At 46.0% G+C, this 72,089-nt stretch overlaps 1 long non-coding RNA gene across 1 annotated transcript; it reads right to left on the bottom strand.

Annotated features, from left to right (window-relative positions):
• Positions 1–43,472: 43,472 nt before the first annotated feature.
• On the bottom strand, positions 43,473–44,573 carry LOC138473758 (uncharacterized). The gene is made up of 3 exons (XR_011268895.1): positions 44,360–44,573; positions 44,001–44,094; positions 43,473–43,854 (listed from the first exon to the last, which is right to left on the bottom strand). It is a non-coding gene; the product is annotated as an uncharacterized lncRNA (long non-coding RNA).
• Positions 44,574–72,089: the final 27,516 nt, after the last annotated feature.

The following is a 72,089-nucleotide window of genomic DNA, read 5'->3' as shown; positions in this document are numbered from 1 at the left end:
CCTTGTCCTCCAGCTCCTTCCTCAGTTGCCTCCTGATGCCACCGGCCTCGGCTATTATCTCACCCCTCGTTACCACCTTCATGGCTTCCCACAACTATGACCTCGATGAGTTTAGTCTCTTACCAGCACTTCATGTGCTTTTCTCTTGGAAAACAGTCGCACGACGCCTCATCCGAGAAGTCGGTTAAACAATTACAAGGCACTTTCTCTAGTCCGGGTTCTTCAGATAGCATACTGGGGTTTTTTCCGGCAACAACATCAACAGAATGAACACGGCTCCATCTAAAGACACTCCGTATTGACCAACTGACACGGCTCATGCTAGAACGGGCCCAAAGGTATTTATTATCAGCTGTCTGACAAATGTTAGACACACTTTTGATAAAAACTTAATGATTAAAGCTTTTAAACGCACAGTTTCGCTTTCAATCACAAATTAATGATATAAGTGATTCTAAAAAACTAACAGCTATAAACTAAAATTTGATTTTTTCATTACTTTGTAGCCCTTTCTAAAACTGTAAGCTTTGCACAGTTGATGACATCGAACTTGGTTCACACAGTCACCATCTTCGACGCCTCACACTGCCACAAAGTAATTGCCAGGTTAGTACCAACGGCTGCACGTGTACACCCATAGAGATCTCCCCCCCCCTTTTTCTTAGCTTTTAAAGGTGCCACTAACACGTTTCTTTGTGTTTTTGGTTTTTAGCTGCATCATCATGCATCTGTGTCCCTAAAAATTGTTTGTCCTGAAGACGGGCTCAGCACATGTCTCATGACAGATTAAGCCAGCCAGAGAATGTTCTTTTTCCAAATTACATCAGCTGACGCCTAGAAACACATTTCTCTGTGTCGACAGAGCCAAGGACCAATAAAATATAAACCGAGGATATATGCAATGTCAATATCACATTTATACTAACTCCACTCAACTGCATACTCTTTCAAAAACAATGACGATGCCTGCAGTTGTTGTTTGACTAGAAAAATGGTGTTTTTCTCACTAATTGTTTTTATGTTCTTTAAACAAAATGCATTATGTTTTTTAATATGTTAATTTTCTACGGATTAATTAAAATATGTTGATCTCTATCTCTTTCCCATTTCCTATTTGGATCATTTTGACCAATATGATTGTAAACATTTAGTGCAACCAGGCACACCTAGTATCTGTAGAGGCGGGTAGCTGTTTTTAGTGGCATTTTTGTTATATTCCCTTCCCAGAATGTGCTCCACTTCTGGACCGATCCTTTGTTGATCTGTACGTACTCGTCTAGTTTCCCTCTTAGGGTTTCCTTGAATGCAGGGTCCGTTAAAGTTTCAGTTGGCATGCGCCACATTGGAATAGGGGGCCGCGGGCCTCTCAGGTGAAGCTGTATCAGGAGAGGAGAATGGTCCGAGATCGATCTCCCCAGGTAGTTCGCCGACTCAACCAGCGGTATCAGTGCGTTATCGACGAAAAGGTGGTCTATCCTGGTGTGTAAATCGTGGGGGGCTGAGTAGAATGAGTAGGCCCTGTCGATAGGATGTAGGTCTCGCCAGGCATCAACCAGGAACAAGTCCGCGACCGCAGTGCGGAGAGCGCGAGAGGCAGGGCCGTTGGGGGTACGCGGCGTTAATGATCTGTCTGTGTCTTCGTTCATCACGCAGTTAAAGTCTCCCCCCCACAAGAGGCCGTCCTCCCTGTGGGGTGCGATTTTGGCACATATCTGCCTGAGGTGGGAGGGTATGCCATGTTGCGGGAAGTATGAGTTGACTATGCATAGCAGGGAGTTTTCAAGCATGCCCCAGATCATCACATACCTGCCCTCTTCATCCGTCTCCATCCCCATCTGGTGAAAGGGTGTGTCAGGGCTCACCCACGTGTATACGCCGCGTGCGTACTTCGAGTAAGAGGAGCCGCTGCCCTGGCCGCCCCAGTAGTCTGCCAATTTGTTCGCGGTGTCGGATGTGAGGTGCGTTTCCTGCAAGAGGGCAAACGATATCTTCTTCCTCTTCAAGTAGGAGTGTATTCGGTTTCTCCGCAGGTAGGATCCCATCCCACTGACGTTCCATGTGATTATTCTGAAGCGTGTTGCCATTGCTTAGTTTTAATCATGGATGGGAGAGGCTCTCCGCCCCTTTTCTGAGCTGGGCATACACTGCTGGGTGCCGTGCTTCGATTTGCTTGCGTGGGGTGGTGGGCTCCAGTTTCCGGCCTTTGATCCTCCATAAATTGGGGGACAGTCTTCATGAGGAGTGCAGTCATAACAAATACTGAACAAAAATAACCATAACTGGTGCACCCAGCTGCTGCCAAGGAGGGGCAGTGCTCGGGGGCTCTCGTGCTGTCTGTCCCCGTCCGGGTTTCTAGCACGAGTGGGTTCGTGCCGGCAGCTAGCCAGCACTGGTCTTGCGTGGGTGTGTGCTGGGCGCCCATGAGCGGGAGGCCGGGTGGGCCCCGTAGTCGCTTGATGTCCTCAATGTAGTTTCCTCGGTGGTGATGTATACTCTTGTGATGGTGTACAGTGCTGGGTCAAGGGCAGTGGTGCCTAGGTGTCGGTCCGTCGCCCCTTGTGCTTACGGTTCAGTTCTCGTGGGTGGGTTCAGGGGGGGCGTCCGCCAGGTTATTATGTTCCAGCCACATGGTGGCGGCGGCTGGAGTTTCCAGAAATATCGCTCTCCCCTTATGAATCACTTTCAGTCTGGAGGGATACAGCAGCATATATTTTAGATTTAGTTTTCTCAATCTAGCTTTGATTGGGACAAAAGAGTTCCTTGCTCGCTGTACTGACTGCGTGTAATCGGGGTAAATAGTGACTTTCGAGTTATCCCGCTCTATCTCTCCGCCCTCTCGCGAAAACTTCAGGATCACCTCGCGGTCCCGGAAATTGAGGACTTTCGCTATGATGGGGCGGGGAAAGGAGCCCGGGGGTGGTTTCTTCTGGAGCGATCTGTGGGCCCTTTCAATGGCAAAGCCCTGAGAGAGTTTTTCCGCCCCAATTTCCTGCTGTATTAGGGATTCTATGTAGGCCGTCGGGTCCGTGGTCTCGGCTCCTTCGGGAATACCCAGTATCCTAATATTGTTGCGCCTAGCGCGGCCCTCCGCCTCCTCCGATCTTGCCTCCAAGTAGCTCACCTTCCTCCGGAGGTCCGCCACCTCAGCCTTGAGGTCTTGTGTGTCCTCGACGATGTCCTTCTGGGTGGTTTCCATGTTGGTGACACGTTCCGTCAGATTGCGGGCATCTTGTCTTATAAGTTGGATGTCAGCCTTCACCTCGCCAATTTTCGTGTCAATAAATGTCCTTAGGGCAGCAATCGCCTCGAGTACCTGGTTGTCCTTGCCGCGTTCCTCTGGGCAGGTCTGCGGAGCTGTGCTTTTAGGCGTGGACTGGGCGCCCGGGTGGGGTTTCGGGGTGACGAAAGGATCCATAGTGGCATTCTTGGCCTTGCCCCTTGAGGTAGACATTACAGAGCCTCTGGTCCCCTTTGCCTGTTGTGAGTACCCAGTCGTGTGGCTCTCCCCGGCCTGCAGCCCGCGAGGGGGGTGGGGGGGGTGCCTCAGCAGGCTAATCCGCCTGTTATGTTCGTCAGGATGGGGCGTCGGTGCTGGTTCCGGAGCGCGGTCCCCCGCGTGTTGCTGCAGTGGGCCTCGGGTGCCCGATATACCAGTTCGGGGGGTCCCCACAACTTCCCCCGCTACGATCCGGAAGGGTCCCAGCGGGCGGGCCTCGGGTTCGGCAGGAGCAGCTCCGTGCGCCGTCCGCCGTGGTTAGAGAGTCTTGCCGGGAGGGTCTTGGGCCCCCCAGTGATGTTCTGTTGGGCGGCGCCACACGGTTCGGCTGATTTCACTCAAGCGGCAGGAAGTGTGAGTGCCCGACAGGTCCCGGGGAGAGGAGGTTCAGGCTCTCCCGGGCACCGAGGCCGCCATTTTGGATGTGCCGCTCGGAGAGGGGGGGGAGCCGGGCAAAAGCGCCGTATCGGGGCTCCCGGGCTCCGATTTTCGTCGAAAACAGCTGCGGGGCACGGGTCTTTGCCTCAGCTTCGGTTAGGTTGTCGGAAGGGCAGCCCAGTGGGCATGAAGCACCTAATTCAGGATCAGACTACGGGGCTTGGCCGGAGCTCGAAAGTTCCGCGTCCTCACTCCATGAGCACCAAGCCACGCCCCCCACTCTGTGCGATTCATCGACTACTCTCCCCTCAGTCTTCATCTCTAGACATCCTTTTCTGAAGAATTGTTTCTTTGGACCCATATCTTTATGACTACTTTCAGGCATCTAGCTGATTTCACATGCTCATCTTTATTCCAATTCATGAGCATGCACTGTCCACTTGGACTGAAATACCTCATATGGTTCTTTGGCTACAGAAACCTCTATCCTTCAGGTGCATGGATACTGGCCTTCACAAAGTCTCTGATCTCATCATCAGTTAGACCTCTGGCCTTCCATCCTGATTCAGCATCGATTATGATCTTCATCCCTATGGCTTTCTTTGCTGTCTTCTTGCATTGTGTGATTATTATCTTGATCACACAGAATCCCAGCAACACTAACAAGATCAGGGCTCCAAGGAACTTGAACATGTCTGCCATCCATTGTGAAACCCAAGAAAAAAGTGCTCCAAACCAACTGTCATCAGCAATGTCTTCTGCTTCGTCTATCATCTGGATGTGTAGCTTTGTTAGTATATTTATGGCCTCAGTCAAGGTGCCATTCTCCTCATCATGAGAAGGTATGAATGTGCAACATGATTCTCCGATTTTTGCACAAACACCTCAACCCATAGCTGTGATCATGTTTAGGACGTATCTGTTCTGAAGAGTCATCAGGCGTATGGCTCTCAGCTCCCCCTTAATAGCATTGAATCCCTTTATGGTAGTGTTGATTGTCTGCAGCAATTTCCATCTGGTTATCTGTAACCATTTAGTATTTGCACCAACCTGGATTCTTGGCATGAAAATTATTGTGAACACTGATGACGTCTGGCTGAACAGTCTGTGCTCATACGGTAAAGAGTCAAAAGCTTCTATTGACTTGTCAGGGAAATAGTTCGCCATCTTCATTCGATGAACCAGTTTCAAAGATCTCTTCTTCCTCCGATGAGCATCTGCTTTTGGGAAACTGTTAATGTTCAGGTCGCTTTTAGGAATCACCAACGCAAGAACATAAATATTCACCAGTATGCATATTCCTCCCCAGTCTTTGGACAGCTTCATATATGCTCTGGATCCACAAGCCCATAATGATCCATAATTACTGCTGTTCCAAGTTTCATTCCTGGTACATCAAAAATTCGACCACAGTTCTCATTCTCTCCAACTTTTCTTGTACCATTGTTTCTGAAGCACAACTTCAATCTTTCCAATGGCACTATCTGCAAGGGTCCTCCTTTGTCTTCAATCCAAGTCAGTAGTTTAGCAAGTCTTGACCACAATGGTTTACATCCATTCTGCACCATGTCAATGGTTGGCTGATAACAACCAATTGATATTGATATTGATATTTTATTTATATCGCGCTCATACACAAGTGTTTCAGAGAGCGACCAAGCAAAGGGAAGGGAAAAGGGGGAACACAAATATGATCTTACTAGGCCCAGTGCCATTAAGGACGCGCAAGTGCATGGAAAAGGGGAAAAAATGTGGGGTAAAAGGGGGAAAAAAGGGGGAAAGTGTGTGGAAGGGGGAAGTGGAAAGTGCGGAACAGAATAAATAAGTGGAATAAATACATAGATAAAGAAACTCAGTGAAAAGGGTAGTGCAGCTAGACAACTGGTAAGTGCATTAATAGTCAGATAGGGTATATCTGATAAGTGCAGAAGAAGAGTGGGGGACTGTATGGGTACAGATACCGATCCCAGTGCCAGGGGTGGCCCGAGGTAGTGCAGGAGGGAGGGAGGGTGAGCAGGTGCTTGGGCCCAAAGGACAGCGGGTGGCCAGGTGCATGGTGCCGAGAAAGAGAAACAGATCAGCAGGGGAGAAGAGAGGAAGAGGTAGAAGCGAAGAGGAAGGTATTGCGGTGATTCCAGAACCAGTGAAGGTTCTCATCAAGTTTCATGGTGGTCGGAAGGCTGTTCCAAAGGGAGGCCCCAGCTGAAGACATAGATCTGCCCCCCAATCGTTTCTTTGAAAAATGACTGCCCCTGAGGGAATTAGAAGTAGAGGAGCGACAAGCTCGCGAAGGGAGGTATTTGCTGAGAGATAGTTGAAGCTATTTCAGGCCCAGGCACCAGAAAGCCTTATGCACAATGCAGAGGGTTTTGAATTGAATCCTTGCATCCACTGGGAGCCAATGAAGGGATTTTAGAGCTGTAGAGATACGATCCCATGGATTGAGGCCGAGGACATGTCTTGCAGTCCTGTTCTGGATTAGTTGTAAAGGGCAAAGAGTGGAGGCAGGTAGATTTAGAAGGAGGCTGTTACAATAGTTCAACCTGGAGAGAACCAGAGATTGGGAGACAGTGAGCTTCTGGGGGGAAGGAAAGGAAAGACAGAGTGCCTCTGAGGAGGTGCATTAAGAAGTTTGATTTGTTAGAGACGTCAGAGATGTGTGCGGAGATGGAGAGTGTGGAGTCAAAGATGACCCCGAGGTTCTTAGCCTCACAGGTTGGGGTAGGAGGAGGGCAAAGGGAGGCCAGCCAGAGAGTGAGTGGAAAGGATGGTGAAGGTGTCCCAATGAGGAGGATCTCAGTTTTGTTGACATTTAGACAAAGATCGTTGGCAGCACACCAATATTGAATGGCGGATAGGCAATCAGAGATGAGGAAAGGCGAGGAGGGGGCTGAAGGAAGCCTGAAAATTAGTTGGTTGTCATCAGCATAGCACTGGAAGTTTTAGCAGAAAAAGGAAATGCAGTAGGCGAGAGTTGCCAGGCATTGGTTGAAAAGCCAGGGCAAGAGGTTAGACCCCTGGGGAACACCACAGGTAGCGAGGGAGATAGCGGATAGGAAGGACCCAAGTGTTACCTGTTACCAATGACCACCCAGGCTCTGCAGATTACCACTCCTTGTTCCCATTAATCTGGTGATAGCACTGATCCCCAAATCTGCATCTGGCCTCTGTTCTTCCATCTACAAATTTCTTCTGCAGATTGTCCCTGAAACCTCAAGTTTCCTGTTCACTTCTCATCTGATTTCTGTTTCTTTCACTCCAGATTTTCCATATCTGATCACAAGGTTCTTCATTTGTGCCTTATTTCTTGTCTTCATATCCTGTATATAGTCATCTTCATCTGGATCTGTCCTTTCCATTGCCCATTTGATATAGGCTTCTCGACCCATGAACTGGCCTCTTGTTCTGCAAAGTGCTATGTGCGAAAGACAATGTGCTCTCTGGATGTCTATTTCAATAGCTATGAAGAGCTTGGACTTCCTAATGCTATACGGCAGGAGTGCACATACAAAGCATTCCTCCTTTGAAGTTGTTCTTCCCACTTCTATCAAATGCTGGTACCATAGATAATTCCCTAAATGTGCTGTACTGTCCAGTTAATCATTTAGCTCATGATCATTCTCCCTAGTATATCTCTTGGACTTCATTTTTCTCTTATGAGCCTCTGTAATCATGTCCTAAAGTGTGTCAGAATGTGTTCTTCTTACTGGACCAATCATAGAAACATTCATCAGTGGAATAGGTGTGTTCGCGTGTGCTACCTGTGTAGGAGAAAGTTCTAGAAGCCTTTATCTACTTCGATACCATTTCCTAGCAGCAGCATGTGGAGGCCATAGTGAGTCTCATATAATATCCATATGAGACCAGTCTTCAGCAGGCAACTCAGGTTTGTCTAATTCATGGATAATAACTTTAGGTTTTGGCTGCCTAGTAGTTGCCACGTGTGTACCCTTCTCGTGCATAGGAGGATACACAGAAATCTTTGCTTCATGTGTCTCTACACAAATTGCAGTACGTATTGTGAGTGAATGCAATACCACTATAAATATAATGCACGCATAGATAACACACATGTACGAAAATGTTTTTGTGCACAAGGTGGACGTCTCTCGTGATCTTCCGTGATGAAGTTGCTACTGGTGCAGTCCATACTTTATTTAAGGAAGAAAAAAGTAACTTTAATGGGGCAACATCATACAATATTCTGGTAAGATCTTATTTTTCTCAATAAGTTCTTCAAGCAGCTAGCTGATATCAATACGATTAACAGGGTTCCTGATGTATAAAAAATAATCGTCCTTTCTCCAGATGAAATGTGGATGTCTCTCCAACAAGAAGTAGAAGACTACAGCAAGTAGGCTCTTGATCTCTTCCTCTAAAAGTCTCATTCAGGATGTCCTCAGTCTACTTTTAGCTGACTAGACTAGTTCAATGACATACGCCAATTCCCAATTAATACCACAAATCTGTCTTAGACCAAATGACATGACATTTTTTCTTTCAGTATAAGACAAAAGGATCCTCACTTAGCAAACTGTTTTACTTTTTTTCTTCACTAAGTCTCATTCCGTTCTCAAAGTTCTCTCGGAGTACTCATTCACTTGGTACATAATGTCTCTCAATATTCGGTTGAGTTCTACATTATGTCTTGGGTCTCTCAGGAAGGTTTAGACATCAGTTTGTCTCCCTACAAGATGTGGACATTCTTCAGTCAAATAATAAAAAACTAGGCTAACCAATCTGTGTGCATTATACGGAGACAAGGGGCATCTGTGTTCTCCCCACTGTACCCAGGAAGCTGAAGAATTTGTTCAGTGATAACTATAAGCAATCTTCTCACAACTGGGCCATTCTTAGGATCTTGCAGGAAAATAGGAATGCTAGTAGTTCTCCCCACCAACAACGGATATGCACGCAATACAAACTCAAGAAAAGCAAGACCGATCTGTAAAACGTTGTCATTGGTCATCACCATAAGCACCTCCAAAGAGAAAGTCAGTAAGAAAGGAATCAGGATACTGCTCTCTTTTCCAATTGTCGATCAAGAAGTCCAAATCTGGCATACTCTTCTGTTTACTCCAGGCTTAAATGTGGCTCAGTCCAATGTCAACAAGCTCTTGTGGCTCAGGAACCAATATCTTCCCTTAACTCGCCTATTTTAAGTAACTAAAAGAGTGTCTGAAAATAAGCCAAATTTCAATGAACTCTTTGCCTTAACTTGACTGCTTCTGCGTCCTTCTTCCTCACCATGGACTTATCCTGCACGTGCTGTGGTTCTTCCCCGATGCTTGCTTCTGATGCTTACTTCCGATGGGTGTGGGTGTGCTGTGGGTTCGTCAACCTGGATCTTTACATTGTAGCAAGGAATGTCCAAGCACATCTGCCTTACACCGTGACTGAAGACGGTATACTGTATTTCACTATAAAGGGGCTTCTTGAGCAATCGTGCCACCTTTTCCAACAAGGCTTGTGAGTCTATGATTGGATTTCTGGGAAAAAGTTTGGAAAACACGAAACTCTGCATCTCCGGTTGTTGCAACATCTCCTTCTTTGTTCTGTGCTTCCCCACATCCTTGTCGCTTAAGTGGAGCAGAAATGACAGAGATACTTGAAGTAATACATGTGAAAAGACACATGTAGCTCCTTTATTAACAATTCTATTGGTGGCTGGGCATCACTCCTAATCCTATATAGAGGTGTGAGAAATATCCTCATTCACTTCCTTGTCACTCTAGTGTGAAACAATATGGTTTCCCTAAACCTATTCAATTTCTTAAAGCATATAATTCCGGTGATAGACAATGCAACCATCCTTTCTTCAGGGTCTTTTTAATTTCTCTATTCTCTTCCTTAAGCAAGCTATTAAGTCTTCTTACAGACCTTATTCGCCCGCTGGTGATCTTGTCCATTGAAAACATGCGCCTTTTCTAAGCAACAATCTTATGTATCCACAGACTGTTTCTTTGACACAAAATAAGGTTAAAATATGACTAATTGTAACGCCAATATTCTCCATCTAAGATACTCTTTTTGTGCTATGATTCTTAGCTATGGTGACTTAATTCACCTCAAGAAATACATATCCTTATTGATCATATATCCGAGTCTATATGCAAGTGCTAAAGGAATCATTAAATTTCGGTCCATCTCCTTCGTTGTGCATAACGTGTGCCCAGTAATAATCTTTTTACTCACAAAACATTTTACTATACAAAATGCAACGTATTCTACTTATATGCAAAAACCAAACCAATCCTTTGCACTCGCTGCAGTGAGGTTTTTTCCTAATGACGTGCACAGGGTAGTGTAGCTATTCCAATGCCACCCTTAATAAGGCTACAGGCATCACTGGTTTACCAGTACTGGCTTGTCGCCACAATGCTTTAGAGGGGTTTAAAGAACATCTTCTCTGTGTCCACAAGTTTTTCTTATCTTGATTCACTTCTCCTTAAGTCTTTATTCATTACAATCTTAAACATATTCATCACAATAATTCAACATACTCAACATTATCATACTTCTATCCACTTCTAAACATTTCATCTAACATACCTATTTCAATACATACAACACATTCCCTTTCTTCTCTACTTTTCTAATTTCCATATAAACTAAATCTACCCGTTTATTTTGAACTGCGCATGTTAAAACTGCAATGGCTATTGGGAGTTGTAGCGCTCTAAGGAGTCTGTCCAATAAGAATACGTGCCGCACCGGAGAGCCACCCTCTTAGAGGTGGGCTCTTCCCTTTTTCCAATTAGCTAACCCTACATGCACCGTCGACGTCACAAAGGTGGAGTCACTGTACACTGTTACTTCCTGGTCTGCATACTTCTCGAGTGCGACAATCAGTGCCACTAATTCTGCAGCCTGTGCCGAAAAGTGAGACTGTAGTCATACTTTGGATACTACTTCAAACTCTCTGTTCACCGTGTGCTTTACCCCAGTGGATCCCCTATATCCTTGCCCACTCATCAATTCGAAACGTCTCTTCAAATAAAAGGACGTTCCTTGGCTATCAATGCATTTCCCTTCACCTTTGAGATAAAGTTCCCAACTCAATCATATGAGTGTTCACCCTCTTCCAATGATTTAAATACAAACATGATAGGGTTGATTACTCTACACTCAATATTTGTAATCACTACACTCAATATAACCACCTCATAAGCAGAGCCTTCTGAGATGTCAACACACCTTTAGGCACTTCCTTCCTGGCGAATAATACATATTCAATAACTAACATCTTAAACCATCCCATTACTGAACTGACAGTCCTAATGGCGAAGGCGGCGATCGTCAAAATATTGTTCATCCCGAACATAATCCCATACTTCTGGATCTAAAATACTTTCAAAAATATACAAAAACAATATAAATCCTTTATAATAAACCTTTTTAATTCTATCAATACTCCTCATATAGCCATCCTCATTAAACATACCATAATACATTCATTCTCATTTAAACACAACATTCTTAATAAAAAAATCATTCTGCGTCTTTGTCTAATAACAAAAAAATAATAATTGTCCTACTTAATTTTGTCATTTAATTTTACCCCAATATGTGAACCTCTGTCTGCCTTTAATGCAATAACAGAAAAAACCCAAACATGTCTTTCTTCTATACATAGGCATGTTAAATCTGTGTTTATGCACTCTGATGTCTTCATAAGTGACTTACTATGTCTGAAAATGTTACTGCACTCTCGGCGCTTGTCTACTGCACCTTCTGATTCTGGACAAAGTCAGCTTCATTTTACGGCTAATATACAGGCAGGGTTGTCAGACCCCCTTCTTTAAAAGCTGGTTATCCTGTATGAATCCTTAATCTTTTCATATAACAAGGAAGTGTTGTGTCATACCTCATATCTATCCTTCATGTGGAAGTCTTTTCATTTGCCTTATCTTCATATCTCGGGTACACCATGAGTTTCCCTAATCATTCTAGAATTTCCTACCTCGATAGTCTTCTTTCTTAATGAAAGAACTGTAAAAATCCCAAACGCTCACATTTGTCACCTATCGTTTGCCTGCTCGTGGCAGGGACAATGGTCCCACATTGCCTTCTATCTGGTGATGGCCTTATCCTGCTAAAATATAGTGGCGAGTCCCCCCTCTGACTCTGGGATTGCTTTTTTAAGGTCGATTTAGCCGTGTGCCTAAGTTTGACGCCCGAAATATTGGGAGGTCTAAATCCGATCACCTTACTTTCTTACTCCTTAAAAGCTTTCTACAAGGCTACATGTACTACCTATCTCCTCATAAATATGCTTTCTCTCCCTTTTGCCATATTCTATTCTCATCATTTATAACCCTTCATTTCATCATCTCTTAGTCAGAATAAGTCTATTTAAAAGACAGCTCCTCAGGTTTTACACTGCGTGAGGCTTTTCCTCATGCCATACAATTGCGTACTATTGAATCGATCATCTTTCCCCTTCCCCTACAGGACTGCCTTAGCTCTTGTGTACTGATAGACTTTGTCGGTCTTGTCCTCAATGCTTTTCGAGTCTGCCTCATCCTCCAAATTTGTTCTGGACAGATCTACTTATCAATTCATGTGTCGGGAAGAGGTCTTCTTGTCACTGCTTGTCACTGCTGGGTTTAGGATTCATTACTTCCTTTTCCATACAATCAGTACCATGTGCTCCCATGTCCTCGATGTTCTTGTAATTGAGTCTGTGCAAACTCTGACCACCCATTCATTCATTCTGTATATGTACTAGCCCATCAGTTTAGTCTTTCCCTTCTTACTATCCCTTTTATATCCCGTTTTATATCTAAAGATATTCTCAGCTATTGCTCCTTTGTCTTCGCTTCTCTCCTTGTCTTTTGGGACCTTAGAGATCACATCTTTTCTCCCAGTATGTTTCTCTGTGCCGTCATTACTGCTTTGTGCAGACGACTCTACTATATCCTATTACTGCCTTGAGCTCCCTTAATGGGCATAAGCCCATCCTTCTACTCATTATTGCCGTCTGTTTTCAGGTGTGGCGGGTGGAGCGGAGGGCTCCTCACCCCACTCTGTGCATATATTTAATTATTTAATCGCTAGGAGGGGACTCATCTTTTACCTCCTGATCTATATTTTAAAAGTGCTAGCTCGCTAGTCGCTTGTCTGGTATGGTATGGATGGTGCAGATGTCATGGATGGTGGGAATGCTGTGGACAGTGCGGATGTCACGGTTGAGGATGTTATGGATGGTGAGGATATTACGGATGGTGAGGATGTTATGGATGCTGTAGATGTTAGGGATGCTACAGATGTTACGGATGGTGTGGATGTCATGGATAGTGCGGATGTCACAGATGGTGCGGATGTCACGGATGGTGCAGATGGTGTGGATGTTATTGATGGTGTGGATGGTGCGGATGTTATGGATGGTGTGGATGTTACGGATGGTGCGTATGTTACGGATGGGGCAGATGTTACGGATGGGGCGGATGTTATGGATGGTGCAGATGTTAAGGATGGTGCAGATGTTGCAGATGCTGTGGATGTTGCAGATGTGCAGATGTTACGGACACTGCAGATGCTGCAGATGTTGCGGATGTTGTGGATGTCACCAATGGTGCGGATATCACCGATGGTGCGGATGTTACAGATGGTGCGGATGGTACGATTGGTGCGGATGTTGTGGATGTTGCAGATGTTGCAGATGTTACAGATGGTGCAGATGTTGCAGATGTCTCGAATTTTACAGAGGGTGCAGATGTTGCCGATGTCACGGATGGTGCAGATGTTACGGATGATGCGTATGTTACAGATGACGCGGATGATGCGGATGTTACGGATGTTACAGATGTTGCAGATTGTGCGGAAATTGTGAATGATGCAGATGTTATGGATGGTGCAGATGTTGCAGATGGTGTGGATATTACAGACAGTGCAGATGTTATGGATGGTGCAGATGTTACAGACAGTGCGGATGTTACAGAGGTGCAGATGTTACCGATGGTGCGGATTATGCAGATGGTGCAGATGTTATGGATGGTGCAGATTTTACAGATGGTGCGCATGTTACGGATGGTGCGCATATTGCGGATGGTGCAGATGTTATTGATGGTGCAGATGTTATGGATGGTGTGGATGTTACGGATGGTGCGGATGTTACAGATGGTGCAGATGTTGTGGATGGCGTGGATGGTGCGGATGTTACGGATGGTGCAAATGTTATGAATGGTGCGGATGTTACGGATGGTGCGGATGTCACGGATAATGTTACAGATGGTGCAGATGTCACAGATGATGCAGATGTTATGGATGGTGCGGATGTCACGGATGGTGCGGATGTCACAGAAGGTGCGGATGTCACAGATGTTGCAGACGTTGCAGATGTGGATGGTACGGATGTTGCAGTTGTTGAGGATGGTGCAGATGTTAGGGATGGCATGGATGTTAGGGATGGTGCGGATGTTGCGGATGATGAAGATGATGTGGATTGTGCAGATGGTGTGGATGTTGCAGATGTGGATGTTGCGGATGTGACGGATGATGCGGGTCTCACGGATGGTGCAGATATTACGGATTGTGTGGATGGTGTGGATTTTGCGGATAGAGGCAACACCTGTTCACCACGATATTACCAAATATATGTATCCCCTATATATGCTATGTACCTGTATCCCCATATATATCTGTATCCCATATACACCTCTATCCATCCTGTCGCTATACATATGTATGTTCCTACGTATGTCCCCACTGTCCTGCTCATGTGCCTGGTCTCAGGGGCTTATACTGATAACCACCATATCGCACCACTACGCTTACTCTCTTCTATACACCATCATTCAACTAGAACACAGCTATACCCCTGATAATTCAGCCTAGCATAGGCGTTCCTCAGGCCTAACGCAGCCAGAACCCAGTCTGGGTGTCCACCCACCAGACTGAACACATCCAACTGACTTCCTCAGACCACACCTATCGCTAAGAATCAGCTATCACCAGCTACACCAGCTGCACACACATCCAGTGTACCCACGCACCATACAACACTCTCTCTTTCTAGTGACTTGAAGTATGGTTCCCGAGGGCGTTCAACCTACCAGAGCTTTGAGGTCATACCAATGATATATAAGGCACTATATAAATGCCAAGGTACATAACATAACATATGCGTCATGCAAATATGTCGTCATGCACTGCAGAACCGCCTTTAAATGGCCATCCTTCTTGCGGTTATGACATGCATCTTTCATCTGTAGTTCCTCTACCTTATTCCTTGGTGTACTATCTATGCTCAAATGTGTGTGTTTTCAGCAATGTATAGGCAGAGTAATATCCTCCATATTTGACACGTCACTCCTTGACTGTTCATACTCACTGGTTACTCTTTACAAAATTCAACATTACTTTTCCAATGAAAAACAACATAATATAAGTGTGCACCATTGTTGCAGGCTCTAAACCCTCTATTTGTCAAATTGTTTACTTTAATCTGCTAAAAACCATCATCAATACAAATATATTTTTCAAATACACGGTCAGTCCTCGAACTCTCGGATTTCTCCTATTTATTTTTATCGACTTCATCTATTATTTCGTCATCTTTACACAATCACATAAAACAAACAACAAACAGACATACTCGGCTGGCCACATGCACGTTGTCTTCTCTCATAAGACTAAGTTTACTCCTATAATATACTCCTTACAGAGTGTGAACAGACCTCATTAGGGTCGTCTTCAATCGAACCCGTCGCCTACGGCTTCCTCTATGGGATTTCAGGTGCTGTTCCTTCTGTTACGCTCTTTGAAGCGCAGGCACTGGGTATACTCTTTATCGTGGCTCCTCCTCACGATACTTCTTAAATTGCTTGGCCTCCTCTCAAGTCAATTCCTACTAATTTTTAACGCTCATCATTACTCAAGTTACATCATCCCTACCTCCCTTCGTTAAATATTTTCCCCTTATCGTTCTCTTTATCCACCTCGCTCAATTTTTACTCACCAGTCGTGTTTTTTCAACTTCTGATTCTCAGGATTGCACGCCTCTTCAGTAGCCTCTTCCAACCTTGCATTTGTTCAAATTCCTGTAGACGACGGGAGGGGTTTTCGTCAAAACTGGGGAACCCCTCTTACCCTATCTTGTACAAGTCTTGCTTTATTCTAAAACCGCTATCTACAGGGCATTTCTCGTCCTTCCAGATGAATGGCAGAGGTTGTGTGATATTGCTGGGACCCCAAAATTTACTTTTCTCGATGGGTATATCTAACCATTAATCTCTGCTACCATGTGAACTGAGGTTCCTTCTCAGCCCTTTAAGATGGGTTAGCAATACCTTAGAGATGGACAGTGGATGCAGAGTTTACTCAAACCTCAATAATAGAAACAACTCAGGTATTTGGCAAAAGATACAGTTTTAATATCAATTATCTAAAACAGGGAGTCCAATGGATATCAACAGACATCCCTTATCATGATCTCTCTCGAAACTTCTCAAAGCATTTCAGAAAAAATTACACTTTGTAGTAAAAATCGTTATAGGTGACGTTTAACCTGCATATTACTAACCTCCTCCTATGTGGCAAACTACAAAAACCTAATGATGAGTGTAATAGGTTCTACAAGTATCATCTAGGTATACGATCCATACTCGTTTAGGGCAGTGGAAGAAAATGATTTGTTTCTTAACATCAGCTGGGGCAACTAAGACCTTCCTTTAAAATATGTCACTATGAACGTCACTAAAAATACATCTAATTGTTTACACAACTATAGGACCCATGATCATGCAGTACTCAATCATTGGTTACTTTCCAAACACTGTCAGTACCCTCCCAACCTACGTTGGTGGTACGCAGGCTGAAAGTCCAGGTGCAGATGAGTTTGTCTTAACCATAGCTTCCCAACAAATAGCATATGTCATGATCTCTGCTTCCAAAAGATCAGGACTTGCCCGACTCCCTTGGAAGCAGACCCATAACCCCGGTTCCGAGTGCCAGCCAGTCCCAATTGGAACCTTTTGGACACTGTCCTGGCGCCAGTGGCACCAGGCTCATAAAGATGCCCAGTCCCAGCGCTGGAAGCGCCGGGCTCTTAATGCTTGGGTGGACTTACCTGCAGCAGACCATGCTGCTTACTTACCTGCCAGTTGAACCCCTGATCCTCTTCTGTTTGGGACTACTTTTCCTGTTGGGTAGGCCAGGAGCCACTCCCTAGGTTCAGAACACTGGAACTCTTCTGGAAAGCAGGAACTCTTTTCTTACCTAGGCGTGGCTGTGGAAGGAGACACCTAAGCACTACAGGAGGCTATTTAAACCACACCCGATGGATGAATCTTGCTTTGCGTTATTCTGCATTCTCTGCAGCAGAACGCTCATCGTGTCTTCTGCTTCTGATCCTGGGCCTAAGGGAACAAAGGCTTACCATCCTGGAATCCAGTCTTCAGCAGCACCTGTAAAGACAAAGAAAGAACAGGTTAGCACTACGGTCTTCAGTGGCAGCGCATCTCTTACCTGGTCCATCGGCTGTCACCAACGCCTCGCGCTGCATTCCGGCATCTGAAAGACAAAAGCTTACCAGCTCTTCGCACGCTCCGGAGGCCTTCGGCGCTGCATCCCGCATCTGAAAGACAAAAGAAGGTGCGTTTAAAGACATTGGGCAACTTTATTACTCACGTGCCATTACTCCTTCCCACGCCGAATCCAGTGGGTATTCCAGCACCCTTCAGCTTCTCTAAAGCTCCGAACTTGTACCTGCAAGATAAAAGGGACAGTTAGTGCGCATCGTGAAGCAGGCTACAAGCGCTTACTTACGTGCTTCCAGGCGCTTCTATTCCTCACGCGGGTTCGATCCTCAACTCTCATCAGCCCGCCATCCGCCATCGCCGGAACCCTGCAAAAAAAGAGATATCATTACAAAAGACTTTTAAGACATTTGAAGTGCCCAGAACTTACCGTTCGTGCAGTTAACGACGGACAGCAGTCCTCTGAGGTCAAGAGGCCTGCACCCTTATCCAGTGAAGAAACTGGTTACGGCACCCTGCCCCGAGGCAGATGGAGAGCTCGGCGTTCACTTACCTAAGGTGAGGGCGTTAACCTTTGGGGTTCTACAGGAGAAGAGAAAGGGAAGAGGAGAGAGGCACCCAATAAACCCAGTTCATTAATCCCATATTTTCTATCTGCAGACATCTTACTCTTCGAGTCAGACATACAGTGCACAGAGGTCCAGCCCAAAGAGCCAACCGTGTGTTACACATCACCTTTGAAGATACGACATTCACCCAGTCAAGACCGGCGCCTCTGCGGGAATCAGGTGAGCGTTACAGAACGCAAAGCCTATCGCAAAACTCCCACCCAGGCGCTATGGAAACCTCGGATACCGACCAGCTAGCCCAGTTACTTGGGGAACTAAGAGCAGAAGTGCATGCAGCCCGTCAGGAAACGAATGCTCTAAGAAGGGAACTGATTATTTCCAAGGAGCGAACAGACGATCTCGCTAGACAATTGCTACAGTCACAAGCCGGACAAACTCCGTTACCCGCATCAGGGGCAAATCTTCCTTCAACATCCTCTACGAACCCAGTGCAGATCAACCTACCTGGGAATGTACCTCTGGCTCCGCCCGAACGATTTTCTGGTGACCCAAAGAGGTTTGCAGTATTTATTAATCAGTGCCGGTTGCACTTCTTATGCCGGCCAGCAGCCTTTCCAACTGATCAAGCTAAGGTAGCTTTCGTGCTTTCGTACCTTAGTGGCAATGCGGCAGACTGGTCGATCCCTCTAGTTAATCAAGATGATCCGGTTCTCCATGATTTTCAAGCTTTTCAGCTCAGTATGGAAAAACTGTTTGCAAGACATTCACAGGGGCAGGCCTTGGACAATGAGCTCCTTTCATTGCGACAGGGTAATCAAGACCTTTTGGCTTATATTGCGTCTTTCAACAGACTGATAGTGGAAACTCGATGGCCTGAGGACAAAAGGATTACGCTGTTTTATAGAGGTCTACGTGGAGAGCTCAAAGATGTGTTAGCCCAAGTAGTGAATCCCCCGCAAGACTGTTCGGACTATATTGACTTAGTCGTTCAAATTGACCACAGACTGCAGAACAGGAAGGCCGATAGTTCCAAGTTTGATGCTCGAGTATTTTCCAAACCACCAACTCCTAGCAAAGGAGTAGACTCCGGGGAACCCATGCAAATCGGGGGCCTGAAAGGACCACTAACACAAAAGGAGCGGGAAAGGAGAAAACAGTTGCAATTATGCCTCTATTGCGGAAACTCTGGGCACTTTCTTCGAGACTGTCCGGTGAAACCAGCCAAGAAGGCAGTAGGAGCTGCAGTTACCAGGATCACAAACTCTGCGCAGGGAAACGACCTCGCCCGACAAGAATAGAGGTCCTCTTGCCGAGCGTTTAAACCAGTTCCGTGACCTCGCATTTCGTGATACCTATGGTCCTCATTAGCCCTGAACATCCGGATCGATTACATGCGATTGAAGCTTACGTTGACAGCGGTGCCATCGGCAATTATGTGGATCATGAAATGGTTTTGAGGATGAATCTGACTCTTTGTCCAAAGGCTGTAAAGGACGTCATTACTACGGTGGATGGTACAGAGATAGCCTCCGGACCAGTAACGCATACCACCCAAGAAGTGACGCTAGTAAATCAAGATGGACACCATGAGAAGATCGTGTTCGATGTGATCAAGGCCCCTCAGTTCCAGATTATTCTAGGAATTCCTTGGTTAGAGAAGCACAATCTTCAGATCAATTGGCGAGCAAGAACGGTTCAGTTTCCAGAATGTGTCTCTACTTGTCACCCTCGACCTGGTGTTGCACTGGCAGCAATTTCCTCGGAGGCTCCCCAGTTACCTCCTGAATACCTAGAATTCCAAGATGTTTTCCAGAAGGATCAGGCTAACTCTCTACCTCCTCATAGGTCTTATGACTGCCAAATAGACCTGATACCTGGATCTACTCCTCCTTGTAGTAGAATTTATGCCCTCACCGAGCCTGAGAATCTTCACCTCCGACAATACCTGGATCAATACCTAGCGAATGGGTTTATTCGTCCTTCCAAGTCCCCTGCTTCCTCAGCTTTGTTCTTCGTTCCAAAAAAAGAAGGGGACCTTAGAACTTGTATAGATTATCGCGCCCTGAACCAGATCACCGTTAAGAATAGATATCCGTTACCTTTGATCCCTGAATTCCTGGACCAAGTCAGAAAAGCATGCATATATACAAAGCTGGATCTTAGAGGAGCCTACCACTTGGTACGAGTAAAAGAGGGCGATGAATGGAAGACGGCCTTCCACACCAAGTATGGGCTATTTGAAAATCAGGTCATGCCCTTCGGACTTTGCAATGCCCCGGCCGCCTTTCAATATTTTATGAACGATGTCCTCAGAGAGCTCATAGATGTGTGTGTTGTTGTTTACATTGACGACATCCTCGTTTATTCTTCATCGGAAACTGAACATCGGAAACACGTGAAAATGGTCCTCGAGAGATTGCGTCAACACAAACTTTTCGCTAAGTTGGAAAAATGCGTTTTCAACGTGACTGAAGTTGAATTCTTGGGATTCATATTATCACCTAGCGGAGTGCGTATGGATTCAAAGAAGGTCGATGCAATTCTCAAATGGCCATCGCCATCCTCCGTAAAAGGTGTTCAAAGCATGTTAGGCTTCGCTAACTTTTACCGCAGGTTTATCCCCGAATTCTCTCGAATAGTCCAGCCCATCACCGCCTTGTTAAAGAAAAACAAACGTTTTGAATGGTCTACCGAGGCGGAACAAGCTTTCCAGAATTTGAAGACTAGATTTATCTCTGCACCGATCTTAAAACATCCTCGCCCAGAACTCCCCTACATCGTTGAAACTGATGCTTCGAGCCTTGCCATGGGGGCAGTTCTATCACAAAAGGACCCAGTAACCAATCAGTTGCATACCGTGGCATTTTGGTCCCGCAAATTCTCGCCTCCTGAAATCAATTACACTATTACTGATAAGGAACTTCTAGCTATCAAGTCCGCCTTTAAGGCTTGGCGGCATTATCTTCTGGGGGCCCGACACACCGTTACTGTGATTACAGATCACCGAAACCTGCAATATTTGAAAACCGCAAAAGCTCAATCCTCTAGGCAACTCCGTTGGGCACTATTCTTTGCCGAGTTTGACTTCATAATTACCTATCGACCTGGTACAAAAAACGGTAAAGCTGATGCCCTTTCTCGGATGGGAGTGGAAGAACATTTGATCAATCCTAAACCTGTACCTATCATTCCAGAACAAAGAATTCTAGGTGTAATCGCCACACAATCCATAGAGGAAGTTAAGGATAAAGCCAGGCTACTGGTAACTCCAGCAGACATACAGAATTGGCATCTGCAGGGAAAGGACTTTACGGTGAAGGACAACCTATTATATTTCCAAGAACGGTTATACCTGCCCAGCACAGATTTACAGAAAAGGGTAATCTCTTGTTATCACGATTCTTTATTGGAAGGACATCCCGGTATGACCAAGACCTCGGAAAAGATCAAGCGCTACTTCTGGTGGCCGTCTTGGAAAAAAGATATCAGAGACTTTATAATGTCCTGTGGAGTATGCGCCCAAAACAAGAGTCAAAAGGAAAAACCAGCCGGCCTCTTACGCCCTATTGACATCCCGCCTCGCCCTTGGCATACGCTTTCTATGGACTTCATCACCGATCTACCTCCATGCTCCGGATACAATACGATCCTAGTAATCGTGGACCTATTCTCCAAGATGGCGCATTTCATTCCACTCAAAGGCTTACCAACAGCAGCAACTCTGGCCCGAGAATTTCTCGAAAACATCGTCCGACTGCACGGTTTTCCTTCAGTTCTAATTTCGGATCGAGGTAGTCAATTTATTTCTCATTTTTGGCGAAGTTGCTGTCAGTCGGCTCAAATTGATGTGAGACTTTCGACCAGCCACCACCCTCAAACCGACGGACAAACCGAGAGGACCAATCAAACTCTGGAACAGTATTTGCGCTGCATGCTACAACAAACTGAAAAAACTTGGAAAGATATCCTTTGGATAGCCGAATATGCCTACAATAACTCTGTCCACTCGGGAACTGGGAAGACCGCGTTTTTTCTTTTATACGGTCGTCACCCTCGAACCTCGGAGTTGGATCCACTCCAAGATCTTGGAACACCAGCAGTAGACCACCTGCATTCTACAATCACCCAAGCCTTTAAGGAAGCCGTTTCTCACCTTCAAAGGGCTAAAGAACAATACAAGAAAGGAGCAGACCAACATCGGAAGGAAGCCCCCCAATATCAAGTAGGAGATCAAGTCTGGTTATCCACCAAATATCTACCTCTAAAAGGACCACGCACATTCAACCCAAGATACCTTGGTCCCTATTCCATCACTACCATAGTAAATCCAGTAGCGGTCAAGTTGGACCTGCCCCCTCACATGAAGATACATCCGGTCTTCCACGTCTCTCTATTAAAACCCGTGCAACCTCAAACCCAACTAACTACATCTCCAAAACCTATTCTAGTTGATGGAGAACTCGAGTTTGAAGTCAAAAGCATCCTGGATTCCAAGATCTCCAAATCTAAACTATTTTACCTGATTGACTGGAAAGGCTACGGTCCCCAAGAAAGATCCTGGGAACCTGCAGAATATGTCCACGCGCCTCGTCTAATCAAAAGATTTCATCGAACATTTCCTAACAAGCCCAAACCCCCGGAGAAGCCCGGTTTGGGAGGGTCCTTGAGGGGGGGTGCTGTCATGATCTCTGCTTCCAAAAGATCAGGACTTGCCCGACTCCCTTGGAAGCAGACCCATAACCCCGGTTCCGAGTGCCAGCCAGTCCCAATTGGGACCTTTTGGACCCTGTCCTGGCGCCAGTGGCACCAGGCTCATAAAGATGCCCAGTCCCAGCGCTGGAAGCGCCGGGCTCTTAATGCTTGGGTGGACTTACCTGCAGCAGACCATGCTGCTTACTTACCTGCCAGTTGAACCCCTGATCCTCTTCTGTTTGGGACTACTTTTCCTGTTGGGTGGGGCAGGAGCCACTCCCTAGGTTCAGAACACTGGAACTCTTCTGGAAAGCAGGAACTCTTTTCTTACCTAGGCGTGGCTGTGGAAGGAGACACCTAAGCACTACAGGAGGCTATTTAAACCACACCCGATGGATGAATCTTGCTTTGCGTTATTCTGCATTCTCTGCAGCAGAACGCTCATCGTGTCTTCTGCTTCTGATCCTGGGCCTAAGGGAACAAAGGCTTACCATCCTGGAATCCAGTCTTCAGCAGCACCTGTAAAGACAAAGAAAGAACAGGTTAGCACTACGGTCTTCAGTGGCAGCGCATCTCTTACCTGGTCCATCGGCTGTCACCAACGCCTCGCGCTGCATTCCGGCATCTGAAAGACAAAAGCTTACCAGCTCTTCGCACGCTCCGGAGGCCTTCGGCGCTGCATCCCGCATCTGAAAGACAAAAGAAGGTGCGTTTAAAGACATTGGGCAACTTTATCACTCACGTGCCATTACTCCTTCCCACGCCGAATCCAGTGGGTATTCCAGCACCCTTCAGCTTCTCTAAAGCTCCGAACTTGTACCTGCAAGATAAAAGGGACAGTTAGTGCGCATCGTGAAGCAGGCTACAAGCGCTTACTTACGTGCTACCAGGCGCTTCTATTCCTCACGCGGGTTCGATCCTCAACTCTCATCAGCCCGCCATCCGCCATCGCCGGAACCCTGCAAAAAAAGAGATATCATTACAAAAGACTTTTAAGACATTTGAAGTGCCCAGAATTTACCGTTCGTGCAGTTAACGACGGACAGCAGTCCTCTGAGGTCAAGAGGCCTGCACCCTTATCCAGTGAAGAAACTGGTTACGGCACCCTGCCCCGAGGCAGATGGAGAGCTCGGCGTTCACTTACCTAAGGTGAGGGCGTTAACCTTTGGGGTTCTACAGGAGAAGAGAAAGGGAAGAGGAGAGAGGCACCCAATAAACCCAGTTCATTAATCCCATATTTTCTATCTGCAGACATCTTACTCTTCGAGTCAGACATACAGTGCACAGAGGTCCAGCCCAAAGAGCCAACCGTGTGTTACACATCACCTTTGAAGATACGGCATTCACCCAGTCAAGACCGGCGCCTCTGCGGGAATCAGGTGAGCGTTACAGCATATCCATCCATCATCACCTCAGTGGTCCACTGTCAATTAGGTCTTTGAACTCAATCTTGAAAATGTTCTTTGCTGCGGGGAATTCAGGGGAGTTAAGGAACGCTCTGCCCTCGTGCGTAGATGTGACCATCATGCTCATCCAACTTCTTCTCCCCACGTGACTAAAGAACACGAAATTGAGCTTTCAGTGTATTAAAACACTATTATTTAATAGATCTCTGACGTCTTCTTGTTTTGGTCCATGCCATCTGTACAGGAGCTTTGTTTTTTCACACGATTTGTATCCAATGTCTGTTTATCCCAGTCTGATATGGCCTTGGCATCTTGGCTCATCCAACCTCGTCTTTCTGAGTTTCACCCTTGTTAATTCACTTGTTTTCTAACTGCGCCACACTTGGAAACTGGAAAAAGTGGCCTTCCTTCTTTTTCTCAGCACTGCTATCATATGTGGTGGAAACATCCACCTTCTAGTACCTTTAATATATAGATATGTGTGTACATGTTGGTGCCTGCCGCAATCTATTAACTATTTTGTTAGCCTTTAAGAATGCTTCATCTGCTTGCATTTCCTTGCATGTGTATACGTGTGAAATAGCTTGATCTCTTCATTATGTCTGTAGCATAAGTTTCTTCATCTGGATCCCAAGATGTCATTCATCTTGATACTTTCTTGATGCCTTATAGAATTGTCTACATTCTCTAGTCTCTGCATCTCTTCCCTATGCGTCAGCTTTGCTCTGCATGACGATGATGGTGATGATGTCACCATTCTTCTTCATCATTTAACCGTCCTTTTTCTTCCGGAATTTTATTCAGACAACCATCATATTGTCTCGTATGCAGGTATGGTTTTCTCAATGGGAAACTTGCCTCCCAGATTCTCCTTGGTATCAGTATTTTAGCTGGTACCACACATGTTTCACACTCCGGCATCCAACATATAGGTGCTGTGGGCGAGATGGATGAGGTAGGGGTACTTAGCTCTTTCTCTACATTTCATAGACGGCCTCAGAGGCATTTAGCAATGGAGGTCCCAACCATTTCTCAATCTCATCCCTCAAAAGATCTAATGTCTACTCTTCTCTGCATCGACAACAAAATCACCTTGCAGAAGAGGGTGCCAGTGCTATCAGAAATCAGGATCCCTTCAATGTTGTTATCTAACATCAAGTCACTTGGCATAGTCATTGGTTTATCTTTGACAAGAAACTTAATCTTGTACTGTACATCAAAGACGTTGTCAAATGGGCCACAACTATGATGTGCATGCTGAAGACACATCAAACATAATATCTGAATCTCTGGTTCAAGCCATAGTAATCTACAACATGCATTATTGAAACACCCTGTTCACTGGACCTCTTAAAAAACAACTTGTACCCCTGAACAGCTACTGAACATACACCATCTTATCTTACAAATTTGTGTATTCGGCTTCATAAATCTGTCCTCTTTTCTCTCTATTGTCTCCTGAATTAACCCTATTCAAATCTAAACTGGATTGCTTTCCAATAAAAGTTCCATCTGAAACTCCCAATCGACATGAAGGACAAATGTAACATTTCAAGATGGAGTAAATGCCTGGCGGCAAACAGAATGTGTGCTTAGAAACTGTGAATTTCAAGAAGCATTAAACTCCCCATCAATTGTACTTGGGTGGATCCACCAAAGATTTGAACCTCCCTGTGAGGAATTGCCATCAGGCAAGAGTGAGAAAACCCTTGATTTTTTATTTTTATTAATAGATACAATTATGCAGGTAATTCCATCTCCAGAAGGGTAATCTGCAATCAGATACCCCTTTGTATAGGCTCCATGGCAAAAGTATAGGGTGCTTGTGCTCTACTGCGCCAGTAGCCTGATCCACAGCCCCTGCTCTGCCAGTGGCCCACAGCATGTTCAGGGGGCACAGGTGTCTCCACAACAGTTACAGCAACAGCTGTACAAGTCTTTTCAGTACAGGGGTGGAATTTAAGACATGCCGCTCCTTGACCCAAAACTAGGATGATCATAAGTAACCCATGATAGAGGCAGGATAAACTCTAAAATAAATCTATGACTGAGTTTAGGCATGGTGCATGGTGCTACTGATGACCACCACATCCAAATTGATATCACGCATGTGACAGCTCATGTGAGTCAGCTCTGCTGTGGAAGGTGATGTGTATTCTGGTCAGACGGGTTGAGACTGCCAAATGGCAGGACAAGAATATGAATATCCATGCCTCGTCTTTGGTCCCTTTGTGGGGCAGGTAACACCCTCTTTTGTCCTAGGGCCAGGCCTCAAAACAGCACACCCGATCAAAAGGAGTAACCTTATACCAGTGTACTGCCTCGAAATACCTTTATCCCTAGTGTGAAGGGAAGGAGGCAGGATTAGAGTATGCAGGAGGGATATGTTTATGGGAAAGAGACTCCAGCACTTTGTTTCTCTCTGCTTTTCTCTCACCTATCTGTCCCTTCCATTTCCTCTGGAGCAAAGCATCTTGGCATTGATGTCAGAAGGACAAAGTACACTTCTTTGAAGGGTGAGCATTTGACCACTGGGTCAGGCTAGCTTTAGTTAACTCACCTGGGGTTGAGCCTTTAAAAGGAGGTGCCTTCTGCCCCTTTAGCAGATTCACTCTGGAACTACACCTGAGAAGAACTCACTGGATCTCCTTTGGGAAATTCATACTTTCCAAAGCCCTCAGCCTGAGGTGAAGAAGGATCTGTCCAAGGCAGAAGAGAGATCTGCCCCTACCCACTCCCAGGGCACATTGGGAATGAACTTTCACTGTTTGCCAGGACCTACCACTCTGCAACAGAATCTCCTAAAGCTAAGGGAAGCAGACCATGCACTGAACCATCCTGTCTGCTAGTCCCTCACAGCAGCCAGAGCACCAGACCAGCTGAAACTACCTTTTCTGCTGCATTGAAACTGGTCTCTCCATGTTCGCTGCCCAATGATTGAGAGGGAGAGTGCTGGCTTTTGCACTCTTCCACCAATGCAAACTATTGCTTGCAATTCAAACCAGCACAACATTGCATTGTACCCTAGCTGAGACTGTCACTTGCTAGGCACAGATCCACTGCTCGATACCAGGACCTGCTCCGCTGCAGAAGGTGATGTTCATTCCGGTTAGACGGGTTGATACTGCCATATGGCAGAGCAATAACCTGAATGGCCATGTCTCTTCTTTGATCCCTTTGTGGGGGCAGGTAACACCCTCTGCCAGAGACAACCGCACAGCAGAATGCTGTCTTGGGCCCATGCCTCAAAAGAGTACACCCATTCAAAAGAAGTTTCCTCACACCAGGGTGCTGCATCTCTAAAGACCTTTTTTCCTATTGGGATGGCAAGGGGGTGGGATTAGGGTAGGCAGCAGGACTATGTTCGTGGGAAGGAGACTTCCACCATTTTGGTTCTCTCTGCTTCTCTCTCTCCTACCTTCTCCTCCATTTCCTGTGGAGCAAAGCATCTCGACCTTGATGTCAGATGAGCAAAGTCCACTTCGTTGAAAGGCAGGGATTGGACGACTAGGGCAGTCTGGCTTTAGTCCCATCACCTGAAGACTTGTGCCTTCATCAGATTCACTCTGGAACCACACCTGAGAGAAACTCACTGGACCTCCTTCAGGAAAGGCATACTTTTCAAATCCCTCAGCCTGAGGTGAAGAAGGAGCCGTCCAAGGCAGAAGTGATATACCAGGGCACATTGGGGATGAACATTTGCTGTTGACCAGGACCTTCCACTCTGCATCAGAATCTCCTAAAGCTGGGTGAGCAGACTATGAACGGAACCGTCCTGTCCGTGAGTCCCTCACAACAGCCGGAGCACCAGATCATCTGAAACTTCCTTTTCTACTGCATCAAACTGGTCTCTCCATGTTCATTGCACCTTGATTGAGAGGGAGGATGGTTCTGGCTTTTGCACTTCTCCACAAATCCGAACTATTACTTGCACTTAAAACCAGATCAGAGCTGCATTCTACCCTAGTTGAGCCAGTCACTTGCTAGGCCTGGATCTACTGCTTGAACTGCCGGAGAGTTACACAGCAACTCTGACCAGGGGTTACAACCACAGCTCACCCCAGTTTAGGCATCAACAAGCTGCCTCATTGACTCGCATATCGATGCCCCTAGACCACCATTTTGACAGTCGCCCGGCAACTTGAACCACTAGAGCATCATTCATTGACCCCTCCCAACAGCTAAATCCTGACTCAGCCGGATCCAACTATGGGGAGATTCTGGGACCTCTCTGACCTGCATCACTGAGAATCCCCCTTCTGCTCCATGGGCTGACCGAATCCAATGTGCCCGAAATGAGTTCGAACTGCTCGCATCAACATTCAACACTGGGTTCGACAAAAAAGAACTGAAAAGAGGTACTGTTGACATCATACTGCCCCCTCTGTCCACTGGGACCCCAGAGACTGGTGAGGTCACCTCTGCACCTTCCTTCACCTAAGACATATCCTGTCCTCCTCTCCACTGCAGCTAGCTATGTCACTTTCTATCTCTCGTATCTTCTCCAACTGCTTCTCTAGTTCCTATCCCTTTCTGATCATTAGATCTGGCCAGAAGAAACTTAAGAAGGACCTACTGGGCTCCAACCCAGGCCTTCCTATTGCAGACACTGATGTTACGGCTTCCGCCAGAGAGACTTTCACAGACATCCTCTTTTTTTTCGTTAACACACCTGACCTATTAACTGGCTACATGTCGGCTTTCTCTCCCCTTTCTCCCATTAATGATGTCTCCCATTAATGGTGGCACTCGCTGGGAGGTTCTCCTTGACCTCTTTGCCATTTCCAGAGTCATCATCAATGTCTATTGCAATGGAACCAACTTGGTTCAGGTACCTCAACCCAACCTTCTTGTTTTCGACAGTCTCCTCCCTCGCCTGTCTAGCCTAACCTCTGCCGCCAGACTGGCTCCCTTGTCTACTGTGCCTACTTCCTCCTCTGCACAGGCTCCCTTTCCCACTGTGCCTACTTCCTCGTCTGGACAGGCGCCCCTGCCTTGTTGCACTGTCCCGGCTCCCTTGTTGGCCTTGGCTCCTCTGCCATCAAGCACTATCCCTCTGGTTCTCTTGCCACCCTCGGGGGGGGGGGGACCACCATTGCATGCGCCTGCCCATGGAAGACCTTCAAAGATGGCAAGCTGCTCCATATTGCCCCGCTTAATTCTCTCTCTGCTGTCAAACACTTGTCTGACATTTGTAACCTCCTTGAACGCATGGATCTTGATGTGCTTGCCACCATGGAGACAAGGTTCAAGGACAGCTCTGTGACAAGCTTTGACACACTCCTAACTGAAGGATACAAGATCATCTCCGTGCCCAGGCCCAAGGTGTCAGGGGGGGAGTGCCATAGATCTTCCCAATATGGATACCTGTGTCTATCATCCCCACTCAGGCATACTCCTCCTTCAAATGCCTAATCTGTAGGCTCTCCCTCTCTCCTAAATCCTCGCTCCTTATGGCCACCTTCTATCAGCCGACGAGAGAAGGCCAGGAGAAAAGGCCTCCTGTGCTCTTTGCAGCTCCGCTGCGAGCACTTCTCCGCCCCCACCAGCTGGAATCCAGATCAGCTGTTTACTTTTCTTTCGGAGCAGGCTGCTGCTCCAGCCCGCCCACAGCCGTGTGTTCAGCCGACTCAGTTCCATCTAAGATGGATGCCTGCATCTCCATGACTCCAGCTACAACAATAGGATCAGCTGGAGCCACGAAGTTCACCGCCGCAGCCCAAGGTCCTGATTTGCTACGTTGGCCCGCCCGCCCCTCCCCTCCTGCTTTAAATGGAGGGGGAGTGGGCCGAGAGGCGAAGCCGACGAGAGAAAGCCAGGAGAAAAGGCCTCCTGTGCTCTTTGCAGCTCTTCGCTGCTCGTCTGCCGTGTGCCCAACTCCGATGCCGTGCCTAGAAGGTAAGAAGCACCACCCCTGCAAGCTACTCCCTATCCAAGGCTGTACCTCAAGGCGCATCAGGTTGCACGCACGTACATTGCAAACCGACATCAACTCACAGCCCATCCCCACAAGCACCCGTAATACACGGCTATGCTCACGCACTGTACAACCCTCTATACTCGCTGATAAGGCCAGGCTCCCCCGCAAAACCTCAAAGCCTGCATCCACTACATGTACCACCATCACAGCGACTAACAAAGTACTTAACTCTTCGTATTACTGTACTGCCCCCATAACGAATGTGACTACAAATGTGTCCACCATCTCTGAAAATGAGCCCCCCAGTGTAAAACCTGCGGTATGCAATTCTTCTACCACCATTTTGAATGCTATTGTGCCAAATGCTATGCCACATGTGTCCACTACCTCTGAAAATGAGCCCCCCAGTGTAAAACCTGTGGTATGCAATTCTTCTACCACCATTTTGAATGCTATTGTGCCAAATGCTATGCCACATGTGTCCACTACCTCTGAAAATGAGCCCCCCAGTGTAAAACCTGCGGTATGCAATTCTTCTACCACCATTTTGAATGCTATTGTGCCAAATTCTATGCCACATGTGTCCACTACCTCTGAAAATGAGCCCCCCAGTGTAAAACCTGCGGTATGCAATTCTTCTACCACCATTTTGAATGCTATTGTGCCAAATACTATGCCACATGTGTCCACTACCTCTGAAAATGAACCCCCCAGTGGCAAATCTGTGTTGTGTATCTCCCCTAACACCCAGAGCGCAGCCCCCCCCTCCACCTCACCCTCTTTCATCATGAACCCCCCCCAGCCACTACTGAACCCCGCCTGAAATGCGCCATGATTAACGCTAGGTCCATCAATGCCCACGCTCTAGACATCCACGACCTCCTAACCTCCCAGGACTTGGATCTACTCATGATCTCCCTCGCCCTACCCCCTGGCTACTCCATTACTAGACAAGATCGCCTCTCCAAAGGTGGAGGTGTAGCAATTATTGCCAAAGACTGCCTCTCTATCAGAAAGGTAGAGAAATCCCTGACCGACAACAACAGCGACTACCTCCAAGTCAAAATAACCCTCTCTCCCCACTGCACCATTACTGTACACACTGTCTACCGCCCTCCAGGCCCAACAGGAGACTTTCAAGCCTCTCTCATCCACCTCCTCTCTGACAACCTCAAAAAACAGTCTAAAGCCATTCTCCTTGGGGATGTCAACCTAGGGCTCCGGGATAGCAAGGACGTAGCAGCCAAATCCCTTGACTCTGCCCTCAATGCTCTAGGCTACAAGAACACCATCCTGAGCCCAACTCACACCCAGGGCAGAACACTTGACTGGATAGCACAGCACAACTGCCCACTCATCATCACAGGAAACAATCCCACCCCATGGTCTGACCACCACATCATCACCTTTAGCATCCTCACCACTAGCTCCCCTGCTGGCCCCTCACCTCAACCGCTCCCACCCTGCCTCGCCAGAAGCTCCCGCCAGCTCACGAAGGAAAGGCTACTGCCCTTCCTCCAAGGCCCAGCCTTCAGACCACCTTTTTCATCAGAAACAGAAACACTCGCAACAACCTATGATGTTGCCATTAAAGCAGCTATCAACTCCATTGCCACTCTCAAACCTCGCAAATCCAAACCCACTACCCACTCCAACTCTTGGTTCACCCCTGACCTCCTCACACTCTGAAATGAGAAAAAAGCCGCACTCACACAGTGGCAAACATCCCACTCTGAAAAAGACAAGATGATCTTTAAAGCCCTATCCACCAAATACAAAAAGGCAATCACCCAAGCAAAGGCCAAATCCTTTGAATACAGAATCTCGGAAGCCCAATCTAGCACAAAAGAAATCTTCGCCATTTTCAGGGAGCTCGAGACACCCACTCCTGCCCCCCAGAATTTCATCAAAGACAAAGACTGGTGTGATGAAATACAAACGGCCATGCTAACCAAATTAAGCCTCCTCAAAAACAAAATACTAGCCACTAAACAAGCCTTACCCAATAATCATATCCCCTTCCCACCACCTGCCCCGGATCCCCCCTACCCTTCTCCTTCAAACCCATTCAGGAAAAAGACATCATCAACATAATGAGGAACGTCAAAACCTCTAACTGCAAAGGCGATGCATGCCCAGCCTCCATTATCAAAGACTGCACGGAAGCGCTAGCTCCCTTCCTAACAGCCTTTGTGGATGCCTCCTTGACCACAGGGAAAGTCCCCGCCTCCCTCAAGGAAGCTTGGGTACGCCCTCTTTTGAAAAAGCCAACTCTCGATCCCACCTCACCCAACAATTACAGACCCATCACCACTGTCCCATTCCTCCTCAAAATACTGGACAAAGCAGCCTACCTGCAGGTCCAGCACTTCATTGAAGAGAACAAACTCCTTGGACTCCGCCTATCTGGCTTCCGCCCCAGACACGGGACCGAAACCGCCCTACTTGACCTGAAAAACCAGATAGACGATGCTAGAGACTTGGGTAAACCAGCACTTCTCCTACTCCTTGACCTATCCGCGGCCTTCGACCTCGTGGATCATAGTGTCTTATGCCACCACCTTTCCTCCACTGCCAAATTCTCCCCAGAGGCCACAGCCTGGATCACCTCTTTCTTACAAGACAGAACCATGCAAGTATTCTCTGACCTAGCCGCCGCATCACCAACCATTATACTTTGTGGTGTACCCCAAGGCTCCTGTCTCTCCCCCATCCTATGCAACATCTTCACACGACCCCTCTTCCTCATCCTCGACGCTATGGGCATATCCTACACCAACTACGCCGACGACACGCAGATCCTCCTCACTCTCACAGGGAACTATGACACTGACTCCCTGACCCTCAACAACCTCTACAACACCATCCAAGCCTGGATGGCAGACAACGGTCTATGCCTCAACTCTGACAAGACAGAACTCCTCCTGGTAGGTTCCCCCGACACACTAAAAAATCTAGATGCCCAATTCAGCCACTTCACCATTGACTCCATTAAAATTCCGGTCTCCGACTCTGTCAAAACTCTGGGAGTCTACCTGGACTCCAGCCTATCCATGGATAGACAAGTCAGCGCAATAGCCTCAGCAGCTGCATATCATGCCAAACTTATCAACGCAGTCAGACCCTTTTTCTCCAAAGAGAACTGCACCAACATAGCCAGAGCCATCACCGGCTCTAGGCTAGACTACTGCAACGTACTCTTTCTAGGAACCTCCAACAAAAACTTAGAGAGACTACAAGTAATACAGAACAATGCTTTCCGGGCAGCCCAAGGCATTGCTAAAAGAGAACACATCTCTGAAGCCAGAAAACTCGCCCACTGGCTCCCAATAAAGGAAAGGATCGTATTCAAAGCCCTGACACTGACCCACAAGTGCATTCACCTCACTGCTCCAGCATACCTCTCTCAAAGGATCCACCCCGTCTCCACTACCAGGCCAACCAGATCACCATACACCAACATGCTCTCGGTGCCACTAGTAAAAAGAGTAAAAGCGGGCGGATCCAGCTTCCCCTATCTAGCGCCCACTCACTGGAATGCCCTACCTCCCACTATCCGAGGGGAGGCCTCCCTCACCACCTTCCGCAAAACTCTGAAAACTACCCTCTTCACATAAGACCCGACACACCAGCACGAATACTTATCATATATGTTGTAATATACGTCCCAATGCAATATCTGTAACATCAGTATGATATCTTGTAGTATTCCTAATGTGTTATCAATCGCTTTCATGCCTGTACCATGTAACTAAGTTATTGCAAGTAACAGCGCCTCAATGCCCCTGGGCTTCTTGCGCGCTATATAAATATAAATAAATTAATAAATTAATAAATCAGCCACCAGGACAGTCCACGCTCTTCCTCTCAGAATGGGCAGACCTGGCCTCCTCTCTACTCTCTTCCTCCTCTTAACTCATTCTGTTGGGTGACCTTAAAATCCACCTGGACTCTCCTGACTCCTCAAGACCGTTGCTCAACCTATGTGACTTTCTCTCCCTCTCTCTCTTACCAACTGGCTCTACAAACACAGAGGGCCACACTTGGATGCTCTCATCTCCACCAACATCCCTCTGTCTACCCCCCTCACTACCTCACTCTCTTGGACTGACCACTAATTTCTCTCTTCACACTTGAAGCTCGCCTCTGCTCTTGGATCGTCACACCTGGCGTGCCCACTTGGGTTCATAGTCACCAGACCCATGAAAAGAGTGACAGTGGCTGCTTTTGCCTCCACCCACTCTCCGCCTCCTACTCCTGTGGCAGACTCTCACCCTGACAAAGCCCTCGCTACCTTCAATCTCTATATCACTAACACCCTTGACACTCTTGCCCCTGCCATGAGGGTCCGACTGAAGCCTCCCAAAAAGTGCAACTCTTGGTACGACTCCGATTTTGCTGCCCTTCAATGAAAGTGTAGGACAGTGGAGCGGAAATGGAATTCATCAGGCGTACCCTCTGACAAACTGACCTGCCACCTCCTTCAAAGGCAATATCGACTCTACGCTGCATCCGCACCAAGAGAAGAGTCTTTATTCTAGCCTGCATTTCTGCGGCATCTAACAACACGGCCAAACCTTTCAAAGTCTGCAAGGAACTGGCCAATCCATCAGCAGCCTCCCTGGCGGCACACGTCACTGCAAAAACTTAAGATATCCTTTCCTCTCCCACCTCCACATCACAATACACACCTTCACCTTGGGAGCCTCCCTTGGCACCTCCACCACTTCTCCTTTCATCTCTCTCTCCCATAACACCTGATGAGGTCACTAGGCAAGTCTGGTCGATGAAGGGTTCATCCTAACAGGTGGACCCCTGTCTCTCCAAAACCATTAAGGACAGCATTGACTCTCTCACTCCAGCCTTGGCTGATCTCTGCAATCTCTCTTTTGCCACTGGAGTCTTTCCAACTTCTCTTAAGCACTCCCTTGTGCAAGCTCTGCTTAAGAAACCCTCTGCTGACCCTTCCGTCCAGCAAACTAGCACCCTATCTCTATCACCCCATTCCTGGTCAAACACCTGGAGAAGCTGGCTATCTCTCAGCTCATCCTCCACACTTAATGTGCCGGTTGCCTCCACGATCATCAGTCTGGCTTTAGAGCATCCAGAGGCACGGAAACTGCTCTCCTGAACACCCGTGAAGACCTGCTCTCAAATCTCGACACTAACACTACCTCTGTCCTCATTGTTCTTTCCCTCTCCTCTGCCTTTGACACAGTAAACCACAACATATTGGTTGCACGTCTCTGTGACACCCTGGGAATCACAGGTCAGGCTCCGGCTTGGTTAACCTCCTTCCTCTCCGACCATCCATCCCAGGTGGAACTTGGGTCCTTTCTTTCTTCTATCACTTTCTCAACCTGTGGCATTCCCCAGGGCTCTAACCTATCCCCCTGGTTCTACAATGTCTACATGGCTACCTTGGCATGTGTGATTGCCATTTTCATCTCTAGCTTCCAGTGTTATGCAGATAACACGCAACTCTCCTTCAGGCTACCCTCAGCCACCTCCTCTACCTCGCTCATATCTGACTGTCTGTCCGCAGTTCAGTCTTTGTGTCATGCAAACAACCTCTGCCTCAATGCCAGTAAGACTGAGATTGTGCACATTCGGACTCCTGCTCCCGCTTTCCCACTCTCACTCTGGCTGGCCTCCCTTGACCCTGCTCCCGCACCCACCTGCGAGGCGAAAACCCTTGGGTTCATCTTCGACTCCTCTCTTTCCTTCTCTACTCACATTTCAGACATTTCTATAAAGTACAACTTCCAGCTGTACCTCCTCAGGAGTACTCTTCCTTTTCTCACCTTCCCCCAGCGGCTCACTGTCTCCAGAGCCCTGGTTCTCTCAAGGCTGGACTACTGCAACAACCTCTTTTGCAACCTCCCTGCTTATGCCCTGTGCCCTCTGCAACTCATCCAGAACAGAACCGCGAGACTTATCCGTGGCTGCAAGGATCAAGTTCAAGTCCCTGTGCATTGTCCACAAGGATTTCTGGGGGCTGGGTCCTACCTATCTACAACGATGCTTACCTAAATACACTCCTTCCATAGCCCTCTGCTCCTCTACCTTCAACCTTCTACGAGTGAGCCGGTTCTCAAAGCAGAGATTTGGAGGGAGATCTTGATCCTCTGCAGGGGTCTCTCTCTGGAATAGCCTCCCTGGGTCCCTCCCTCTTGAGCCTGATCTCCTTAAATTCTGGAATCTCCTTAAGACATTCCTCTTCTCCTCTTCCTTCTCTCTCCCTCTACCCTGCTAACCTATCTCTAGGCTCTATTCCCTCCCTGTCTCGCCTGGTGTACCTCAGAGTCTATTTTTCAACAAAAGGAAGGAACAATAAACAACCTACCCTCAGATAGCAATTTCTAAAAACAGCCGCTTAACAAATATAGGCTGCATTCTGTGTTCTAGGTAATCATCAGAAAACGTATTCTTAACAAAATATCCTTTTTAATATATTAATCTCTTGTTCAGCACAAGTAATACAAAAACATTGTTTAAAAGACATATACACATCACATAGTCATATTACAGGTTTGAAAGAGAATATCGAGTGGCATAACATTAGATAAGACTGCTACAGGTTTTGGTGTAGGGCTCTATAGGTCATTGGAGTGCTGCACTTTCTGTTGATACCCTCTGAGGGGTAGGATCTATTCCTATGCCTACAAATGAAGAACGATTTAAACTGTTGTAATGTGATGGCTGTTCCAATTTTTGTATGGGCTTGCTTTATTCAGACTGACTCCCGCTCCATGAGGGTGGGCTGACTGTGTTCCCAGTGACCTTTGGATAGTATCAGGGATGGAACTGTTTTCTGCATGCTGGGGGTAAGAGTTACACCATTAGCCCCTTTTGGGCTCCTTTGCGACATGGCATGTTTGTGTGTTTATTCCTCGTTACCCAAATATCGGGTTATTGCCTTTTTGAGCTCCTGGTGGCAGGTTGAGGTGGCACTTTATTGGCCCACGACACTTTGTGTGTTCCTTGAGAGCCTTGTTTTCCCTGCGTTGATGGTTGCCAGGCAACCTGACCTTCCATGGGTATGTTTTTTTCGTGCCCGACTGTGGCGGGCGTTGCGATGTATGACATCACTGCGCTATACTTAGCGCGATGACGTCATGACGTCGCGCCAGTCACCCACAATAGGCTTTTCTGAATGGCGAGCGCCGTGATTGTAGTGGATGTGTCCGCTGGTTGCCGCGTTTGGATCCCGGCGGTTTGCATTTCTTTGCGGGGAGTACAGCTATCCCTAAATAGGTGAGTGCCAGGATAGACTGTTCTGGTATAATGAGGCCTGTGTTATGGATTTTCTCGCTGACATTTTTCACCGTGTTTGGGCTCACTCAGTTCTTATATATTTCAGAACGAGAGGTCCATCATTTTGATAGAGGGAAGAGGTCCGATTTCGACGGGCACTGTATTGAATGCATATTGGAGGGTTTTTGGAACAGCCTGAGATAGGTAAGAACACCTAGTGGGAGGTATACGTAAGGGGCACTATGGGTGTTCTTTGGGACAATGTTTCTTATTTTTTGACCTCTCGTATTTTAGGCACCTGAAGTCGTACAGGAAGTCACAAGGGGGACACTGTTTGTCGCCGCATCTTTGATTGTTGTTGTGTCCAGGAGAATTTCGGCTTGGACATCCTAGGGTGAGCAGCTTTTTATAAAATCAAATATAGCTCCACTGTCAATGGATATGCTACAACCCCTGATGCTTGGGGATTGGCTCTGTCGCTATAAATTTGACAGACCATAATGTAGCTTGTTGATAGACGGTTCATGGTACTCAATATTGTTTTCTGCCTGCTTTAGTAGTGAAGAGTCAGAATGGGTTTGGCTTGTTAGGTCCAAGACATAGATTTCTTGGTACAACTGTTCAGGTATATGATTTACTGTATACTTGACACCCTTTTGGTGATGAGGGTTCGACTATGGTGAATAACTAAACCAATAATGCCTGTATCAGTGATACGTTTTTTTGTTTTTTATCCTTAGAGATAGCAACTGGTGTATGAATATGAAGATTCTACCTTAAGCACAGGACTACTTCTGCCCCTGATGAATGTCCGGTTACTTTGAACACAGAGGACTGAAACTTATATAAGTTGGGCTTATTCACACAATGGGAAATAAGATTTATTGAGTTGCCGTTAGTGTGGTGTGCTGATTGAATATTTCAGCATATGTGTTTCGATACTGTGAGGTGGAGTGATTTTAACATGTATATGACTATGTGATGTGTATATGTCTTTTAAACAATGTTTTTGTATTACTTGTGCTGAACAAGAGATTAATATATTAAAAAGGATATTTTGTTAAGAATATGTTTTCTGATGATTACCTAGAACACAGAATGCAGCCTATATTTGTTAAGCGGCTGTTTTTAGAAATTGCTATCTGAGGGTAGGTTGTTTATTGTTCCTTCCTTTTGTTGAAAAATATATATCATATATCCTCACTTAGTAGGAGGGAATATCACCAAAGTGTGGGGTTACCCCTGTAGAATAGTACCTCAGAGTCTCACAGGTCCCTGACACCCCTGCCAATCCTCTCGCACTTGCCTCCGGGCCTTGCACTTCGCTTCATCATCACTGCACTTGGTCAATGACCCAAGAGGGCGACATCTCTGTGCACCTACCCCAGTCCCTATTGACTTGTACCCCCTGAACACACACCCTGTTAGGGAGAATTCTCCAGAATGACTCATTTCCCTTACCTACCGAGTCCCTCAGCAGCTTTGCTGGATTTCTAGGATTTATTTGTTCACCTGGTAAGAGTGTGAGCCTTTTTTCCCACTCTACATGTGTGTGCTGTGTGTTTTACATGTTTGTGTTCATAGACTGTGGAGCCTCACCTACTCCATAGGCATCATCTTTTACTGTGTGTCACACAGCACCTTTAGTGCAGTGACACAGGGTTGTCTTTTTCAGATTTCCCAGTTTAAACTCCATTTTCTGGGACTGACTACTGTTTCCCAGAACATGTAAAGTTTCCATTTACTTTATTAGTTTTTTTTAATTCACAGACCCAGTACAAACTATCTTACATAGAGTACTGGAAAGGGTTGATAGTTATCCCTTTTTGTATGTCTCTCATGGAACATTATTTCGTTCCCCTCTCTTTAAGATTTGGCTGGTGGCAGTGGTATCTACCATATTTTACATACCGCGGTCTATGAAAATAGCCTTGGTACTGTTTTAGGCTATGTTAATAGCCTCAAACTTAAATCCGCTGGACCCCATTAACTTTTATTTGGTTCCAGCTGGGTTTATTCACCATTTCTTTTTGAAAAGGTCTTTCTCATGTTTTACTCTGCGCGCCAAACCAGGTTTGGTTCCTTTGTTCACCGTCCTTTGGCTGGCTTCTGCACAGAAGCCCTCCTTAGGCACCTGAGATTCTAGATAGACAGGATGTGAGGGAGGGGTTTTAGGCCCCCTGCACAGGGTCTCCTTGGAGACCCAAGTCACACTCTTGTTTGATTGGCTAGGTGACTGTCCTGCCCGGACAGCCACCCTGCTGTGTGATTGACAGCCAAGCTGTGTGAATGGAGGAAAACTCCATAAAAAGCAGGTCTCTGGGACTTGTAAGGCAGAGTTGCCACTGGATAGAGAGAACCAAAGACAAGCTGAAGGAAGAGGACTGCTGCAACTACTGAACCTCCCGGTGAAGCCCTGCTGCGGGTCTGAATCTCCTAAACTTCGACGACAGAGAAGATCTGCAAGTAATCTTCTTCCCTTGAGCTGGTGGGACCAACCAGTTCGCCAAACATCAAGCAAGGCCTCCCTCCCCTGGACGAATTTGATGGGCACCGCTGCAGTGAACTGATAGCCACGAGGACCGGACCCCATTTGGGTTTTAAGGAGCGTACCTTTTATTCGTTGCTTTGTACAGCTGCTGGTTTCTTCCCTGGGCAGTGCAGGACCCTCCAGTCTTACTCCTTTGTGTCAGACTGACAGTCGCTTCAGGAACCGTGAGTCTGCAGGATCTGCCCAGAACTTCTGCCTCAGAAACAGCATTCTTCTTGTTCTAAGGTACTGTTCAAACCTGGTTGTTGGTTTCGTCCGGCCGCGGTGAAAGTGTTTTAAATCTTTCACCAATCTGAGGGCTTGTCCTTCTCTACTCTTTTAAATAACTTTTCCTTCGACCAACTTCATTTCAAACTCTTGGCAAAGACTTAACCGCAAACTACTCTGAACTGTGTGATCCTCTGCAAAGACCCTGAACCATTAACATTGGCCCAGGCCTATTGATTTACATCCTAGTTGTCGTAAATCTTTTCTAGATTGCCCTGCCTACTTACTTGTTGGTGCTGTTTGATTTTGTATAACCTTGTCCGTCCCTCCCTTTTTAAATTGCTGGAGTGTTATTTTGCTCACACTTCATTTTGAGCTTAACTTGTCCAGAATTGATTTGGGGTTGTGTAGTATATTAACAGTGTGATTTCCTGCTACTTTATATTAGTGAACTGTTTTACAACCGATGGTGCAAATAAATGTATATTCTTTTACTCAGAAACCTTGAGTCAGTGTTTGTTTGAACCATAGCAATTGCTGTCCTTTGTGTAACTTATGATACTGCTCACTTTACTCTTGAAATAAGTCTGGCTGCTCAGCCATCGCTACCACTTTACTGTGTAGTACAGGCTTCTTTTCTACCAAAGGTTAATTTGTACTTGCACTTGCAGTCTTAATTGTGTGTGGTGTTCCCAAAGGGTACTGCATATGATTCTGAATCATATGCAGTACTTTTTGGGAACACCACACACAATTAAGACTACAAGCTGTACAAAACTGGGCCACCCCTACTACTCAAACCCATGTGAGACCCTTCCTAGGTCTCACTGGGTAGTACAGGAATGTCATAGAGAACTATTGGTCCATAGCCTCTCCCTTGAATGTAGTCTCCTCTCCAAAATTCCCTAAAAAGGTTAAATGGAATGAGGAGTGCACTCAAGCCTTTGACAACCTGAAGAAAGCCCTTTGTCAAGCTCCAGTCCGAAGAGCTCCTGATTATCACCAACCCTTCATTGTGCAGACAGATGCATCCAATACAGGCATAGGTGCAGTCCTTAGTCAACTGGATGAGAAAGGTAGGGAGCACCCCATTTGCTTGATCAGTAGGAAACTGAAGGAACCAGAAAAAAGGTGGGCAACCATAGAACGTGAGTGTGTTGCCATTGTGTGGTCTCTGAAGATGTTTAGACCATACTTTTATGGATCTACTTTTGTGATTCAGACAGACCACCAAACCTTTAGATGGTTAATGCAAATGAAAGGGGAGAACCCAAAACTACTAAAATGGTCAATCTGCCTGGAAGGGTTTGATTTCACCATTGAGCACAGGTCAGGATGTCACCACCAAAATGCTGATGGTCTCTCTAGGATGTTTATAACTGACTAGAGTGAAGAGATTCATCCAGGAGTGAATTAAATCTACCTGTCCCTTAGTCTGGGGGCGGGGGGCGAGTGTTAAGGAGAATTCTCCAGAATGGCTAATCCCCATACCTACTGAGTCCCTCAGCAGCTTTGCTGGATTTCTAGGATTGATTTTTTTACCTGGTAAGAGTGTGAGCCTTTTATTCCAACTCTTACATGTGTTTTGCTGTGTCTTTTACATTTTCGTGTTCATAGACTGTGGAGCCTCACCTACTCCATAGGCATCATCTTTTTACTGTGTGTCACACAGCACCTTTAGTGCAGTGACACAGGGTTGTCTTTTTCAGACTTCCCACTTTAAACTCCATTTTCTTGGACTGACTACTGTCTCCCAGAACATGTAAAGTTGCCATTGACTTTATTAGTCTTTTTAAATTCACAGACCCATACAACCTATCTTACATAGAGTACTGGAAAGGCCCTTTTTGTCTGTCTCTCATGAAACATTATTTTGTTCCCCTTTCTTTAAGATTTGGCTAGTGGCAGTGGTATCTATCATATTTTTCATACCATGGTCTATGAAAATAGCCTTGGTATTGTTTTAGGCTATGTTAGTAGCCTCAAACTTAAATCTGCTGGACCCCATTTACTTTATTTGGTTCCGGCTGGGTTTATTCACCATTTCTTTTTGTAAAGGTCTTTCTCATGTTTTACTCTGCACGCCAAACCAGGTTCGGTTCCTTTGTTCGCCGTCCTTTGCCGGGCTTCTGCACAGAAGCCCTCCTTAGGCACCTGAGAATCTAGGTAGACAGGATGTGAGGGAGGGGTTTTAGGCCCATTCACAGGGTTGCCTTGGAGACCCAAGTCACACTCTTGTTTGATTGGCTAGTTGACTCTCCTGCCAGGACAGCCACCCTGCTGTGTGATTGACAACCAGGCTGTGTAAATGGGGGAAAACTGCATAAAAAGCAGGTCTCTGGGACTTGGAAGGCAGAGTTGCCACTGGATCAAGAGAACCAAAGACACGCTGAAGGAAGAGGACTGCTGCAACTACTGAACCCCCGGTGAAGCCCTTCTGCGGGTCTGAATCTCCTAAACTTCGACGACAGAGACAAGGAATCTTCTTCCCTTGAGCTTGTGGGACCAACCAGTTCGCCAAACACCAAGCAAGGCCTCCCTCCCCTGGGCGAATTTGATGGGCACCGCTGCAGTGAACTGATAGCTAGGAGGACCAGACCCCATTTGTGTTTTAAGGAGCGCACCTTTTATTCGTCGCTGCTGGTTTCTTCCCTGGGCAGTGCAGGACCCTCCAGTCTTACTCCTTTGTGTCAGACCGACAGTCGCTTCAGGAACCGTGAGTCTGCAGGATCTGCCCAGAACTTCTGCCTCAGCAACAGCATTCTTCTTCTTCTAAGGTACTGTTCAAACCTGGTTGTTGGTTTCGTCCGACCACGGTGAAAGTGTTTTAAATCTTTCACCAATCTGAGGGCTTGTCCTTCTCTACTCTTTTAAATAACGTTTCCTTCGACCAACTTCATTTCAAACTCTTGGCAAAGACTTAACCGCAAACTACTCTGAACTGTGTGATCCTCTGCAAAGACTCTGAACCATTAACATTGGCCTAGGCCTATTGATTTGAATCCTAGTTGTAGTAAATCTTTTCTAGATTGCCCTGCCTACTTACTTGTTGGTGCTGTTTGATTTTGTAAAACCTTGTCCTTCCCTCCCTTTTTAAGTTGCTGGAGTGCCATTTTGCTCACACTTCATTTTGAGATTAACTTGTCCAGAATTGTTTGGGAGTTATGTAGTATATTAAGAGTGTGATTTCCTGCTACTTTATATTAGTGAACTGTTTTACAACTGATGGTGTAAATAAATGTAATGAAATACATCAGGCTTGTGGGTACAGCTGGTCTGTTTGGCGACTCAATGGTAAGAATAAAGTTATTCTTCCACGTTAATGTAATAAGTTCGAACAATGAGTGGTGGGTAGTGAACACCTATGCCCCCTGGTTGGTAAATTTGTGTGGTCGCAGTTCACTGGATTGACGGTAAGCCCATACAAACCCGTCAACAACAATGAGAAATTGAAAAAGAAAAATCCAGGACTCTGCGACGGATTTTATGAATACAAATTTTAATGAGTTGCCCTTGGGTTGATGACACTTGTTTCGGCCTTCCTCTGCCTTTCTCAAATCAGGGTTGTTATATGTCACAAAGTAATACAAGAAAATTGTACGAGAAAGGGCCCTCTATATAGATCAAGTTGTGAATCATGTATAAATTATGCCAACACACAAACCCAAACCAAAATGAAAACATTAATTAATTGAAAATAGTAGAGAAGAAATTAGTAACAGTGGCGTTACCACACACCCACATCACAAAGGACATCATAAAAAGCAGTAAATCATTGTATAATCCAAGACAGAGAAATAAGGGTTGGTGTTGGGGGTGGATGCATAGGTTTTAAAAAGAAACAACAGAAAATAATGTTATAATACATTGAGCACAGCATAGAAAACCATAAGTGGGCTAATGGGAAGGAGAAAGGAATGAGAGAGAGGAAACACACAGACAAAAACAAGAAAAGGGAGAGAGAAATAAATTGTCATTAGTGTCAAATATTCACCTTAATGGCTAGTATTGAATCGCTATGTCGCAATGATCCAATGACTTACCCTCATTGGGGGTCACTCAGCATCAACTTTTTTGATTTTTATTCCTTCTCTCGTGTACTTCAGTTATTGGTAAGGTACCTTGGTCAGAAATCTGCTGGAATATTAGTGGTTAAAGTGCCATTAGGCCCTATTCTCATTATGCTGAAATTTTGACTAAAAACAACTCATCCTTTGAGTTAAATCCCAATTTACGGATCGCAATATGAGTCTATGAATATTCAAGGAAGTGAAGCAATTATTCCGTAACTATCCCCAACATCATGGATTTCCCATATTAGCGCTGCATCTCTTCCCAATATAAATGTAACAGTCTCATTACATAAAGCATACCGTGTTATATATGGAGTGTGTAAACTTACTTCATGCTACTTCGGTCATCCGCTTTGGCTTGCTTCCGGTATATAACAATGGCCGCCGCCATTTTGTAACTATTTAACAATTGCCATGGCGACGCGTCATCACGTCCGCCATTACGCAAAAGCATACGTGTATAAGGGCGTACAAAAACGATTCATTATCCATTACATCTAGGGAATCAAGCTTCACAAATAATATGAACGAAAAAGTGCCCAATGCAAAGGTAATAAATCTTCAACCTATTTGAGGAGACCAACGTTAAATGTAATATGAAGGCTTCGTTGTCCACACTCGAATGGTCGTCATGGCGACCATATTGTGATGGCGACGCATTACCACGTCCACCAATAAAACAAGGCATACGAGCATGTGTAACACGTTCACTGCCCCTTCAATCTAACCATTAATGCTTCCCATGCGATGGGTACGGGGTTCTTAGTGGTGTAGAGTGCGTGTGCCTCAATTCTAGGCATAACTGCTGCCTTCCTGGATCCCGATATGCAACTACTTTAATGAGTCTTCGCTACTGATGCTAAAGCTAAATAGTAATCAACAAAAAGGGAGTTCGTCATATTGCCACAGTTTGAGTGTTTAAAATGCGAAAATCGGAAAACGTAGTTTTTGCATTAATAGGTTACATTCATTGGCATATTATAATTATATTCATTTGCAAACTCTGGGGCAATGTACTCCATCTATAAAAATAGAAGACCAATATCAAAGCGACATAGCTGCAAAAGCAATACCTAGAAAACAAACATCTAATATTCATGCATATTATTCAATTTAAACTGTACCATTTTTAATTACACCACTTCAGTTAGTCCGAGACTGAAATGCATATGCTACAATCTAGTATGGCCTCACAGGAACGACGCCATCTCAGTATCAAAATTCAGGCCTAGCACTGTTGTGTTAAACAAGCAAATTAATCTGGCTTCTGCTTGGTGTAAAGCTTTTACTCTATCACCTCCTCTCTTGGTTTCAAGAAAGCAAGTACACTCAAATCCATTATCTGTCAATCATTATTACCTGACCCAAAAGGGGTGACAGACAGCATGTGGCTGAATCCATATCAACCAGGCTTCGAAAATGATGGCGTCGTTCCTGTGAGGCCATACTAGATTATAGCATATGCATTTCAGTCTCGGACTAACTGGAGTGGTATCATTAAAAATGGTATAGTTTAAATTGAATAATATGCATGAATATTAGATGTTTGTTTTCTAGGTATTGCTTGTAATCAACCAATGATTGTCGCACCTATGTCGCTTTGATATTGGTCTTCTATTTTTATAGATGGAGTTCATTGCCCCAGAGTATGCAAATGAGTATAATTATAATATGCCAATGTAACATAGTTATGCAAAAACTACGTTTTCCGATTGTCGCTGTTAGGCAAAATCCTGTGCAGTTCCCTTGGGGAACCATGCAAAAAGATTAAGACTACAGGAGTAAGCAGTAAACCCAATTGGTAGCAGTCTGCACCACCCAGATTTACCTGGTAGCTGTGGCTGAGCAGTCAGACTTCTCTCAAGAAGAGTAGGGCAGTATGTAGAGTATACACAATAGGGCTAAAAACAGAGTAGAGCAAACAAACACTGACCAGAGCTTTGTATAACAGTATACAATTATTTATTTAAAACACACTTTAGGCAATATACTATGGAATATACTAGCACTCTAAATCAAAAACAATTTCAGCACACGGATTTCCGAGAACGCTCGCACGCAACAAACTCGCCGGACCCAGCTAACGATCGGCTATCCAGCCCCCCTGGTGCCCTTATCTGGGAGGACCAGCCTACAGCATCTCAAAGCCCACCCCCTAACTCAATTGGCCTTGAAAAAGACTTAGGTTGAAACGCGCGTCGGCTGTGTAGCGATTTAACATGTCAAAAATTGTCATTCATTTCTACAATGATGTTTTCTTTGGTGCTAATTAACCAAGAATAAACAACCAAATTAATGACTAAGACCTGACTGGACCTTATAATTCATCAATTCGCTCAACAGCGACCATAGGACTATCATACCCTACCAGCGCCCAACTGATCCAGAGTTTGTCATCCCCACACTTCAAGTTAAAACACAGCCAGGTAAAGTATACACACCTCCCTTGATAACTATCAGACATGTCAAAGTTAAAAACACCACATTTTGCTATACAGCTGTGAGCGCATAACCTGATGGCACTCCAATAATTCAGTTAAAGGGAGAGAAAAAGGCAGAGCATAGAAATAAAACAGATCCCAACACTTGTAGGAGTTCTCAGCAAGGGAATAAAGGCAGTAAATACTGTAGAGCCAAAGTTCATAGGCCAGACCCACTTTAAATGGAGCAAAGCAAAATGTGCCCAGGATCACACGGTTTAAAATGCACTACAAGTCTTTGCAGAATGTTCAAAAGAGGTTGTGGTGATTCAAGAAGGTAAGGTTAGAAGGTCTGGGGCCATCCCAGTTGGCAAGCCAAGGATTTAAGGGTCACCTTGGGCAAATCGAAGAAAGGGAGGCCAGGCAGGACACAGTACCTTAAACAGAGAGGAGGCTCCAGCGGTGGCAGTTGTTCCTGGCAATGGTTGCAGTTTTGTGTTTCGACCAAGGGAAGAGAGGATATCATCGAGCAGGAAATGTGGAGTCGTTGCACTGCACAGGGATGAAACCAGCCGCAGAGTTTATCAATAAAAGGTGCGTTCCTTTTATTTGCGGTCAAAGTGGTGAAGCTTGGCTGTCCGGCCGCCGGGGTGCTTGGCACGGGCGATTTGACCAAGAGACGTCTTTGGAAGGCGAAAAGGGCGAACTGGTTGGTCCCACCAGCTCAGAGGAGGAAGACTCGTCCAGCAGAAGATCTTCTCTTGTCGTCGGGAAAGTGGTGAGGTAGTTGCAGCAGGGCTTCACTGGTGGTGTTGTCGTTGCGGATGGCTCAGTTTCTTCCTTCTTCGGATTCTTAGGTCCTGTGGTGACTTCTGAAGTTCCAGTCCCAAAGGCCCTGTTTTTATGCAGAAAAACCCCCATTCATCAGCCTAGCTGTCAATCACACATGCTAAGTGTTGAGCCGGGTGGCTCACCACTGGGCCAATCAGAGTACAGTGTCACTTGGGTTGCCGAGGCAATGCAGTCCACAGTGCCAATTCCCCCCTCCACCCTTCCTGTGGAACCCAGACAGAGTGGCACCATTTGGAGGGCTTCTGTGTGTGGAGAAGCCCACCAAAAAAGTGGAACAAAGGGCTCGACCTTGGTTAGAGTTACAGAGGACACGAACGCCATTTTAGAAAAGAGTTCTGGCAAAAAGACCCAAGCGTTAATTTAATATTAAATAAATAAACCGGCGGTATCTTTAACATTGCACCAAAAAGTGGTGCGTTTAAAATCAATGGGAAAATCCCATAGAGAATATTCCTGTGGAATATTTTGCGTGGTAACCACTGCCAAAAGCCAGAAACTCGACAAGGGGGGACTGGACAGTGCCCCCTTGAAAGCAGACCCAGGGGCAATATAATTAACCCCTTCCAGTACTTCCACAATATGATGGTTTGTACTGGTTCTGTTCACAATTTAGGACTAGTAAAGTCAATGGTGGCTTTACATGCCCTGGGAGACAGTAGTCAGTCCCAGGGTATGGAGTCTATGTTTGGGGGTCACTATGACACCCCTGTGTTACTGCACTGAGGGTGTTGTGTAACACACACATAAAAAATAGATGATACCCTATGGAGCAGAAAGAAAACCCCATAGCCCACAAGCACACAAAAAGTCAAAGAAATACCTCAAATCATGCCTAGGAGTGGGAGGAAAAGAGTCTCACTCTTAGCAGGAGAAAAAAACAAACCCCAAAAATCCAGCAAAGCTGCTGGGGGACTCACTAGGTTTGGGAAAATAGCCTTACAAGAGAATTCTCCCTAACAGTCGCATTTTAAACACTCAAACAGTGGCAATATGACAAACCCCCATTTTTTGTATTACTATTTAGCTTTAGCATCAGTATCGAAGACTCATTAAATTATTTGAATATCGGGATCCAGGAAGGCCGCGGTTATGCCTAGAATTGAGGCACACGCACTCTACACCACTAAGAACCCCGTACCCATCGCATGGGAAGCATTAATGGTTAGATTGAAGGGGCAGTGAATATGTTACACATGCTCGTATGCCTTGTTTTATTGGTGGACGTGGCGATGCGTCGTCATGACAATATGGTCGCCTTGCCGACCATTCGAGTGTGGACAACGAAGCCTTCATATTACATTTAACGTTGGTCTCCTCAAATAGGTTGAAGATTTATTACCTTTGCAATGGGCAATTTTCCGTCTATATTATTTGTGAAGCTTGATTCCCTAGATGTAATGGATAATGAATTGTTTTTGTACGCCCTTATACACGTATGCTTTCGCGTAATGGCGGACGTGACGACGCGTCACCATGGCAATTGTTAAATAGTTACAAAATGGCGACGCCCATTGTTAGATACCTGAAGCAAGCCAACGCAGATGACCGAAATATCATGAAGTAAGTTTACACACTTGATCTATAACACGGTGTGCTTTATGTAATGAGACTGTTATGTTTATATTGGGAAGAGATGCAGCGCTAATATGGGAAATCCATGATGTTGGGGATAGTTACGGAATAATTGCTTCACTTCCTTGAATATTCATAGACTCATATTGCGATCCGTAAATTGGGATTTAACTCAAAGGATGAGTTGTTTTTAGTCAAAAGTTCAGCATAATGGGAATAGGGCCTAATGGCACTTTAACCACTAATATTCCACCAGATTTCTGACCAGGGTACCTTACCAATAACAGAAGTACACGAGAGAAGGATCAAAAATGTTGATGCTAAGTGACCCCCAATGAGGGTAAGTCATTGGATCATTGCGACATAGCGATTCAATACTAGCCATTAAGGTGAATATTTGACACTAAAGACAATTTATTTCTCTCTCCCTTTTCTTGTTTTTGTCTGTGTGTTTCCTCTCTCCCATTCCTTTCTCCTTCCCATTCGCCCCCTTATGGTTTTCTATGCTGTGCTCAATGTATTATAACATTTTTTCTGTTGTTTCTTTTAAAAACCTATGCATCCACCCCCAACACCAACCCTTATTTCTCTGTCTTGGATTATACAATGATTTACTGCTTTGTATGATGTCATTTGTGATGTGGGTGTGTGGTAACGCCACTGTTACACATTTTTTCTCTTTATTATTTTCAATTAATGAATGTTTTCGTTCTGGTTTGGGTTAGTGTGTTGGCATAATTTATTCATGATTCACAACTTGATCTATATAGAGGGCCCTTTCTCATACCATTTTTTTGTATTGCTTTGTGACATATAACAACCCTGATTTGAGAAAGGCTGAGGAAGGACGAAACACGTGTCATCAACCCAAGGGCAACTCATTAAAATTTGTATTCATAAAATCAGGCACAGAGTCCTGGATTTTTCTTTTTCAATTTCTCATTGTAAATAAATGTATATTCTTTTACTCAGAAACCTTGCTTGAACCATAGTAATTGCTGTCCTTTGTGTAACTTCTGATACTGCTCACTTTACTCTTGAGATAAGTCTGGCTGCTCACCCATCGCTGCCACTTTACTGTTTAGTACAGGCTTGTACCAAGGGTGAATTTGTACTTGCACTTGTAGTCTTAATTGTGTGTGGTGTTCCCAAAGGGTACTGCATATGATTCTGCCTAACACCCCCTCTAATCCCCTCCTGTAACCGTCTGTGCACCTGCGCGATCCAAACGTACCATGACTGAAGATCGTCTGTTCTTGTTTTCCCCCTGTATTCCCTCCCTGCATGGTGATGCCTTAAGGCACTTGGAAAAACTGCAGAATTGTCGTCAGACATATTTGCTGTTACCTCTACTGTTAAATGTATTATTTGCCATTGGGGGTCATTACGAGTTTGGAGGTAGCCATGGCACTATTAGTGCCATTGCTGCCTCCAAACCCGGGTCTGGGTCCGGGTCCGGTCTGGCTGAATGGGGACTTACCGGGACATTCTGACCTCTGCGCACCCGGTAGGTCCCCGTTCAGTTAACCATTCCCCATTCCCATTTGAGCCCCCATAGGGCTCAATGGGAATGGGGAAGGCGCTAATAACAGGCCCACAAATTGGGGGCCAATTATTAGCTCCAAGGTCCCTCAACGGGACCCGCAGATAACAGCTGGTCAGACCAGCCCTTCCTGCTGGGACCCACTAAGGGACCTCGGAATAGAGCAGTAAGGGTTTAACGGCACCGGCATCCTTACCGGTGCCCGTCAACCCTTACCGCCCAACTCGGAATGACCCCCATTGTCTCTGAATTTCAAGGGCCCTGAACAACTGTTGTTTTTTCCCCTTGTTCCCTCCCTCCTTGAGCGCTTTGAAACACTGGCTTTGTGTATAGGAGCTAAACAAATAAAAAAATTTAAAAAATGTTATGTGATACCACTTCCTGTTTTGTCAAGGGGTGAAACGTTGTGTTCCATTGCTTTCTGTGATGCCACTTCGGGTGGTGACAAGTAACATCACTTCCTCTGATGCCATCAGAGGTCAAGGGCTGTGTGATGTCACTTCAGCTGCCGCTGGCATTTTGGTGAAATCGCATCCCTGGCAGTTAGCCTGCATGTTCGAATTCTCCATGCATATTTTCATAACGGCTTGACATGTTCATGATGGTTTTAAATAATGGCTTAGTCTCTTGTCTCTTTTGAGTCACAAAAATCACATAACTCTTAGTAGTTTCTCTGAAATTAGTTGACCTCCTTCCTGTTCTCTTATCAGTGTGTTTGTTTTGTTCACATCAATCAAACGTTGAGTGGTGGGAGCATCTCAACCTTCCCATGCTCTTTGCTGATTGCGAGGTATCCTTCGCCAGAGGTGAATAATCAAACTGCTATCAACTTGTCCTTGTTTTTTTTTTGCTGTTGCTTTCTAGGCCATGTAGCTAGCATACTGTGTTCCATCAATAGCATTTGGCAATGACAATATTGCTGCTACTTTCACAACAGGCTTTCAGTGTTCTTGCTTCCCTCTTTCTGGTATAATTGCAGTACCTCCCACTGCCTGCCACCTCCATTTTTATTTATTCATTTTTTATATTTTATAAAGCACAGACCAGACTCCAAGGGGTGTCAACGCGCTGCAGAAAGCATGCTTGATCTGTGCCGATTTATTTAGTGTGAACCTGACCACGATGGGTGGCAGAGCACAGAACAGAGCATCCTGCTCAGTGCAGAACACTAACACCCTTGCGAGATCTGGGCCCACTTATAAAAAGTTTTTACAAAAATGAATAACAAGCATTGACAAAATAAAATTGGTTGGGCTTTTCAATAGGCACCGTAAAAGCATTTGTCAGGTATTTCCTTGATATGCTCAGCTACTCACGACGTTTGGCAGCTATTGACCATGCATGTTCAAGCACTTGCGTCATCACCTGGGATTGACATCAAATGTCCAGGTACACAAACCATTGGCATGAATTTTCCCTGAAATGCTCAGGTACTCGGGGGGAGGGGGGGGGGGCATGTGATGTTGCTGCATTTTAAGACCAACACAATTTTTTTTTGTTAAGTCTTTTTTTGTGTTCGGTATTTAAAATGTACATGTCTGGGGCAAAGTGTGTATGGGGCAGTGTGTGAAGATTTCTTTGGCAATGTGTATGGGGTCAGTGTTAGTTTTTAGAGGCAGTGTGTGTGGGGGCAGTGCTACTGTGTGCAGGTGTGGGCAGTGTGTTTGAGCAGTTTATCTGTGGGCAGGCATTGCATGTTTGATGCTAGCCAATGCAGATGAGGTGAAGTCTGCATGGGGTAATATGTGTGGAATCTCTGTGTGGGGGCAGGGTTAGTGTGTGTAAAGTGTATGTGTGTGGGGAGTGTTAGGGGGCAGTGCATGTGTGGAAAGTGAGTGAGGGCAGTGTGTGGGGGTTAAGGACAGGATGTGAGTACAGTGTGTCTGCGAGTGTCCATTAGGGCAGTGTGTGGAGGAAATCAGTTTGTGTGGGAGCAGGGTGTGTTGTATGGGAAGTGTTTGTGTTAGTGGGTAGAGGTTGCATGCGTGTTTGGGCAATGCCAAGGTATTTGTATTATTTGAAGAACCGGATGTCAATTTTGATCAGAAATTACTTACAATAACACTTTTACAGATGGCAGAAGCAGTCTCATGAAGGATCCCTGTACAATAGCACAAAGATGAGAGCAAGTGGTGAGCCAGTTTATGAAGATGTAAAAAAGTGGTGCATATACCAGGGACAAAACAAAGAGAAGTATATATATATAGGAAAATGGGTGACTTACAAAGTAACATTAACCTAAGGGGTCAAGTTCTTCAAACTAAAGAGGAACACTATATAAATAGAGTCACAGGAGGGAGTGGTGCAGTCAGGGAGGGAGGATGGGGAAGAGGGCAGGTGGATCTCTCTCAACAGCAAGTAAGTGACGGTTTAGCCAAGCTTCAAAGAGATCCACAGTGGAGCTGGCCACGATTGTGATGGACAGTGGTTTCCAGTGGAACGAGGTGAGTGGGAAGAAAAAGCGGGAGCAAGAGGAGAGTTATGCTCAGGATTCTCACAGAGGATAGTCAATGACTGACCCCTGTGAGGTGAAATGTAAGTATCCTGTTTCCCCTAGTGTCAAAGATCTGCTCTCCAGTGCCTTGCTGCTGAGCCTGTGAGGCATGCAACTGAATGATGACACGTAAAACAGTCTGCACTGGGCCTTATGTGAGCAGAGAGGTGCAGGGATGGTGAGGGAAGTCACATAGGCCTTACTATGTCCATGGGCATTGAGGGAGCAGGCAAATTACCAAACAACATCTGCCGGCTGCGTGTCCCTCCTCACATGTCATCTCCCCTATATCTGCTACTAGCATATCAATACGTTCAGCTGCATAGGTGGTTAGCAGCAAATAGTCAAAACCTAAAAAGCAGAGCAGTATATCGGACGTGCTGGAGACAGTGCTGGGCAGTGTCCTGTTTGGCGTGCTTTCTGGCCAGCCTGAGAGCGTGCACATTGTGTATGACACCTTTGTTTCCCACGGAGAGGCACGTTTGTGAACGAGCAATGCAGAGAGGTCAACTGCTTCTCAGAGCAAATGTCTACCCAGACGCACACCCTCGCACACTCAGGCTATGGAGGTAGTGTTCCCAAATTGCCTGGGACTTCTGAACCAGTCACTCGGCCGCTCAGAGCTGCCTCAGAGGGATACACTGGGCTTGTGCGACACTATAACAAATCTTGCAATGGGTAACTGTTGTGGCCTTGAAGGACGACAGGACGCTGTAGTGAGTCTACTCTGCGTTATTAAATAACAACTGGTGTGGACTGGTATATGTCCAAGTTTTCATCAAGCACGTACTTACAGTTCAGTTAAGTTCAGGACTTCCCCAGTTGGATAACTGAGGGAAATGGGTGCACTTGGATGGCACGCTGTAAGCTTCTAGGGCCCCCAGGTAGCCTCCTGTGGCTGTGGTGTTACACCCTAGAAGCTGTGATGTACGGCTGCTGGAAGTTCTCACTTTCTTGGCTCCTCATCAGGAGCAGCGCTGTGGTGCGACCGCTTCATCTGGCGGGCTGCCAGCTCTGAAGCGGGAAACATTTTCCAGCGGAGCGTGGGCTCGCGAGATCACGTTACGTGCGATCTCGCGAGAACACGCTCCCACGATCGTGTGATATCCCCACACTCTTCCTTTAATGGGAAAAAGGATGGGTGGTCATTCCATGACGAAGTCTGCAAACTTTCTGGGTTTTCTTCTCTCTCCCTGAGGTCTGCTTAGATGTGGATATGGGGCAGGATTGCTGGAGTACCCTTGAGAAGATGTGGGTGATTCAAGTTCTCCTTCCCTTGCTCTTCGCTGTGACTCCCTGGGTGTAGTTGGAGAGTTGGGGCTTGAGAACTCGTTGCCGTGGTGTGGCTCCAAGACACCTCTTTCTGAGCGGCGAGGGTTTTCGGATGTCCCTTGGCGGTCTTGATCTTCTCCGGTGTCCCAGTGTGGTTGTTCCATGTCTTCCTTCCTGTGGTACATGGCCACTCTCTCCAGATTCCATTTCCTTCCGTCGCTGGTGCAGATGTGGTTTGACCCTCTCTCCATGACTTCTATGGGACTGCTGTACTTGGAGCCGGTCGAATTGTCTTTGTGGGGGAGGCGTATCTTCACCAGGTCACCTCTGTTAACTGCTGTGTGTCGAGCGGCTCGACGCAAGTCCCCTTGGGCCTTCATGGCTTCTTTGTTGCGCCGCATGCGAAACGCTACATCGTCCATGTTTACGTCTTCGTCGGCTCTCACTTGATGGAGCCAGGGATGTATCAGTGAGGATGCAGCCCTTCTCCCCCTCAGCAGATGGAATGGGGAGAAGCCAGTGACGGCGTTGGGGGTGAGGCGATGTGCCGCTACTGCTTCCTTGACCGTCTTGTACGGGTCTGAGCCCGAGGCATGAGCCAGTTGTAGTGCCCCTTTGATGAAGCGGTTTGCTCGCTCAACCAGGACATTGGCCTGTGGGTGGTATAGGCTTGCTCTCCGTTGTCGAATGTTGTTGAGCTTGAGAAACTTCTCCATTTCTCGGGAGACTAGCTGGACTCCGTTGTCTGTGACAAGTTCTTCTGGTAGACCTTCCCGCTGGAATACGGCAGTGAGTGTTTCAATGACTGTGCTCGTGGTGATGTCTGAAGTGAAGTCAGCTTCCACCCATTTGGAGAAGTAGTCAACCATGACTATCCCATATCTGTGCTCTGGGGGCATGTTGTCCAGGGGCCCAATGAAATCCAAACCTAGCTTTCGCCACACCCCTTTGGGTACTTCGGTGGGCAGCATGGGGGCTTGCCTCACGGTTAGTCGCTTGTCACTGTTGGTGCACTCGTGGCACCTTTCGACCATTTGTCTTATGTCCTGGTCCATGCCTGGCCACCAGTAGGCGTCACGTATCCTGCGTCTGGTCATGTTGCATCCCAGGTGGCCCGAGTGTGCCCTGCACATTATCACTTTGCGGATGCCGCTGGGCGGGATGATTTGATCGCCTCTGAAGATGAGACCGTTCATGGTGGAGATTTCCTCGTTCACTTTCCAGTAGGGACGGAGGCCTTCGGGGATCGCTCTCTCATTGGGCCATCCTTCGCGAACCCAGGTGCTGACATGCCGTAGGGCCTCGTCCTGTTCGAACTCCTCCTGCCAGTGGTGCTCACTCAAGTCCATGTATTCGCCGTTCCTTAAGTCACTGATGGAGGTTACGACACACTCATCCTCCAAGAATGTGGTATCGGGGGCTCTTTGGCTCAGGAGTCTGGACATGCAGTCCGCTTGTGCGTTTTTCCACCCCGCAATGTGTGCTATTTCGTATGTGTATTCTTGAAGCTTTGCGGCGATCCTGGCCAGCCTCGGGGTGGCCGTCTTGGTGCCGCCCGGGCTCAACATGTGGATGAGGGGTTTGTGGTCAGTGATCAGCTTGAATCTCGTCCCCCATACGTACGATCTGAAGTAGTCGACGGCCCATGCACATGCCAACATTTCCTTTTCGACCGTGGAGTAATTCTTCTCCGAAGCGGATAGCGCTTTGGATGCAAACGCCACAATATTCTCAGCGTCTCCCTTCTTCTGGGTCACGGTGGCCCCCAGGCCATACGCGCTGGCATCTGTGGTAATGCAAGTGTCCCATTCAGGGTTGTAGGGTTTCTGGCACGGCGCGTGTAGGATTCTCTTTTTGATTTCACAGAACGCCTCGTTCTGTTCCGGACCCCACGAGTAGGCTGCCCCCTTCTTCAGAAGCTCCCTCATGGGAGCCGTGGTCTCGGAGAATCTGGGGACGAATTTGGCATAATACTCCGCTAGGCCCAGGAATGAGCGTAGCTCCTCTTTGGACAAAGGAGCCGGGGCTTCTGTTATGGCCTGCATGAGGTCCTTCTTGGGACTGACGCCGTCACTTGAGATGCAGTACCCAAGGTATTCTACCTTGTTCACTCCGAAGACGCATTTTTCATGGCGTAGGTGAATGCCCTCCTCTTGAAGCCTGCTCAAAACTGCCCTGAGTGCCTTGTCATGGGTCTCGTTGTCTTTGGCATACACAAGGATATCATCTTGAAAGAAGGAAACATTTGTGAGTCCTTTGAGTAAGGAGTTCATCGTTCTCTGAAATGCGGATGCCGCTGACGACAACCCGAATGGCATGCGGGTATATTGAAAGGTTCCGAAGGGCGTGATGAACGCTGTAAGGGGGCGAGAGGCTTTGTGCAGGGGAATCTGGTGATAGGCATCACGCATGTCCAGCTTAGAGAAGATTGCCGCCTCTTTCATCATGAGGACGATTTCATTGATACTGGGGAGTGGGAAGCTATCTGTGATTACCTCTAGATTGAGGCTTCTTAGGTCGATGCAGATCCTAAGGTCATTGCTGGATTTCTTTTTGATCAAAACTACTGGACTCAACCACTCTGAGGATTCCACGGTCTCGATGGTTCCTTCTTCGACCATCTTCCGAAGGTGGGCATCCAATGCGGGTCTCGCTGTGGCAGGTACTGCCCTGACTTTGTGTTTCACCGGTATGGCGTTGGGTTTCAGGCGAATCTTGTGGACATAGTTTCTCACCTTCCCTGGGTTCTCGGAGAACAGGTCCGGGAACATCTCCTTGAAGTTCAGCGCTGCTCCTGAGGAGACCATGAGGACCTGTTCCGGAGTGCTGGGATCCAGTTTCATGCTGAGTTTGTGTTGATCGTCCCATCCCAGTACAGCTGGGCCTTTGGGTGAGAAATACACTTTGGTGGTGGTGGAACTCCCTTTGAATTCGATCCGGGCTTTGATGTAGCCTAAGAGGTCGACAGTTGCACCACCGAACACCGTCGGCTTTTGCCTGGTCGTTCTGATCTCTACTTGTGCTCGTCCCATCATCTCCTTATACGTGATAATGGGGAGGATTGTGAGGTCGGATCCCGAGTCTGCCATGACGTGCGTTTCCATTCCGTCAACTTTAATGGTGCAGTGGGGCTTTTCCCTCCTGGCCTGGGGGGCGTTGACCATGACAACCATGGGTCTGTCCTGCTGGTCGTCATCATCGCTTGAAGCGCAGTCACCATCGACACGGGAAACCGTCTTCTCCCGCCACGTGCATGCCGGAGCCACGTGGCCGATGCGTCCGCACTTAGAGCACTCTTTATTCCTGGTGGGGCAGTGGCGATCATTCGCCAAGTGCTTGGTGCTGGCGCATCTATAGCATTTGGGTGCCTCCTTTTGCCTGAGACCTTTGTCTCTGGGGCCGTCGCGGGACTGCTTGTTTCTGCGCCCTCTCCATTGTAGCGCCGCAAGTTCGGGCACGAGCAGGTGACTTCCCACCTCTTTGCGTCTGCTGGAGGTTTCCTCCTCCGCCCTGGCAATTTGGATGGCCTTGTCAAGGGTGACCTCCTTTTCTTGTATGAGCTTGTCCTGCACTTTCCTAGAGTTGGTGTGAACGACGAGCATGTCGCAGATGACCTGTTCTGCGTTTTCGCCAAAGGCACAAAGAGAGGCCAGCTCCCTCATCCTGGTGATGTAGTCGTCCACGGGTTCGCTCCCTTCTTGTTTGCGGGTGTAGAACCTGAACCTGTGCAGTACAACGTTCTCCTTGTTGGTGAACCTCTTCACAATGCGACGGGTCGCTTCCTTGTAGACGTCGTCGTTGTCGTCATCATCGGCCGCAGGTATCTCCTTCAACCCAGCAAAAATGCGCTGTCCTTCAACCCCCAACGCATTTAACACCATCGCCTTCTTCCTCACGGGGGCATACCGCGTGCCGCCTATCGCTTCCAGATAGGTGGAGAACAGGGGCTCCCACTGCATCCATGGAATTGCTGGTGTCCCTGGTGACGGGAGAAAGGCAGTGGGCGGTGTGGCGCCTTGCATGGTGGGGCCGTGGGGTCTTTAGTATCCCCGTCGCCAATTATGTTGTGGCCTTGAAGGACGACAGGACTCTGTAGTGAGTCTACTCTACTTTATTAAATAACTGGTGTGGACTGGTATATGTCCAAGTTTTCATCAAGCACGTACTTACAGTTCAGTTAAGTTCAGGACTTCCCCAGTTGGATAACTGAGGGAAATGGGTGCACTAGGATGGCACGCTGTAAGCTTCTAGGGCCCCCAGGTAGCCTCCTGTGGCTGTGGTGTTACACCCTAGAAGCTGTGATGTACGGCTGCTGGAAGTTGTCACTTTCTTGGCTCCTCATCAGGAGCAGCGCTGTGGTGCGACCGCTTCATCTGGCGGGCTGCCAGCTCTGAAGCGGGAAACGTTTTCCGGCGGAGCGTGGGCTCGCGAGATCACGCTCCCGCGATCGTGTGATATCCCCACAGTAACCCAAGGAGACTGCACCTTGTATTGCTTTTCTTTATATGTTAAGTTATTGTAAAATCTGCCATTCTCTGCTTACTGCCTCATGGTATGAATGTCCGATTGGCCACTACAACAAATAATGTAATCACATTCTAGTTCCCCTAGTGCAGTTGTATTACTTTCTCTTACGCAATAAAGCTTGCATTAACATAAGACAAGTCGCAATGGAGGAGTCAGAAATTCCCAGCAGTGGCAGAACTTGAGTCATAACTTCATATACAACTATTAATGTCATTCTTTCCACCCACCGCCCCTCCTCTACCCGTTTCAGAAAGCTTGTTTGGCCCAAGTGGAGTGATTCAATGTAGCACCTCTTTCACATGGGCTAAAGAATTTGGGAGAAGGACACAGAGGGAATGGGAACGCGCACATTTCTGATGTGGGCATTCTGATCACCTTTGTGAATCCTCAGCGGAATTGCTCAGCTGTGAGGAAGGTTGGGGGCATTTCCGAGCACTGAAAAGTACACCGTATTCACACATGAGTGACTCTTTGCCATGGGTGAAGAAAGCCATGCATTTTGCGGGGCCTATTAAGAGAATCGCAATGCAAAGAAGATTCATTTCTAACGCTTACATGCATTTGTTTTCATTCAGGGCACCATGCCATGTTCTCTTCGCCATGCACACACGGGTATTTTCCCTGTGTCATAAGATTCCCATTGACAGACACTCTCGGGTCCTTCATGTTCATTTGCCCTCAAAGCATCCTGGGCAGCGTCTGAAAATAATCGAATCAAGCGTGCATCAGCAAATAATGCATTTGTGTGAACAGTGCAGCACATAACATAACAAACAACAAGAAAAGAAACACTATAACAATACAGAATATGACAATGAAAATACTATTAGCCGCAATACCTTCCTCGGATCAGCGAGTAGAGGTTGATATCAGCCCCGAAATACTTATGCATTAGTGGCTGGCCGAGCGTGCACGGAGAAAGGTGACGGTTAAAATAAAAAAACAAAAAACCCACGCTGCACACACAGCATGCTGGAGAGTCTAAATGACCCCTGCTGCCCAGCCCCTCCGGAGAAGTCCACTTCCTTTTTTGTGAAATCCACCAATTTCTGGGTGCTTTTGATCCCCCCGATAGAATGGATCCTTGGGGAGAGAAAAACCACATACTCGACACTGACATCCCTGCTAACTTTGAAAATCCAGCATTTCTTTAGACAGTAAATGTAGTTTCCGTTTGCATGTAGGGGCATGTCAGTGGGCCAAAGACTATTTCTGATCATTCATGGCCCTGCAATACAAAGACCTAAAGTTTTACTGAATCACATTTGAGCATGCCCCCAGCAGGATCTATCGACGTCAGCACTACCTTCACAGTGGGCCGCAACAACATACTCTGAAGCTGGATCTTTTCCCCACCTGATCAGTCTCTGGTTAAGATTGGTTCTACAGGAACTGCTGGAATTAATGTAACAAGGGGGCTGGGACAGCTAGCGACACACACAACCAACGGACAGCCAGGTTACACCCCTACTTTCCACAATGCCTTCTGTTTGCCCACAAGATTGCCCTAGTAGGTTCCTTGCACCTGATGTCAATGTGTACGCCCAAAAAACTAGGGGACGAAGTTGAGGAAATGCAGACTATCTCCATAAGGGCAACCAGCGAGGTCCTGATGGGCAGGGGTTTAATGGAACCAACATCCTCCTGTGGTAAGACATCTCCCTGTGAGATAACAGCGTAATCAAGTTTAGAACAGTTTGGTGAAGCGACAGGGAGCCGAATGTGTGTAATTGTAACATTGTACTAGCCAAACTGCTGACACTAAAGAAATTCATTCTGGCACTGCTTGATGTGGTTGGGAAAGGAGTGAGTAGGGGGGAGTTAATTCATTCCCACGAGGGAGAAAATAAGGTGCCTGACAAGTTGGTGGAATTAGGAGAGTCACTGATATTGATATTTTATTTGTATTGCGCTCATACACAAGTGTTTCAGAGTGCGACAAGGCAAGGGAGGAGAACAAGGGAGAACAAAACAACAATCTTATTAGGCCCAGTGACAATGAGAACGTGTAAGTGCTGGGGAGAGGGACGGGGAAAGTACAGGTGGGGAGGGGGAGAAGTGGAAAGTGCTGATCAAAGGAATATAAACAACAACAGGGTTAGGGCAGCCAGCAGGTGGCAAGTGGTAGTTTTTAGTCAACAGACAGGGGGTGTCTGATAAGTGCAGAAAAGGGGGGGCTTGTAGGGTTGCAGATACAGACCCAAGCGCTGGGGTTGCCAGGCGGCAGTGCGGGTGCGTAGCAGGATGAGCAGGTACCTGGGCCCGAAATCATAGGGTAACCAGGTGCACGACGCCGAAACAGAACAGATCAGCAGAGCAGAAGAGGAGTGAAGGCAGAAGCAAAGAGGAAGGTCTTGAGGTGCTTCCCGAACTGGAGATGGTACTCCACAAGTTTCAGATGCTGTTCAGGAGGGAGGGCGCAGCCATAGACAGAGATCTACCCCCAGATCATTTCTTTGAGAAACGGCTGACCCTGAGGGAGTTGGATGTGGAGGAGCGAAGAGCTCAGGAGGGAAGGTATTTACGGAGGGACAATTGAAGATATTTTGGACCAGGCCCAAGAAAACCATTGTCTGAAATGTGTCCCACTAGAAGCACCATAGTTGAGGATGAGGGGGGCCCTACTAGAGAGACAGGAAAAATCACTAATTTTGTGACTCCCCAAGATGTGAATGGCAAAGGCATTGAGGTAGATTTAACTATTTATGTTTCTAATCGGGAAACTCAACATTCTGCCTTTTTTCTATCGAGGAAAATTCCTGGTCTGAAGAAAGTTAGTACACTTAGGGCAAACAACCCACCTGGCGGGTCAAAAAGGGTGCTGGGTTGTGCACCTCTCCCTCTTTTCACTGAAACCAACAGATCCTTCCCATCAAAGTCAGCAGGGACAATATATTTGCATGGAGTCCCGAAATTGCCCCCAAACCGCTATGAACCCAGGGATGCACTCCTCAATAAATGCCTACATTGGCTCAGGGCAGTGAAGGGATGTACATTTCTGCCCGCCAGAAAATTGTAACTTGCACTAGAATATAAGCAGAAGGAGGAAATGCTCACAGCTCTATTAGGATTGACTTTAAGGATCCAGCCTACCCTCTAGAAAGAATGCCTGCGTGGCATGCGCTCACAGGAGCTAATGCTGTCCCAGTGGGGAAGGGTTAGCTTTCTGATTCTTTTTGGTCTAGAGTCTAGACCTTTATGGTACAAGGTGTAAAGAAACCATAGTGGGTTAATCTCGACCCAAATGGAGCTGTTGCTGTCATAAATGGGTCTTTAGGACTATTTTTCGTTTTTATTCCTTGAATTAAATGTTCATGCTGAATATGTTTGTTTTATTTTGGGTTGTAAAACCTTTATGGCTTGCCGCCGAAATAAGGTTAAGATGATGATGAAATTCTAGGATAACCTTTGGTGTTTCCCCAAACAAGGACATATGCAGTGCATACTCTCACATTGGGTCTTAGTGTTTAAGTAAACTAAGTTCTGTTCATAATTGAGCTCTACGAATTTAGGCCCCAGTGGGGATTTGAAGTCATTGACTGAATATGCAAGAGGATCCAACCGAAATAAAGTTACTATCTAAGTTTTGATCTTATGGAATTTTGCAAACGTGGTTAAGGACAGGATTGGTACAAGCTGTTATTGCATCTTTTAAATTATATTCTAATGTATCATCAATAGGAGCCTGCATTAACTTGATAAAGAATGGCAGCATCCGCTGTTAAGTCCCCGTTCAAAATGTTTTCGGGTGAGATCAGCTCTAAGATATTCAACAGGGATACTAATTAGCAGCTCTAATTACGTTTTTACGTTTTTGTTCTCCACCATATCTATATATTTCAAACACTTGGAAGACCATATTTCACTACCATAAAGAATGACTGCCAAGAACTTAAGTTTAAATATGTTAATTAGAAGACCCAAGCTGAACCCTCCATGTTGTTACAAGTAGTGTCTACGTATTAGTACAAGTTTCGAACATTTACTAGTGAGTTGCCCCATACGAGTGTTCCCAGTTAATATTTGGTCAATAGTGACCCGGAGGTAGATACAATGTTTGACCACAGCCAGTTGATCTTTATCAAACTGAGACACATACTTGGACATTCAGTGGATATTAAAAAATCTTACTTTAGATTGTGTTAAATTAATCTTAAATCCATATGACTTAGAACACTTTTGTAACTCTGTTAGCATATGAGGCTGGGCAGGGTGCTATCCAATAACCCAATATCATCTGCATAGACCAGTCAATGCAACGTCTTAGTTCCTAGTCTGGGTGGAACGGTGCAGTAACTGTCCGACATGGTTGTTATATCAGCCAAATACAAATTAAACAAAAGTGGAGCTAACATACATCCCTGCTTAAGCCATACATGAGCGTTGATGTCATAAAACGACCCGTGGTGTTCAAACCGAGATCCACTGAGGTATTCGCATGCGGTATAATCATCTTAAGGACGCCACTTGCTATATCCTGGCTATGTAAATGCTGCTGTGTAGTCGAGGAATCCAGCATGTACTGATCCTTTGTATATGCTCTTGGTCTGTTCAATTAAAGTTAATAGTATCATCAGATTAGTAGTGGTACAGTACACCTTTCTAAATCCAGTTTGATTAAATGGAAAAATATTAGACAGAGCTGTCCATTCTGTAAGCTTGGCTAGTAACAGGCGGGAGAAGATCTTGGAAGGAGCATCAATTATGGCTAACAACGATAGTTTTTGGATCAATAAGAATCTCTCACTTATATACAGGGATCAAGATGCTATTTGTCCAGTCATTAGAAACTGTGACAGTTTAACCTATTGCAGTAATTAAGGCATGTACAACACCCATTCATTGCATTGGTGCATTTTGAGCACAGCCTTACATATGCCGTCAGGCCTGGTCCCTGATGATGTTATATAGGCATGTGTTAGTCTTATCCTACTGACATTCATCAGTCCTCAACCTAGAATTGATATGACCTGTTTTGTGCTTACTACCAAATGCGCTCTCAATATAGCGTTTCCAAGCACTTTCAAACATGCTTGAAACTTGCTGTTTGATTGTATCTGATGCACATATTATTATCTAAAATGCTCAGGAATCATTGTTTAGAAATTATTGGATAGTTCTAAAGCAGTGAGGTATAGAAGAACATGTTTTTCTTTGCAAATGAGGAGTCTACAATGTTTAACAAGCCCAAAAACTGTACAGGTCTATGGACCCCCTCTACCTACTACCCACCTACACACACATAATCACCGGAATCTCTGGTGTTTGAACATAAGGTGCTCTCAGACCTGGAAAATTTTGAAATGAAAGATACAAAATTATTCCAAAATTTAAGCAACAAAGAAACAGATGCAATAAAAACCTTGCCTAATAATGAGATCATACTTATTAAAAGAACGGATAAAGGAGGCAGTATAGTTGCACTTAACAGAGTAGACTATATAAATGAATGCTTGATCCAACTTCAAAACACTAATAAATACAACAAATTGCCTCATGATCCAACCAACAATATCCTCAAACTTATTTATCTGAAAGTCACGAAGGCAGAACAAAGAGGCACTATATCTCATTAATGAGAACTGGACCACACCCACCTTCTATTGCCTAGCTAAAATACAGAAGACCCTCGACAAACCACCAGGAAACCTATCGTGGCAGGAATAAATTCTGTATTAGAACCACTTTTGAAATGTGCTGACCACTATTTGAGAGCACACGTGAAAAAGATGTCATCATATTGAAAAGACACCACTGATCACATTAAATCATTTAAACATCTACAATTCAATCCTACTCTAGCCATTAATGTTTGTGGCAAGCATTCCCAATCATACTAAGGCAGAGTCCCGGTTCTCGATGGAGATTGAAGAAAATCTATGGTAACGCAATGGCAACCATTATTAGAACATCCAATTATCTGCTTTTCCCCTTTTTTCTGTATACTTGGTACTTATGCTCATGTCAGTAGAAGAACTCCTGCCCTCATTTCCCGAATCCATTCTTACAAGATGGAAATCACTGCCCAACATTGCCAGCGTGTCAGTGTAAATTATAACTTACCTACTAAGAGAAGGGGGGTTCAGATGAATAATTGTTCTGCTCATTGTGACTCGTTCATAAATGTTAACAATGATAATGTCATCACTAGTGATTAGTCTTAATTGTGGTATTGTATGAAATCATTCTAATATATTGCCTATTTATATTGAGGTCCTCAGTACTCAATAAAATGTCTCCTTGCAAGAATTTGTTATATTCACACTGCATTTGCTGGCTAATTGGATCTATTTTGGCTTCATTTTGTTAATGATTTGATGATTCCCAGATGTTGTATCCATAGAAAATGAGTTGGACAGTCCCTCATAATTCGAGATGGTGCATCAGTCGGTTTGATTTCATGATCGGTTGTTGATCTGTTGAATTTACAATGCAGTCAGAAAGGTGTTTTGGCACAGCATTTTTTGTGCCTGTAATTGGTAGAATTGAACGAATATCTATTGCCAGGTTTCAGAATGCTCGACTGAAGTAGGGTACATTAAGTTCGTATTAGACAGGATCTTTTTTGTTCCTCATTTTGTTAAGTTTGTTGTTTTGCCTCTTACGATCGTTGCTGGCTGCAGCCGAGGCCACCAAGTTGTCTCTAGTTTCAACCACATTAAAACAACTGCTGTCAGTCTCTATTTGTGTTGTAAGAGAGAGCAGGTAGTCATTTTTTTGAAGGCACTCTTTTTGTTTCTTTTTGCCAATGGGGTTGACCGCAGTTCTTCAAGACTGCTTGTTTTTCCTGAGTGTGTTACCACGCCTGTTAGAAGTTTTCGTTTTTTCATGAGCCGTTTCATCATTTACCTGCATAGTTGCGATTTTGGCCATTTAACAGAGTATTATGGGAGACCTGCTGAACTATATTGTCTGCAATTTCTATTTCCTTAGTATTCATAATTGTAACATTTTAAAGTATTGATGGTTTCAGTGTCATATATTACACCAATCCACCTAGCCTTGTGAGTTTCAATTGTAATCTCAGTGATCATTGTGAGTCTTTTTTTAGTGTCAATCTCATAACATTCCCCTTGCCTTTCATTATTAGATGTAATTGCAGGGGGCAGGGAATTTAGAATTTAGCAATAACACCCACTTAGAGGGTCTTACAGAGCTGGTAATGGCCCACCAGCCCAAGGCTAGTCAACTGTTCACCCCCCCCTAAGCAGGGCTGATTGCTATTTGCTCCCCGGGGTTCATCGGGGCTGCCAATAGTTTAATTACATTTTTCACTGGAGACGAGCCGAGCTCAACGCACATTGTGCAGACCCAATCTCCAGAAAAAAAAGACAACAAGATTGCCACCACTATAGTACATAGTGTCATTTCTATGGCAGAGGCCAGTGATGGGATAATTGGGAATGCAACACAAAGCTCCGGTCCAGCAGGTGAGTGGTGAGGAATGTGGGAGGGTGCGGCAAGGGTATGAGATGTCTTGCGGGGTGTCTTGCAGGGTGGATGACACAGTGGGAAGGGAACATGGACAGTCTCTCAGTTGCCTCTCCATAATCAAGATGGCAGCATCCAGGGAAGGACGACTAGTGGCTGGAGAAATGCTTTGTGTTCTTGCAAAACTTACTTTCAGCACGCTCATTGTTTATATTTAGAGCTCCTGCTATAGTAATAAGATAAAACGTAAGTTTATGTTGATGGCTTTGATATGGTATCACATAATTGAAGCAGTGCACGTAGTTGTTTGTGTTTGTGCCCTCCCTGTCTCACACATGCAAGAAAATAAAACAGACACTCCCCGGACAGGGAATAAGGCAAAAGAGAGCAGGCTTCGAGAGTTCAAGGAAAAGTTTATCTAGATCTCTGAGAGCGCTCTGACACGGTTAATGTTACATCACATTATATAGGCACATTGTCATATCTAACATATGATGCTACGTTGGACCTGGATTGGTCAGCCAGGGTGGTGTCTTAGGTGTGGGCATCATCTCTTCCTCCTGGTTGGTTGCTTGGTTGGCAGGAGGATGGACGTCAGATATCTGTGCTCCGAATGGGTGAAGGTCAGGTCGCCGTGAAGCAGGGTGGTCACTATCTAAGTTAAATCTAAATAATGCATGCACTAAATAATGGTTGATCAAAATATACTCAGCTCAGTAGTTTATCATGTCATTATACAAATCACACATGTGTCTATATCATCTATAACATTTGGGTTACACAGGTCACAGGTTTAAGAGTCTTGACCACTATAATACTCTCATTGAACTGTGGGGTTAGTCTCACACGAATCTCAGGTATGTGGCATTTGTTAGTATTAGGCACGATTTACTGCAGTAGGGGTCTAACGTTAGTTGGGGGTCCGTTGGGTGGGCCTCATAGCATGGTCAGCGGTCTGGCACATGAAAGGAATATCTTGCAGGGACACAGGGTAAGTTTCCATTGGCGAGGGTGCGAGGTCAAGGACACGTTTGTAGAGATGAACAAGCTATGTGCTTGGTTCATGCTGGTTCACATGCAGGACAGTGATCTCAGAGGAAGACTGATGTGATACATTTATTAGTTGTTGCAAATACCTCCGGCTTCAGCGTGAGAATGGAGCCGCAGAGTTTTCCAGTCAGAGTGGGAACGAGGGTGGGGCCCATGTGCTCTGAGCATGGCTGCTGCGGGGAAATGGAGAGAAGCATTTCGTACTATCGCAGTGAGGCCTGGTCACCAAGATGGAGTCGAAAGGGGGTACAAAAATGGATGCCCTGTGTCCTGCTCAGTGGTCCTATCTACGCGAATGTCAACGAAAGTTAAATTCGCATAAGAGCAAGGGGCGAACCACCACTGGAGGCACTTGGTCCAAGCTCTGTACTGAGAAGTGAAGGCAGAGAGGGGCCTATTGGCTCCCACACATTCCCCCCTTTCGTTACATCTAAAGGAACGAATATTTTATTTTTTATTCTTTTCATTCTCCCTTTGGTAGTACTCAGCCTCCGCGACTGCTTCGTCCCACGCGGGGGTGCCTTTTATTGGCATCCACGCCCTGCACATACTTCTTAAGCTATTCCCTCTTCTGGCATATTTGTCTGGTGTACACATTAAGTAGATCCCACCATCTCCATCTAAGTCCACCCATACCTCTCTGTACCATTGCAGCTCCGTTGGTTCCTTTATTGTTGTGTGGTGTAAATTATCACCCCTGTCCCCATATTGCATGTAAATGGCTGTCATCCTGTATTGTGGTGTGGTGTATTCCCCTGTTTGTATTTGTGCATCTATCATGGTAGCTACTGTTGTCAGTCGGCCCATTGTTACCATCATCATAGCTGAGGTAGGCATGCTTTTTTCACAACATCGGAGTCCCAGTTGGTGCACACAAAGAATAGGAGTAAAAAGACGAAGATGGGGACGAGTATTTTCATTGCCACGTTTACCCATGATGGTATCCAGCTGAACAGGTTGTCGAACCATAAAACACATGTCATAACCTTTTCCTTTTGTAGATACCTTTTCAGCAGACATTCTAGGCACTACTTTTCAATTTCACTTGTAGTATTACTAGCGTGTTCTTGTTCGCTCTGTGTGATTGCACTATCACGTGCCCTTCTCACATCTGAGAGGTGCACCCAATATTTCAATCCTTTGACCTTCACCACAGTCGGTGTGCTATATATAACCTCGTAAGGGCCGTGGAACCTGGGTGAATTCCATCTCCTCACAAAGCTCCTAACGTAGATTTGTGCTCCTGGCATCAGTGGCCCGCTTGGGCTGTCTGCAGCTGGCATGGTAGTATCAGTCTCTGCATTTTCAGTAAATGGTGGTGCAATTTGTCACGCTATACTGCGTACTAGGCGCGTCAGTTGGGTCAAGTATTCCTTAAATTCCTCCCCCAGCACTGTGGCAGCTCTGTGTGCGTCTGAGGCTCTCCTAATCAGGGAGAGCAGTGTGTGTATTCGCCTCCCAGTCACAATCTCATGGGGGCTCAAATGGTGGTCCTTGCATGGTTGCGTTCAGAGTTGAAACAGTGCTAGGGGTAAGCAATACACCCAATTCTTTTTCAGAGTATAACACAATTTTGATAGTTTACTCTTTAGTAATTCATTGATCTTTTCCACCACCCCATTCGCCATTGGATGATAAATGGAACACAGTTTGTGTTTCACCCCCAAGAGTGACGTCACTTCTTTAAAAAGGTTATTCACAAAGTGTGTGCCGTTGTCTGATCTTATCACATCACATATTCCCCAACGAGAAAAGACCTCTCGCACCAGGAACTTTGCCGCACACCTCACGTCTGGGTGGGGACATGGACCCGCTTCCACCCACCTTGGAAAGGGACATACCACTACAATTAAATACCTTGCTCTGTTACATCGCTCTCCCATGTCAGCGTAATCTATGTGTAGTTCTCTAAATGGTCCTAGTGGTCGTGGCAGGGTGCCATGTAGTGTTCTCAATATCATTCCTGAATTGTATGTTTGGCATGTTGTGCATTCTATTACAAATTTTGACAAATGTTCCTGTAAATTGGGGACAAACCAATGTTCCTGGATGTCTGCGGCGATATGTTGTTTTGCTATGTGGGCTGGGAAGTGCAGCTGTTGGAACGCTACCTCTAGCAATTCTACTGGGATCACTACCTTTCCTGTTGTCTCCTGTCTCCAAATTAGGTCTGTGGCTGATTGTTTTTTGCACCCTGGTTTCTCCACAAATCTTGTTCTTCCTGTGATGCTCTCCTATGTAGTTCTATTATATGTGCTATTGGTGTATTACTGTACGCCTCTCCCAATGGCTCTGTAATGGCTGATTTTACAACGCACTCGACTGTTGGTGTTGTATTGAAATACAAGGCCTCCTTCGCTGCTGCGTCGGCTGCCGCATTTCCCAATGAGACTGCATCTGTGTTGTTGGTATGGGCTTGGCATTTTACCACTGCCACTACTGATGGTTCTGCTAATGCATCTATCAGTTCAGTCAATAGTGTGGCGTGCTGTGTCACTCTTCTGAACCCCCTCCTAGGCCAGCGGGATAGGCCTGAATGGACTGTGGTTGTTACGTATGCTGAGTCTGAGTATATTGTTACTGTGCATCCATTGGCTGTATGCTGTGCCTCAATCAATACAGTTAGTTCTGCTGCTTGTGCGGAGTAATGGGACGGGAGGCGCTTCTGGACAATTGTTTCATAGCCATCTTCCTCCATACGTACTACGGCCATTCCTACATGCTTCTCCCCCATTTCAGGGTTTATCGATGCTGACCTATCTATGAAATATATCTCTCTTTCCTTCAGGGCGTTTTCACTCGCTTTGGGAATATCGCCCTCCCCTTCATAGGTGGCGCAGTCGTGTTCTTGCATGTCCTCTGTGGTGCATGGTTCTGTAATAAATGTTGCTGGTTTTACTATTTTGCACCTGACAACGTGTATGTTGGGGCTCGGAATTATTATCTCATATGCAGTTGCTCTCTGTGTTGTTAATGTTGATTTTGACCTCTCAAGAATTGCAAATAAGGAGTGTTCTGCATATAGTGTTACCGAACATCCCATCACAATTGTGGCACATTTTTCAATGGCAAAAGCTGCTGCAGCGAAGGACTGTTCGCACGCAAAGTGTCCTTGCATCACTGCATCTAATGTTCCGCTATAATAGGCCAATGGTTTGTGTCCTAATGATGTTTTCTGTGTGAGCACTGCTGTCATCAGTGTTCCATTGCAGTGTGAAAATAAGAAAAATTCCCTCTCATAATCTGGGTTTGCGAGTACTGGTGCATCTGCAATGAGGTCTTTTAATATAAAGTAGTGTGCCATCATGTCATCTGTCCATTTCATTGGGGCCCTACTCTTCTGTGCTTCCTTCAGTGCTTGTAGCAATGGGCGTGTGTATGCTGCGTAATCAAGGATCCATACTCGGCAATAATTACATATACCGGGGAATTTTTGCATTTCTTTAACTGTTTTAGGTATGATCATGTTGCGTATAGCAGCTGCCCTGTCTGGGAGTATCCGTTTCCCATATTTTGATATTAGTTGTCCAAGGTATACAACGTGAGCCAGGCAGTATTGCAATTTTCCTTTGTCCACTCTATACCCCTTGGCCGAAAACATGTTTAATAGTGTTATGGAGTCTTTGCTGCACTTTTCTTCTGTTGGGCTGCAGATGAGTAAATCGTCTATATATTGTATAATGGTGCTCTCTACATCTATGTTTCCAATGTCTTCATGCAATACTCTGTTGAAAATGCTGGAGCTTTCGCAATACTCCTGTGGGAGTCTGCGATGTTCATACCTGTTGTTTCCTAGTGTGAATGCTGTCAGGTACTGCAAGCCTGGGTCAAGTGGTATGGAGAAGAAAGCATTCTTCAAATCCACCACAGTAAAACATGTAGATTCTTTGGGTATGCTGCACAGTATTGATGCCGGGTTAGGCACTAGTGGGAACTCTTTTTGGATGATGTCATTGAGAGGGCGGAGATCTTGGATCATCCTCCACGGCCCACCCTTTGCTTTTTTGATCGAGAAGATAGCCGTGTTACAGTGGGAGTTTGATGGTACTATAATACCTTGTTTTAGGAGTGCATTTATTGTTTCCCTAATCCCTTCTTCTGCTTCTCTGGATATGGGGTATTGTTTCACTCGTGGCGGTATGGCACCTGGTTTTAGTTTTATCTTTATTGGTGTCACCTCATGGAGTAATACTACATCGTGGGTGCCCGTAGTCCAAATTTCAGGAGCCACCTTGGCCATGTCTTCCTCAAATATTGTCGGCGGGGCATTAATGGTAGCCATAAGTGGTTTGTGTACCTCTCTGTACTGGATCATGATGACACATGGTATGCTTATTTTCATGTCATCTTCGTTATCAGTGAATAATTCCTCATCAGTTATGTCTCTTAGCATTATGTTGGTGTCTATGCATAACACAGTTCCACTCACACTCATGCGCGTCCAGTCCTATGACCACAATATGTTTACTTGATACCTGAACTGCCTCAATGTCTATGGACATGATCGTGCCTGGCACAACATCTGTGTGTGCAATTGGGCGGAATATAAAATCTGATGGTGTTCTCCATTCCTTTCTCGTTATCTCTGGTACCGCTCGGGCTAATACTTTGATGCCATAAATAAACATGTCTATAGGGCCTCATTACACGGCAGGTGTTAAGGGTTTACCGGTACCGGTATTTTACCGGTACCAGTAAACCCTTACCGCCTTACTACGAGGTCCCTTTGCGGGTTGGGGAATTTAACGCCTGCTTTTTGCAGGTGTTAAAAACCAACCCGCAAAGGGACCAGGGAGCTAATTACGGTACCGCAATTTGCGGTGCCGTAATTAGCACCTTCCCCATTCCCATTATGCCCTATGGGGCAAAAATGGGAATGGGGAAGGGCAATGGGGGAA

The sequence above is a fragment of the Ambystoma mexicanum genome, chromosome 8 (assembly GCF_040938575.1).
Source record: "Ambystoma mexicanum isolate Mex_15411 chromosome 8, UKY_AmexF1_1, whole genome shotgun sequence".
Lineage (NCBI taxonomy): Eukaryota > Metazoa > Chordata > Amphibia > Caudata > Ambystomatidae > Ambystoma > Ambystoma mexicanum.
This window is presented reverse-complemented; position numbering and strand designations above follow the sequence as displayed.